At 38.3% G+C, this 72,089-nt stretch overlaps 1 protein-coding gene and 1 non-coding gene across 3 annotated transcripts; both read left to right on the top strand.

The window, feature by feature from the left end:
• The first annotated feature begins 29,552 nt into the window (after positions 1–29,552).
• Positions 29,553–29,659, top strand: LOC118349796. The gene has a single exon (XR_004802710.1). It is a non-coding gene; the product is annotated as a small nucleolar RNA R71 (small nucleolar RNA).
• Positions 29,660–37,623: 7,964 nt separating this feature from the next.
• LOC108987018 (ribose-phosphate pyrophosphokinase 4-like) lies at positions 37,624–64,026 on the top strand. 2 transcript variants are annotated; one of them, XM_018959860.2, is made up of 7 exons: positions 37,624–37,919; positions 40,542–40,857; positions 62,274–62,369; positions 62,478–62,546; positions 62,637–62,765; positions 63,493–63,589; positions 63,674–64,026. In XM_018959860.2, exons 1-7 carry the CDS (start codon positions 37,792–37,794, stop codon positions 63,802–63,804), a joined length of 966 nt encoding a protein of 321 aa, XP_018815405.1. In that variant the 5' UTR covers positions 37,624–37,791; the 3' UTR covers positions 63,805–64,026. The 2 variants fall into 2 exon arrangements, with proteins under 2 accessions (XP_018815405.1, XP_018815404.1); XM_018959859.2 differs by having other exon boundaries at positions 63,671–64,026.
• Positions 64,027–72,089: the final 8,063 nt, after the last annotated feature.

Raw genomic sequence — 72,089 nt, 5'->3', positions numbered from 1 at the left:
ATTTGGGGTTTAAAGGGGGTTTGGTTAGGGTTTGAGATGCTATCAAGCCCATTCTTGGCCCAATCAAATTTTCAAGGTTTAAAAGGTTGGATAATGATGTCATAACAAGGATTTTATTAATTAATAGCATGCGGAAGTGATTTAATCAAGTAATTAAACACAATGCTTGGAATCGAGTTAAAAGGGTTTGGAGACCAACTTTAGGGTTTGGGGAAACCGTTTAGGATTTCGGTTTCAACCAAACTTTTGGGGTTTCAATTGGATTCCAACCATTTAGGATTTTGCTGGAGTTGAAACCCTCTTTGGTTTGGCACAATTTGGTTGATCAAAAGAAACAAAGCTTAGCTTAGGTGGCATGATCTCATACCTTGACTTCCTTCACAAATCCATCTAATGGTTTCTCTTTGTGCCAAGTCTCTAATATTATTCACTATGTGTAACAGCCCGCTAGAAATTCATTGGCGGAATTTCTATTGACTTTAGAAATCTCGTGAAAATCCCATAAGTTTTTACGAATCGACCTATTGCATAGGTTTTAGTCTGTCAACATAGTCAGTGTTATCACTCACTATGCTGCTAGAAATATGAGTTTTATTTATTTGAGGTGGTTAGAAGTGTCAGAATGCTTTATGGTCTACGCCATTACACTCAGTGGATTATTTAGGATTTTATGGCACATTATCTTATTTTCATAATTCCGGACAAAACGTCTGTTGGAAATTGTGAAATTATTTTTAGGGATACTTCGAGGTTAAATTTCGGTAAAAGATTTTCACTATAAGTTAATATGAATATTTAGGAATTTTTAGTACTAAGTTTATGATTCACTTTTTCGAAGTGAATAGTAACCTCGGTAAGCGCACCGATTGCAGTGTTTCGAAATCACAGTGTGGAATGTCCAAATTGGATTAGAGAAGTTTTATTTGGACACTTGGCAAGATCTTAGCCACACTTAGTGAATAATTTTAGACACTTGGCACCATAAGGAACGTTTGTTGGATTTGAAGGAATGAAGGTGTGAGATCATGTCGCTTAAGCAAAACTTTGTTTCATCTGCTCAACCAAATTGTGCCAGATCAAAGAGGTTTTCAATCCTAGTGAAATTCTAAATGGTGGGAATCCAATCGAAAGCCCAAAAGCTTGGTTGAAATCGAAACCCTAAACGGTTTCCCCAAAACCCTAAAGTTGGCTTCTAAACATTTTCTAATCCGATTTCTAGCATTGTGTTTAATCACTTGATTAAATCACTTCCACATGCTATTAATCCTTCAAATTTGTGTTAGAATATCATTATCCAACCTTGTTAACCTTGAAAAATTGATTAGGCCAAGTGATATTGGATTTGGGCTTGATAGCAACCCAAACCCTCTTTAAACCCCAAATTTTAGGCCCATTCGGTTTAGGCCCTTTAAGGCCCACGAATTTGGTCACCATAGGATTGCTTCATGGCTAAGTTTTGTACCCCCACTTGGCTGGCCAGATCTGTACAAGAAGAGCCTAGAAGGTTCTTGAAAGACATAGCTAAAGGGCCACCTCACTCATTCACTCTTACACTCCACCTTAAGAAAAGATCTTGGTCTGATTTTTATGAGAAGAAAAGGCCAACACTCAACCATTCCTTCAGTCCTATCACTTTACATAGCTTGTGTAAGAAGCTCTTCAGTCCACTTCCCACGAAAAAGCAACTCTCCTTTACACTTTTCCTTCATAGAACACAAAAGACACTCTCGGACAGTTTTTCGTACCTCTTTTGAATGCCTGTTTCGAAGCTTTTGTAAGTGTTTCCTCGCAACGTTTCCTTCATGAAAGTTGTTTCTTTTGGAGTCTAGTTTACGTGGATATCTTATTTGTTCCATTTGGAGATCATTTGATTGGTAAAAAGTTGTTTAGACCCCAGAAAGGTCATTCTGGGCGATAAACTGGAGAGTGTGTTATATTTTGGAGTTTTTGACCAAGCTAATGAATAGATCTTGGTCCGAAATTTTTATGGAGTACTGTTAACATGTGTATATGATTATTGGTTGAGGATTTGTTGCATGATTAAAAGTTTTGGTGAAATATTTGCTTAGGTCTAGAAACTTAGAAACTGGAAGAGGAAAAACAGTTTCTGTTTTGAGAAAGTTTAAATCTTTTATGGTTTAATCTTATTCCAATGGCTTTGATATTTTTATTGGAAGATCCTAAGCATCTTATATACATGTTAGAATGTTATTTTGAAGATATTTGATGTTAGTTTCGAACATATGAAATTTTATGGAAGGAGATATTCGGTTAGGCCAAAGTGATGATGTTCTTGGCTAAATTTATGTTTTGGTTGATGTTTACCCATGTGATCTTGAGTTTGAAGCTTGGATCTGTTTTAGGACACCTTTTTGAACCATGTGATGTTTTGGTTTGAAGATCACTTCTTTATAAGTCATGGATCAAGAGGTTGATCAAAACAAGTTAGAAACAAAATTCTGTTTTGAACTTAGAAGAGAAACCAAAAAGTTCAAGTATGGTTTTAGTGATTTTGATGACTTTTGTTCATGATTCAAAACATGATTATTCTTAAGAATATGTTATGAGTGTAGTAGAAGAAAAATTTTGGTTTAATCATGAGTTTTGAGATTTGAAAGAATTACAACAAAAAGCAAAGGAAATAGCCTTTGTAAGTTTCGGCCATATAGAGTTTTGATGGTTGTGTTTAGTTTTAAATTTTTCTGAATTGATATTTGAGCTTAGGACAAAATTTACATAAGGTATGTAAATTTTGGTGATTTTTGAAGTTAGATGCAAAATCCTTAAGTTAGGGGTAAAATGGTCATTTTCCCACATGTAGAGGGTAAAATGGTAATTTTACTCTAAGTTGATATTTTTCCATATTCCTAATTGTTAGTGATTAAGTTCTAATTTTTAGAAATCACTACTTTCAGTTTCCCGTGATCGCACTTGAGTTTTGTCTCGAAGCGCGAAGATCGAGGTAAGTTAGCTTTTAACTTACTATCAGTTTAATGTGTATGTGTGATAAGTAAGGGAACTAAAGTGTATGTATGCATGTTATCATATGTGCCATGCCAAGTCATTATATATTTATCTGTTACACAGAATTTATTCTGTCATGAATTATTCATCTGTTACACAAGATATTCTGTCACGTATTGCTATACATGCTATACATTGCAAGTATGTCATGTTAAGTTAAGTATGCCATCTGTTACATGTATTTCATGTCATGTAATATTCATTGTCACATGTTACGCCATGTTAAGAAATGTTGTCTGTTATATGGTATGCCATGTTACGAAATGTTGCATGTTACATGTATGACATGTTATGAAATGTTCTCTGTTACATTTATGTCTCGAAGTATGTCATGTCTGTCGTCCTACGTTCATGTCACGTTATGTTACGTCAAGATTTCTGTCTTTTATGTCACGTTCATGTTACGTCACGTTACGAAATGTCATGTCTGCCAGTTAAGTCATTCATGTCAATCACGACCCTAAGCGCTAGGATGGGGTAATATCCTAGTGGAACTCCTTTGTTCACGCTGGAGTGTCTAAATAGGTGTGAAATTCCCTGGGTTGACGAAGTACAGTCAACAGGTTGCGAATGGGGCCTAATTAGCTGGTCACCGGAGCGCGCCAGGCACTAACGCCGATGGTGCCACACATTATGTTATGTGTGTCCACAGCAAGTGTGGCACAAACAGATAAGTCATGGGGCCACAACAACTGTGGAGCATGAAGTATGGGGCCACAACAACTGTGGAGCATACACTACGTGAGACACAGCAATTGTGACACGTAGAATACGTGGGGCCACAACAACTGTGGAGTACGTATTAACGCACTCACAGCTGGTATAGAAACCTGTGATGTGATGCGGTAATCGGCAGGGACACACGGCTCAAGGGGACCTGTGTAGCACCCATATGGTCACGTTAATGATTAAGTCTATTGAATAAGATTCCAAGTTCAAGTCATGTTTCACGTTATGTTATGTTCAAGTTTACGTTCACGCAATCATGGTAATCCCATGAGACAAGAATATGTTCCAAGTTCATGTTATGTTATGTTCACGTTTACGTTATGTTCCAAGTTCACATTTATGTTATGTCATGCTCAAGTTCAAGTTCAAATTATGCATGTTCACATTCATGTTATGTTCAAGTCCATGTTATGTTTCAAGTCACGTTCATGCTAAGCTTCAGTTTCAGTTTAAGTTATGCCAGTTATGTTATGTTGTATGTCAAGTTATGCTATGATTACTTACGATTTGATTATGCATTCATGCTTTTACTGCCATGCATGCATCATTAACCTGTGTGGAAGTTTCCTGTTAACTTGCTGAGATTTGTAATCAAATCTCACTGTGGTAGTCCCAACTACCATTCCCCCCGAATGGTAGATTTTGTTACAGGATCTGAAGGAGAATCGGGAATCGACCAACTGGAAATGGTCGACTAAGCGACGATGCGATGTAGGTGTTAATACAGTAGTTACCTCAGATTACTACTTGTATTTGTAGAGTTCAATCTCCATCACTCTTTTGATCACAACCATATGGATTAATATTGTGATCTCAGTTGTTTAGTATGTCATTATGTATGAAGTATGTTTTAAGTATTTGGGATATTTCGGTTTGGTGCATAGTATTGCTAAAAAGAAAAATTATCCGCTGCGAATATTGCATAATGCTAGATGCATGTTAGGAATATTGCATCTTATATGTCATGAACGGGGGCAGGTAACCTTGTGTTACATGTCTCGACGCTTCAAATGTCCGTCCGATCCCAAGCGGAATTTGGGGGCGTCACACTATGTGTGGCTAAGATCTTACCAAGGTCCAAATAAAACTTCTCTAACCTAATTTGGATATTCCACACTGTGATTTTGAAAACACTACACCGGGTGCGCTTATCAAGGTTACTATTCGCTCCAAAAAAATACATAATAAACTTATCACTGAAAAATTCTAAATATTCATATTAACCTATAGTGAAAATCGTTTACCGAAATTCAACCTCGAAGTGCCCCTAAAAATAATTTGAGAATTTCCAACAGACGTTTTGTCCGTAATTATAATTATGAAAATAGACTATTGCACCATAAAATCCTAAATAATCAACTGAGTTTAATGGAGTAGACCAAAATAAATTCTGACACTTCTAACTACTTCAAATAGTTAAACTCATAAATCTAACACCATAGTGAGTGATAACACTGATTATGATGACAGACTAAAACCTAATCGATTGGTCAATTTGTAAAAACTTATGAGATTTTCACGAGATTCCTACAGTCAATAGAAATTCCACCAATGAATTTCTAGCGGGCTGTTACATATGGTGTCTTTGGTGACCATGGGTTTCGGATGACAAAGGCATATGGTGTTGTTAGACGAGTTTAAGCTTGACAAAAGTTGGATTTTTATCATTTCCATGGTATATAGTTCTTGTATAAGCTTGAAACAATGTTGTTGGTTGGATGAAGTTCTTGTACAAAATTTGAGGTATTAGGGTTTATAATGCCCTCTAGAGTCAATAATACCTGTCATGGTTAGTATTTTGATGATTGAATATGGATTTAACAACAATCTCCTAATGATTGGATTTTTTATGGATAATGTGATGCTTGGGGACTTCTTAAATATTGGACCACCCTCTTAGCAACAAGCTTTAGCCACAATTGTATTTATGTTGTTGTTTGATGTATAGGGGTGATTGGTACTAAGTTTCAAGGAATCAAGAATTTTGTCTAGCAATACAGGAGACAATACGGGAATGCATGTGAAAGCTCATGGTTTTGGGAGACGATCTATGTACTACCAATGTGTGGTAAGAGTTGACTTGGTAAGTGTGGGGTTTGATTTAGAGAATGATGTCTGTATGGAAACCTTAGCTCTAGACATGTTGATAAGGTCGCTAGAGTTTGTAGCAGAAGTGTTGCACTTTGTAATATGATGATTTGGGAATTTGTTTTAATGGATATTGAGGAAGCTGCTTGCAATTTGGAGATCCTATAGGAATAATTATTACCACTACAGTCTTTCATGGGGAGATGGTTATATCATAGGATGCATCGATGATTATTAAAAGGTTGAGGTCATAGGAGCTTGCAGGTAAGCAAAAGCAAGTGTGTAATGGTTTGGAAGCTAGTTTTTAGGCGTCAATCATGATCAGTGTGATCTGAACTATGAGGCACTAAATAGCATCCTTGGATGTTGTAGATTAATTTGGTGGAATGGAAAGTTCTGATAATATCTTTGGGGTTGTAGATGACGTATGGTACTAGAGGAATTGATCATGGTCTTGTTCTAGAAGAAGCCAAGTAAAGAAGGAAGAAAACCACAGGGTTTCAACTCATCTAGGGCACACACCAACCCCACCTCTCACAATGCTATTTGGCGGTCATGCAATTATACTCTATAGATTCATTGAACCTAGATCAAAAAGGGAAGAAGGAAAGGATTTAGGGTTAGGATTCCTATAGGGCACTCCCAACCCATTAGAGGCCAACTTTCACATGGCCAAATGTCACACATACATAGGATTTTAAGAATGATTAATGATGAGGAAGATGAAGCAAGGGTCAGCTTGGGGAACCTCTACACACCACTCATGATGACTTTTAGAAGAGTCTTTGATGAAATAAGACAAGGAGAATTTCATAAATCCAAGGGACACACACGTCACCTTCATTCATTTTTGCCACATGGCATTCATGCATAAGCACCTTAAAATCTCTAGAAGATGCAATCGCGAGGGAGTGCAAAAGACACATGGGGATTTTTCTGATTTGGGATTAGGGTTCCAACAATCCTAGTAAATTTGGACACTTGGCGAGCATGCAAGCTAGGATATGAAGCTTCTAGAAGACCCTAGGGTTTCGGCCATTTGATGTACACGCCACCCAAACCATGCTTGTCTCTTCGTATGGGTTCATTGTACCTAGACCACAAGAAGGAATGATGAGAGACACTTAGGATTTTGGCTAGGACAAAAGCCACCACATGCAAAGTTTTGAATACCGTACCGAACGTTGTACTGGTCAAGGCACTGGAACGAAATATTCCTGTACCGGTACCGTTTCGTATACCATTTCGGAATAGTCGATATATGAATAATTATATATCAATACATATATATATATATATAAATTATAAATAGCCTAGTCTGAATTGGGGGTCAAAAAATGAGCTTGCAATTCGAAAAAATGAAAAAAAAAAATTAAAGGCCGAAATATCGATTGGTACAAGCCGAAATACAGGTCGATACAGGCCGAAATATAGGCCGGTATTTGGGCTGGTACAAAATAGATATAATACCTATACCGGACCAGTGGCGATACGGTATGGTATTTAAAACAGTGGCCACAAGGCTTTCCTGCATGAGGAGTCCCTTAGGTTCCCAAGAGAAGAAATGATGAGGGGGAAGAAGAAGGGACTTTTGGCCATAGCAAGAAAGGGGCGCCACTAGGCACCCAAGCATAAGAAACTTTTTAGATTATGCATCAAAGCAATGATAAGAGAGAGAGAGAGAGGGAGAGAAAGAGAGGGAGAGAGAGAGTGGGAGCAAATGGAGGTATAAATGTGAGGCATTTATGGCCGGCTCCCCTTACCCATGTCGAAGGAACACCAAACGTCATTTGCTTCATTTCAGATTTTCTTTCTCCCTCCTCTCCTCTCTATCTCGCCTAATCTAGAAGAAGAAAACCAAACACCATTTTTCCTTCCATCCAAACACCTTCTTTGGGCAAGCATAGGGGGAAACCAAGGACCCCATGTTGGGTTGGATTTCAGGGTAAGAACCTTCAAGCTTCTATCTCATTTCCTCTATCTGAACACGCACACACACTTGCAAGGTTTTGGGTTGAAGAGGTTCGGTCTAAGGGAGTTGAAGAATGTGTGCTATGGCTTTGTTGTGAGTCCATCGGGACAAATGAAGTATTTCATTCGACCATGAGAAGGCAACCATGCACAACCTTGTTTGGTATGGTTTGTCTAGAGTTTCTCTTCCAAAGAACCAAAGCTTGATGGCAAGATGGGAAAAGGGAGCGATCCTTGTAGGGACATGACACGTTTGGCTCTTACTAGGGTTTGTATAAGTTTCAACTTCTTTGTTGCAAGAAGCTTAATCTAGAGTACCATGCATTTTCGGCCATTGGGATTGTGTCAAGTGAACCACACACACTTGTTTCCTTCAAATCGTGTGTATAGTTATAAGAGTCATAAGAAGAGCTTATAACCGATTAAGGTTAAGATCATAAAATCCTAGTACACGCCATCCATATTTGGTTTAATGTTTGATTCCAAAAATCTAATGGTTTGAAAACATACACTTTCAGCTTGCTTGATTATTGGTATTTTTCTTTACATCTGGAAATTTTTAAGTTAGCCTCTTACTTACTCTTGGAATATTTATGTTTGTGTGAAAACTTTGCATCTTGATTGTTCAAATTGGATATGGAATTGCTACTTGTCACATGATATGACTCGTATCGTATATATGCATGCTATGCTAAAATGTTACTTGTAAATTGTTGGTTCAAATGACATGAAGTTTGAAAGTATGTGATTTGACATGTTCTAATTCTTTCAAGCCATACACGTGAGGCATTCTTTGCATATGGCACAAGAACATGATATTGTTGCATGAAAGTTACATGGTTGCATGTCTCATGTTTTCGAGTTGTGCATTGGAAACGGTTTTTGTCACAACGCCAATGCTAGGATAGGGGAATATCCTAATAGAACTCCCCAATCCACTCTAGAGTGATTAAATTAGAGTGGTGACCCCTGGTTGATGAAGTACATTCAACGGACTTCGAATGAGTTTTTTTTAATGGGTTCCAGAGTAAAGTAGTTGCACCTAACGCTAGTGAAAGCAGTACATTGAACATATGGTGAAGGCGAGTTACGAACTATCATTCATATAGACTTTGACATACTCCCACTCGATCAAGTGGGCTGGCAATGTGATGCGGTAACTAGCAGTGAGCCCACAGTTCCTAGAGGTAGCCTTGAGGTATCCACCCACATTGTTATATGACTTAATGATTACAAGTGACTGATATGAATCAAAACTGTGATATTTTGTTACATGGTCATTTTGTTACTCTGTTACATGATTATAAGGTCAATGGTTTTTTGAATATATACAAGAAAGAAGTGAGTTTTCAGTCAAGTTCATGTCCATGCTTATGCATTCATACTCATGGTTTGCCTTATACATGGTTATGTTGTCTTCTTGTATATTACTGGTTTAATTTGCTAACATTTATTGAAATTTCACTGTAGTAGTTTCCACTACTATTTTCCCTAGAATGTTAGAAGTTGTGATAGGACCCAAAGACACTGCACATGATGGATGAGTTGCCTGACCTGGTTGAGGACGAGTTCACCTTAGAGGCTCAATGTCATATAGCTATTTCTTGTTTGAAAGCCACCTCGCATTTTCTCAAGGAGATTCAGGACATTCTAAACGAAGATTATGCCCCACAATGGGCTACTGAGCTTAAGAAAGCTCTTACCCTAGAGAACTGTTTGGATTATGTGAACGACTATATAACTAAGGCATGGGAATTTGTATTGGTAGCCCAAGAGGTCAAGTGAAGTTTTGAGTTACAACATTCCGAACCCCTTGTCTTAGAAAAGGATATTTCATTTTGATGGATTTTGTAAGCCACAAAGGTTGTGGTTTAAACCCTTATTTTGTATTGGTAGATTTTGAACAAGTATTTTGTAATTATTGCATATTGTTAGAAACATATTAGGCGCATTGCATGTTTATTGTAATGAATGAGGGGTGTGTGACCTTGAGTTACATGTCCTGATGTTTTTGTCTCAGTCCAATCCCAAGCAGGCTCTAGGAGCATTATAGATGGTGGTATCAGAGCAATTACGTCTCTGGGTAAACACACAGTTGTCCTAGGGAAATGGTACCAAAGCTAAGCTTGAATTTCTCAATTTATAGGATTGAACCTTATAGTTTATTTGATTCTTATAACCTATAGGTTGGAATTTCATGCACTTGTAGATCGAAATTGGAGTCAAGGCTATTATGTTTTATGAATAGAACTGATACAAGTGAGCTTTGTATGTTTGAGGAAGGAAGAGAGCTCATGGCACATGGAAGAAGTGATGAGAATTCCCTGAGAACTTGAGAACGGGAGGAAGGAAATCCTCCACTGGAAGGGGGTCAAGTTATAGCAAAAGTCATTCGCCAAGTGATGGAAGTGGTGCAACAATAGATGGCCTAAGGGCAAACTTATCAAAAAGAGACACCGAGAGTGGAAGGTCGTGCGTTCCCATTTGAGAAATTTCTTATATGTTGAAACGTAAACTTTATTGGTACAGAAGGGGCTTTGAGAGCCAACAAGTGGCTCATTGACTTCGAAATAACGTTTGATATAAGTGGATGTACGGAAGAACATAAAGTTCAGTATGCTAGACACTTGCTTCAAGGAGGGGCCAGTATATGGTGGGACCCCAAGAGAAGTCTACTGATACAAGAGCTTGGGAATATAGCTACTCTCACCTGGGAAAGATTTAAGGAAGAATTTGATACTCGATTCTTCCTTGAATCGACCAAGCAACAGAAGCTCAGGAGTTTACTAATTTGGTGCAAGGGAATCAAACTATGGAGTAATACGCGACTCACTTCATGGAATTAGGAAGATTCACTTTGCACATAATAGCGACAGAGAAGATGTAGGCCCTAAAGTTTCAAGGAGGTGTGCAAATGAGAATCCATAGTCATGTTGCTTGTCTTAGAATCGAGAACTTCCGAGAATTGGTTAACGTTGCTTTAGAAGTCAAGGCAAAGCAAAAGTGTCTAATCACTGAGATCAATGCGGAACGAAAGAGAGTTATGCCTTACGCACCTGGACGAAGCACGAGAAAATGAGGGTCCTCTCCTCGACAGATAAAGGGAAAGGCGTAATGATTGGAAACTTAGCACCAATCACGCCACCAGTATGCCATACATGTGGATGAAGACATAACAGTGAATGTAGATTAACTACACGATCCTATTTTAAGTGGGCCACCTGATTCTAGATTGTCCCCGCAACATCCCTAGTGGGGGAGCTGCACCCGATTCCAACCCTAAGACTTTGGTGAAAGCCAGAGTCTACACTGTGACTCCAGGAGAGGTGGACTTGGAAGCTGCTGAGGTAGTAGAAACTGGAGTAATCACTTGTATCTCTTTAACCCTACCTTGATTGGATAGTTAGCTTTAATTAAGCTCTTTAGATAATGGTGGTTATCTTGATAGGTAAGGTTAAGTTGCTGCAATATTCGGCCTGTGCTTTGTTCGATTTAGGAGCATCACAGTCCTTTGTATCCACTACTTTCATACGATTGTGTGATTTGACTATGGAACCTTTGGCCCCAAAAGGTTCTGGTAACTATTCAAGATGGGAACATAGTTGGTTGTACTCGAGTAGTTAAGGATTGCCCATTAGAGGTTGGAGGAATTATGTTGAAAGCCGTGTGATGCCCCCTGACCCCACTTGGGATTGGACGGAGACAAAATTATGTTTGGTTGTTAAATCAAACTCAACTCATCTCAAACTAGTCATTGATGGGACCCACTACTTTTTCAACTTCGTATAAAAAAGTTAAACTCATCTCATACATTTCAACTTAAAAAGTTAAACTCATTTTAACCTAAAACATTTAAACAAATCTCAATGGGACCCACAAAATACTATTATTCATAACTCAACTTAACTCATCTCAACATCCAAATGTAGCCTAAACATCAAGACATGCAACTCAAGGTTACAAACCCCTCATTCATGACAATTAACATGTAATGCACCTAGCATGTTTTTAGCAGTATGCAATAATCGCAGCGGAAAACGTTCATTTCTATATAAAGTTTTGAGTAATAAAATATGGTACCAAATAAAAGTAACTACTAATCCCAAAATACTTGTTCACAATATCTCCCAATACAAAATAAAGGGTTTAAACCATAACCCTTGATACCAAATCCATCATAAAAAAGGCACAAATCTGAAATAAGTGACATATAAATTATTCACATTTCCAAGTACCCTTCTGATTCAAAACTTTTTGGGCTTCCTTGATGCGCTTAAGTAGCCTTGCAAGTCAATTACTATGTCTTCGAGACTATATTCCCTAACATGTTGGGAGCTTCAGGCCAAATTGCTCTTGCCCTTCCTAGTGCATTCCTTGCTAAATTCCTCCTTAAACCTTGGGGGATCCTCACGTTTATGTTTCCCCATCATTATTGTCTATTCCTATCACAACTTCTACCATTTCGAGAAAGGGAAGGGGAATGGTAATGAAAACTACCACGATGAGATTTTAAGAAATGTCAGCAAGTTAAACCAATAACATATAAGAAGATTACATAAACATGTATAAGGCAAACCATGAATGTGAATGCATGAGCATGGACATGAACTTGACTGAAAAACTCACTTCTTTCTTGTACTTATTCTTTTAAAAACCATTGACCTTGTAATCATGTAATAGAGTAACAAAATGACCATGTAACAAAATATGATAGTTTCGATTCATATCAATCACTTGTAATTATTAAGCCATATAAGAATGTGGGTGGAAACCTTACGGCTACCCCTGGGAACCGTGGCCTCCAACTAGTTACCACATCACATTGTCGGCCCTCTTGACCAGGTGTGAATTTGCCAGAATCCATATGATAATGTAGTTTGCAATTCACCTTCATTGCACTTTCAATGTATTGCACCTACTAGTGTTAGGTGTGGCTACTTCGCTTTGGAATCCTTTAAAAATGACTCATTCGAAGTCTGTTGACTGTATTTCGTCAACCCAGGGGTTACCACTCTAATTTAATCACTCCAGAGTGGACAAGGAAGTTACACTAGGATATCCCCCATCCTAAAATTGAGATCATGATAAAAACCATTTTCAATGCACAATCCGAAAACATGAGACATGTGACCATATAACTTTCATGCAACAATGTCATGTACTTGCGTCATATGCAAATAGTGCATCACGTGTACAACTTAACAGAATTAGAACATGTTGAAACATATACTTGCATACAACATGCGAGAGTTCAACAAAGCATATACAAATTCTCCAAATCCGAACATGTTGTATGAGCCAACCATTCAACAAGCAACATTTAAGCATAGCATGCACATAAGAGCTATGAATCATAACAAGTAACGAATAGCAATTCTATAATCCAATTTGAACAATCAAGATGCAGAGTTTACACATAAACATAAATACATTATCCAGGAGTAAGTCATAGGCTAACTTACTAATATCCCGACATAAAAAAAAATCCCAACGATCAAACAAGCTAAAAGTGTATGTTTTCAAACCATTATACTTTGGAATCAAACATTAAACCAAACATGGGTGGGTGTACTAGGGTTTTATGCTCTTAACCCTAATCGACTACAAGCTCTTCTTGTTACTCTTATAACTTATACACACACGGTTTGAAGAACACAAGTGTGTGTTGTGAGTGTAAGATAAGGGTGGTTTCACTCGACAAAACCCTAATGGTCGAACATCTCCACTCCCTTTTTCCCATCTTGCCATCAAGTTTTGGTTCTTTGGAAGAGAAACCTTAGACAAAACATACCAACAAGGTTATGCATAGTTGCCTTCTTGTGATCGAACAAAATACTTCATTTATCCCGTGGGACTACACTACAAGGTCAAAACACACATTCTTCAACTCCCTTAGGCCAAGCCTCTTCAACTGAAACCCTTACAAGAGTGTGCGCATTCATGAGAAGGAAATGTGATAGAAGCTTGAGAGTTCTTACCATGCAATCCTTTCCCACAAGGTATTCTTGAATCTCCAATCCTTGCTTGTAAGAATAAGGTGTTTGGTTGGAAGGAAAATTGTGTTTAGGTTTCTTCTTCTAGAGTAGGCGAGATGGAGAGGAAGGGGAGGGGGGGGGGGGAAGAAAAATCTAAAATGAAGCAAATGACTTTTGGTTTTCCTCTAGCATGAGTAAGTGGCGCCAGTCATTCAATGCCCCTCTATAAATGCCTTTTGGTCCCCCACTCATTCTCTCTCCTATCTTCTAGGAAAGTGAAAAGTCTTCAGAATTCTCTTGCATGGGCTCGAAGTGGCCCTTTCTTCTAGCACTAGCTGAAAGTCTCTTATTCTTCCCCCTCATCATTGCTTTCTCTTGGGAACCTAAAGGTCTCCCTTGCATTGAGGACATGTGGTGGCTCCCTTGCTGAGTTCCCCTACCTTCTTCCAACCCTTTTTGTGTCTAGATGCAATGAACTTAAGGTTAAACAATGCATGGTTGCCAATTGTCATGGAGTGGCTGTGTGGCTCTTGCCATTTCCAAAATTCTCAAAGATTCTTCTAGAAGCTACACATAATTGGCATGTACATCACATGGTCAAAACCCTAGGGTCTTCAAAAGACTTCAAGTGGTGTGCCTCTTAGAAAACCAAACTCTCCTCATGATTGCTTTCTCCTAAATTTCTAGAGTACCTATGCATGAATGCCATGTGGCAAAAATAATGAGGGTGGCATGTGTCCCTTGCATTTTTCGAAATCCACTTCCCTTCTTCCATTCTTCCACTTTTGAGTCCAGATACAATGAATCCATATAGCGAAATTGCATGGTTGCCAAGTGGCATGGTGGAAGGTAGGGTTGCATGTACCCTAGGTGAGCTGAAACCCTAAGGCTTTCCTTCTTCATTTGGCTTCTTCTAGAAGCTTTAGGGCTTCAATGCATGAGGGACAAAGGCGGATGCTTTTTAGAAAAGATGACACTCTATTTCCCTACGCGCCTATTGATAATGGCTTAGGGAAACTCAAGGGTTTCTCATACAAAAAAGGGCACCTCTCTCTTCTCACTCCAAACCCTAATTAGACCTTTTCCAAACCCTAAACCTTAAAGGGCTTAAATGACTAAGTGTTGGGATTTTTTCCTTGGACTTGGGCACCTATTGCATCAACAAAACATGACCTAAGTCAATCTTACACCCTTAACTTCCTCCAATCATTGGGCTTAAGTCCATTTGGATAAAAAAAAAATGAAATAAACATGAGTAAGGACCTAGCTTAGATTGGATTATCACAAATTGACTTGATCATATTCCATCTAATGAAATTTGATGTAATCCTAGGGATAGATTGGTTATGTAGACACCATGCTAACATCGATTATTGTAAGAGGGAAGTAGTGTTTGAACCACCCACCGCAGATAGGCTAACATTTCATGTCAAAACGACTTATTCATGAAGAACTCCAAATCTGAACCTAAAATCCTTTATTTTTGTTGCAATTATTTCAAACTCTAACTTTCATACTAAAATCGATTTATGCAACACATAAAAATCATACCCAATGTTTGAAATCATGCTAAGACCACAAACCATACATTTAATAGAAAACATAAACTCCTCATGCTAAGGAAATGCTAAAACTCCAAATCAAACAACTCTTTGATGCAATTGGACTATTTCCTTTCCAATAAACTCCAAAGACTCCGAAAGTCCATAAGTATAATCTTAACATGTTCCTAAGTCCATAATATGCTTGAGCAATCAAATCAAAGACCACAAAAATCACAAAACATCATCCAACACAATCGGCTTGCATACTATCTTCAAAACAGAGTACCATATACCTTGATTTAAAATCCAACCACTAGATCCAAATTTCTCATGAAATAAATCTTCAAGAATTAAAATCATATATTTCATATTCAAGTTCTAAACATTATCTAAGCATTAAACCTAAGATCACATGGATCAAATCCATAAAAACGCAAAACAAACCAGTGAGCCTCAAGTTTGTGTCCTAACCGAGTACCATGTGTTCTTGACTTAGATCACACAGTCTAAATCCGAGATAGTCGACAAATAAACTCAAAGAACAAAAATACATGATGTGTAATCAAGTAAAATATGATCCTATCATAAAATCCAAAAATCATATGCAAACATTTCATAAAAACCTCAAGCAACCCGAAAGCTTCAATATCTAGCCATATCCGAACCTTTACATGCATAACAATTTATTTCATCAATATCACGACCATTATTCTTCAAAAATAACTTTCTAACATAGAGATTAAAGTCCTAAGAACAACATATGTGAATATCAATGCCATAGCAGCATACTTCCATAACAAAATATCCAAACTTTCTTAAAATAGAAACTATTTTTACACCTCTAGTTTCCAACTTTCTAGATTCATACAAAACACCTACTAAAAACTTTCAACATGTAATAAATCCACATCACACTTGAATTTTAACATGTCAAATTCAAATCATAAAAAGATCGAACCAAGATCTTACCAAGAACTCCAATCAAAATATCAAAGAATCGAACACTATCCAAATTATCATCTAGTCTGTACTTTGCATGATTAAATAAACTTTTCACTAACCAAATGTCCATGAAAAATTACATGAAATTTACCAATGGAAACTAGACTAAAAAAAAATAACTTATGTGAAGAGAGTTTTGTGAGAATATATTTATAAAGGCTTCAAAAAAATAATAATAATGAAAAGAAAAACTTTATGGAGTCTCTCTTTGAGTTCTCTCCAAGAAAGTTAATCAAAAGTGACAAAAGCCTAAGGCACAAGCCATGGACGACTCATATACAGCTGGAGGTGATGAGAGAGGATGTGAGGGTGATCATTTGGTAATGTGTTGTCATCCAGGGCAAAACCATGGGCTACAAAACACAATTTTTACCCAAAGAAGCTTCCATGTCAAGGGTGGTGGTGAGGTGGTTGATTGACCTCCTATTAGCCACTATTTTGGGCTGTCGAGGGAAGCGAAAGTACACTCATGGAAGTGGAGAAACTTTCTCAAGAAGTCTTGCATAGGTGGAGCTTTTTTTTTTTTTTTTTAAATAGTCGAAGGTCACCTGTCCATGAGTGACCCCTTCCCAAATTTTATTCAAAAACCCTCACTTATGGCGGAGGAAAATCGTGGTAACAAGTAGGACATTTGGGAAATACAAGAGATAAAGAAATAAAAAATCCCAAATCTCAAATCTCAAAAAAAAAAAACAAAACCAAAACGCAACCAAAACAAAAACTAAACAAGCCTAATTGAAATGCCCACAAAACCACTTAATATCTAATATGGGGCAAACCCACCTTATCCAACCGAAGCATACCTTTCACCTTACGAGGTAACGAACTAAAATCATAAAAAATGTTATTAAAACCTTCCTCGCCCATTCTAGCTAGGAAATCTGCTACATTATTCCCCTCACGAAACTGATGACCAATGGAAAAATTCATATCTCTTAATAACATCAAAAGTTCATCCCAATAATCCCATAAATACCAAGCCGTGGATTTTCGACTACTCAGCCAAGATACGACCAAGCTAGAGTCGCTTTCAATACTAATCTGAGTAAAACCCAAATCTTTACATAAAGCAATTCCAGAAATTAGAGCTCTCAATTCAGCCTCATTATTCGTACCATGACCAAAACAAGAAGAGAAAGCACCTATGAAAATACCTCTCTCATCACGAAGCATAGGTGGAGCTTTTCGGTGGGCCTTAATGGGCCTAAACCGATTAGGCCTCATTTGGGGTTTCAATAGGGTTTGGATTGTGATTTCGGTTTCTAACAAGCCCAAATCCAATTTTTCTCGGCCTAATGAATATAATATGATATAAAAGAATGGATAAGGGTACAATGAAATGAATTTGAATGGTTAATATAGCATGTGAAAGTGATTTAATCAAGTGATTAAATACTAAAATAAAATCAACCAACACTTAGGGTTTGAGGTAACCATTTGAGGTTTGGGGAAACCGTTTAGGGTTTTGGTTTTCACCAAGGTTTTGGGATTTCAATTAGATCCCAAATATTTGAGGTTTCACTAGGATTGAAATTCTCTTTGGTTTGATACAAAATGGATGGTTGGATGGAATAATGTTTAGCTTAGGTGTCTTGATCACAAAGCTTGGTTTTTCCTTACTTTCCTTCACATTTCAATCTCTTGGTTCTTCTTGGTGCCAAGTATGGCTAAGATTTTTGTCATGTATCCAAATAAAGCTTCTCTAGACTAATTTGGGCAATCCACAATGTGATTTGAAAATGATTGGACTGAGTGTTAACACCGGTGTTGCTATTCACTCTGAAAATGGTGAAAATAACATAGCACCATAAAATTCTAAATAATCCTACAAAACTATGAGTGCAATTCGTTTTGCAAATTTAAACTCCTAAGCACCTCCAATAAAACAAGATGCATTTTCAAACAACTATCATCCAAGAAATGAAAATTATTTTATTGCTTCGTAAAATCCTAAATATTCATTTGAGACTAATGACACAAACTGTTTCTCAATCTCACATTCCTAAGTACCTCGAATAAATAAAATCGTGTTTCTGACACCAAAGTGGTTAAGAATTGACTATGCAAATAGATTAAAATTTACGCAATTGCTCAATTCATGAGACCATTCTGGAATTTTCACAACATCTCTAAAGCCTAAAGAAATTCGTCCACCGAGTTTTTGGCAGGCTATTACAAGGGATTTCGCTTGTTACACAATTCAAGAAAGAGTAGCTTGACTCAGACAATTAGCATTACCACAAAAGTGTTCAAAGACAAAAAAACTTCCCCCATGCAAAAAAAAAAAAAAAACTCACCAACAAACAATCTTAGTCAAGGAAGAGTTTAAAGCAACAACTAACTCGACCTTGGTTTGTTTTCTCAAACTCGCTATTTAAATTTTATTTAGGCTAACAAATTTGGTTTATGGCAAAAACCTACCATGGTAGTCAACTACAACTCCCGCCACAGCGGCGGGGGTGAGTCCAGCCTCCCTCCCCAGTAGTGCAGTCGAGCCCTGCCTCTCACGACATTAGCATAGCCGAGCCCTATCTCCCACAACATCAACACCGTCGACCTTTGCCTCTAGCCACAGTAGTGCAGTCAAGCATCTCCTTCAGCAAAGCCGGGTGCCCTCGTAGCCGTACTTGGTGATCAATGAGCGATGACAGTCTCTTGAATGTCACAACTCACACCCACAAAGCTGGGTGCCTTCGCACCCACACTTGACGAACTACGGGCGAAGATAATCCCTTGACTGTTACAACCCTTGCCCACAAAGTTGGGTCCCTTGACTCACACGGCGAACAACAAGCGATGAAAGCCCATTGATGACTTCGACCCACGCTCCTTAAAGTCGTGTGCACTTACTTGCACTCGTGTCACAACCACCGCTAGCTGGTTACCTCTAGCAATGAGCCCCCGAGTTTATAATCGCCTCATGGGCTACCTTTAAGAACTAGTTGATGAGCTCGGAAACTGCCTAAGATGGATCCAGATGGTTGACGAGCTCCCAGACCATTTAGCGCAAGTTACAATAAACAAACTCTAACCTCAATACCAACAGAAAATCTGGATCCGCTAGCACCAGTAGCAACAAAAATGAAAATACTCGTATCCCACCAGGATCGTTGAAATGTTAAACCACAACCCCTCTTAGCTATCCAACACACAAACAAGCCACCCAGAAAACACACCTGGGTGAGGTCCCTCCTTGGAGGTGCTCCTCGAATCATGCAAAAAAAAAAAAAAAAAAAACAGAGAGAAAAAACTGAGGATAACCTTCAATATCCATATTCCAACAATTCCCACAGATTGTCTAGATTTTGATTCATAAGAAAACTCCCAAGACTGAAATTACCTCCAATTAGAATATCCCCAAATCTGTCTAGTTAGGCAAGTCAGCCTTAAGAATCTGCGAGGATCTGTTAGGGGTAAATATGCCATGCCCAGTCCACTATACAACCATTAATAATTTGAAGTGGGAAAAGAAAGGTAGGACAAGATAAGACAAGAGCTGAGAGAGGAAGTGAAGTTAGACACGCAAAGGGAGATGGAGAAGTGACATAAAGATGACATTTCTCACCAACCACTCAGAAGGCCTCAATAAATAGGGTTTTTTAACCCAGGAGAAGGGATCTAGGATTTGATCTGAGAGAGACTTCTAGGTAACTTTTGGAGGGCTCTCTCAAGCGGCTTCTTCAACCTCAACCTAGGAGATTCCAAAGTGATTATTTTCTCTTAGCGAAATGGGTCATCCACCTCCATTATATTGTGAGATACGAGAAATCATGAGAAATTGTACAAATCACCCATTTAGTAGATTTGTACTCCAAATACCTAGTGGACATAGGATTTTATGCCAAACCACGTAAATACATGTTTCACCATTTATTTATATTTTGTTATTTATTTATTGCTTATTCTCATGGTTGTCATCTGTACAGGCACCGTACCTATGCTCAAATTGCCATCGTAGGCTTCTCGACTACACCAATGTGACCTGAATCACCTCCATTCGCTGGGATGCCTCTTTCTTCCGTTCTGGCCTGTTGATCAATTTTACGCATTAACAATGATATATAGCGTTAATATACTCAAAGAAATATTACACAATAGTCTTGCACTTGTGAATTATTCTTTAGTCAACAACAATATGAGAAATAATAAAATCAAAATTAAAATTAAATCAAAATATAATTATAAGCAAATGATTTACCAATTTTTGGAATACAATACTAGCATTTATGGTTTAGGCCCCGTTTGGATAGTGAAAACAATTCATCTTATCTCATCTCATTATTATAAATTTTCTAAATTTTCACATAAAATATAATAAACAATTCAATTTTTTCAAATATCAAAACAATAATAATATTAAAAAATAATATTCTAACAATATTTTATTCAACTTTCAAATTTCATCTAAACCTATCTTATTTCATCTCACTATCCAAATCACACCTTAAAATTCTTCATTTTTTGAACTTTCTTGAAATTGATATGTGAAAAAAATAAAAGAAAAGTGTAATGCCCCGTTCCCCGGAGGTCCGTAGCATTAGCTCTTAATACTTAATATCAACTCCAATACTACAACTATGAAATCCAGAAAACTCCATAAAATATTAATTTATTTGCCCAACCCAAATATCCATGTTCCTTCATAAGGACAACAAAGAATTTTTCAATAAAATAAATTAAAAACTCTCCAAAAACTCGAAAATATCATCAACTCATCATATCAAAATAATCGAAAATAATCAATTTACTAACTATGACTCACAAATAAGTACTCGTACCCTCGGACACTTATTCCTCTACGAACATCAAGTCTTTCTAACATTGCCTACTCTTGCTCTCCAGCAAAACCATCAAAATTATCTTAAAAATCTTTGGAGATAAGGAGTGAGTTATCCACAACTCAGTAAGTAGAGAACATATACTAGTATGCAAACATGAGCATTTACAAAATTTAGAATGCAGAACAAAATACTTTTTATTTTCAGAATGCTGAGTTAGAACATGTTATAAAAAATATCAGAGTGAAAGTTAAAAAATATTCTTATTCAAAATTCACTTGACATAGCATAACTAAAATATCACATCTTATCTTATCATATCATAACAGAGATCATGTTTAACCCCCGTGGTAGGGTTGTGCAAACCCCAGCGGCCAACTGAGTAGAAACAGAATGTGAGTCTTCCTCTTATTATTCTCGGATCCCCAAGTGTGCGTGTTGTGCTGAGAATATATCTGCAAGTGCACATAATCGTAACAAGTAATAAAGTGTTTTAAAGAAAATGGATATCGAATCCACAGGGAATAATTATGCTATTGAGTATTGAAATTGACTAAATTAATTACTATTTGGAAAACCAAAACTTGAAGAATGGATTATCTAAATTAAATTGAAGAAAATAGCGTTAAAATTAAGATTTTAAAGATAATAAGAATAGATCTAGAGTATTTGATTTCACCTAACAAATCTCACACAATTTATTCTTCATTGTCATAGAATTCCAATTATCCCAAGTTGATGATAAAAATCTCTTAACTATTCAATATTTTCTCTCGAAAAATACCAAAAATATCTCCAACTAATAACTTCATATCTCTATGTGAATTTAACTAATTGGAGACTCATTAAGTTCTTTGGATTTTTCTTAAAAATCACACTAATCGAGGTAAAGTATCTCTACTTTCACTCAACTAATTGTGCTTAATTATAGAGCTTTAATCACAAATCACCTCTCGGTCTCACTATGATTCAATAGATCGAACAATAGTTAGCTAGAAAATTGCATGCATTAAGAACAAGAAATAAACACTCAATTATGAAAATATTGAAATAAATTAACTTAGAATATAAATTGTGTGTTCACTACTAAGTTACATCAAAACTCTAGAAAATAAAATTAGATCATAATGAAATTAAAAAGAAGAACAATAAAATTGGTGTTCTTCATTGGAGTCAGTTGATGAAGCATGCGGCTCTCGCCTCTGCTCCCCCATATCTGCCTCCTCAAAAGAACACTTGAAGAATAAATTCCGGAACTCTAAAATAAGACTCTCAAACTCAGATTTAGACACAGATTCATACTTTAGACCCCTATTCATCCCACAATACAGGATTAAATAGCTGTCAAAATTCAAATCCAGAAACAAAATAAATGCTGCTACAATCTAGCCTAAAAATTTGGAAAATAATTTCTAAATATAGATGTTAACATAAAAGGAAATTATCCCACAAATATCAGAATTATCTAAAATGGAAGATTCAGTTATATGCGGCTTGAATTTAAGAACTCGGGAGGATTTGGTCACCAACAAATTGATTGCCAAACTCGAAACTTGGATTTGGTAGCCAGCAGCAGATTGATCCCGGTCGGGAGGAATCATCCCATCGAGTAGATGTTGTGTGCTGAATATAACTAGCATGGAGGTCACAAATGAACGGGCGTGAAAAGACTCTCGACCGGGATGATAGAGCCCTCTCGCCAAGTTACCGAGCGGTAAAGATGTTCGCCTTTTGTCTCGTTGTTGCCTAAGATGTTAGTTTAGGTTTGTATTTTAAGTTTGTTGTTTAGAGTAGTCGCCCAAAGCCTTGTGCCAAGTCTTCACACCCAATAAGTAAATTATATCGCTAAATACCTAACTCTTGTCGCCAATTCTAGTCGCCATTGAGTCTCCTCGCCTACCGAAAGGAAAGTTTTCTAGCCGTTTGGGCAAGAGAAATCTCTTTGCTGCCCATAGGCCAAGGCTCCTTGCCCAAAAATCTCCTCGGCTCTCTTCTGATCTTGTTACCTCTCTCAGTCTAGATCTATAGTTTATTCTTATGTACCAAAATGCTCTCATTTTACACTAAATCTTCTCATTCCTCCAAATCCAAGAAAATAAAGAAAAATATGTAGAAATAAAATAGAATTAAAGGAAAAGTGACATTTTTCATAAATAAAAGAGATAAAATTCCATAAAAATAACACTTATCAAATATCCCCAAACTTAAGGTTTGCTCACCCTCGAGTAAAGGAGAAAATAAAGACAATTAAAACAAGCATTGGTTTGATTCATAAAATTTATTACTTCAAAAATTGTCTAAAGTCTATAATTCAAAGGAATCATTCAAGATCAATCAAGTTCAAAAGTTAATTCAAAACTCAATTCCACCGCATTATCCATCCTCACATTCATGCATACCCAATATTCTCACTTCATCATTAGCTCTCTGGATAGTTTTATGCAAACAAGTAAATAAATAATGGATCTCTAAACACTTCATAGGCTTGCTTTTCAAATCACTCTCCACTAATGTAGAACAAAAATTATCACCAATGATCAATAGGTCTTTATTAAACTTGTAATGTAAGGCTAGGGTGAGGGCTTAAAAGAAAATATAGAATTCAAATAAAGTAAAAGAACTTAAGTTTGAACACCAACAGAATAAATAGAGCATTCTCACTCCTAACACAAACATCTCTTCTCAATTGTAAATCTCTCAACATACCTATCTTTATTGTTCTTTCAAATGTCTCTCTCTTTACCCCTCTATTGTTGGACATTTTTTTTAAATTATGGAAATATTCCATACATTTTCAACTGCCTTTGTGTATGACTCTCGTCGGCCTTTTCTTGTTGGCCACACAGTAGATGAGTTGACTTTTCATACCTCTAAACTTATGATTTTGATAATATTGTTATAATTAACTTTACTTATAAACCTTCTAATTTTCTTGCCTTTTATGCTCTTGTGAGTCTGTGATTTTGTGTAAATTTAGTTCTTTTGAAAGGTAAGGAAATAAGTGTTTAAGCTCAAATAGGGCAAAGAATATGAGGTTTACAAAAAAGAAAAATATAAGACCAAAATATAATTCAATAAAGCTCAAAGGGGTGGCTAGGGATAAAGATAATAAACGGGTAAGCTTGAAAGGCTCAATCAGTCTAAAGAATGCCTTAATCATTTCTCCATTGATCTTCTGTCTAGGATTTCACCTCGAGTGTAATCAAACAAGTTCTAGAGTAAGTTGAGACCATACAAATTTACAAAATTCACATAAAATTTCTCTAGGTACTCAAAACAATTAATGATCATAAGAAGCATTTATTGAACATAGAAAATATCAAATTAAGTAAGATCAAGTAAAGAATTAACAACTAGACTTAAACAATGAGCATTTTTCCTAAAAATTATAATCAATTTCAATCATATTCTTATCATAGGCTTTTTATTCATCAAACCATATTATTTTTATCATCATCATCATCATCATCATCATTACTATTATTATTTTCTAAATAAATAAAATAATATCCTTTCCCCCCAAACTTAAATATCATATTATCCTCAATGGGAAACAGGAAGAAAAACTAAAGCAAAGAATGAGAGAATGTAAGAAATGCTCCCCTAATTATTTTTCCAATTCTGCCAATTAAATATTTTCCTTGAAGGTGCAGCCGTGTATACCTTGGAGATCTCATTGCCTCTTCGTTCCTGCAAGATGAAAGAAAAGCAAAAATATTAAGCAAAAATAAAAATTAATAAAATAAAAAAAAAACTTGGGTTGCCTCCCAAAAGCACTTTATTTAAAGTCTATAGCTAAACAGTGTCCTCTCATAATTTATTACTAGCGAAATCAATGGAACACTTTTCCGAGTTAAAGTCTCCATCCATATAGGGTTTTAATTTCTGTCCATTTACTTTAAATGTGTCTTTTGTCTCATGATGTACTTCAACCGCCTTATAGGGAAAGACATGAGTCACCACAAATGGTTTCGACCACCGAGAGCGCAACTTTCTAGGGAAAGGTTGAAGTCTTGAGTTAAATAATAGAACTTTCTACCCAACTTCGAATTCCCTTCTCAGAATATGTTTATCGTGCCATCTTTTAGTTTTATCTTTGTAAATTCGAGCATTCTCATAAGCATTATTGCGGAACTCATCCATCTTGTTGATCTGCAGCATTGACTTCTCACCAGCCACTTGTAAATCAAAGTTCAGTGTTCTCGTCACCCAATAGGCTCTGTGTTCTAGCTCCACGGGTAGATGGCAGTCTTTTCCATAAACAAGCCGATAGGCTGACATCCCAATCGGTGCTTTGAATGTTGTCCAATAGGCCTATAGCGCATCATCTAACCTTCTCGCCCAGTCTGTCTGAGAGACACTTACAGTCTTCTCCAGTATGTGCTTCAACTCTCGATTAGACACATCGACTTGGCCGCTCATTTGAGGATGGTAGGTGTCACAACGTGATGTGTAACACCATACTTAATCAGTAGCGCTTCAAATTGATGATTGCAAAAATGCTTCCCGCCATCACTAATTATGGCCCTCGGCATGCCGAATCGGAAAAGATGCTATTCCGCATGAAATTCACTATGACCCTCGAATCATTGGTCGGTAAGGCGACCGCTTCCACCCATTTGGAGACATAATCTATAGCAACCAAAATAAAGTTGTTAGAATATGAGGATGGAAAATGACCCATGAAATCTATACCCCAAACATAAAATAATTCAATCACTAAAATATTGTTTAAAGGCATCTCATGTTTCTTAGAAATGTTTTCAAACTTTTGACAATGATCACATAAATTAATAAAATTAAAAGAGTCTATAAAAATAGTTGGCCAATAAAAGTCGCATTGTAAAACTTTTGCTGCTGTTTTTGCTCCACCAAAGTGGTCTCCCGCTTCCATGAATGGCAATGTCTGAGTATGCTTGTCATCTCCTCTTCGGGCACACATCTCCTGATTATTTGGTCCGTGCAGTGTCGGTATAGAAAAAGTTCCTCCCAAAAATAATATTTCAGGTCGAAGAAGAACTTCTTCTTTTGTTGATATGTCATTTCGGCTGGTAGAATTCTGGACAACAAATAATTAACCATGTTTGCATACCATGGAAAACCTTGTATAGCCATTAATTGCTCGTCCAGGAATGTCTCATTAATTGAGAATTTCTCCTTGTCAGCTGCCTCTTTAAGCTCAAGACGAGGTGAATGGTCGGCCACTATATTCTCAGTAACTGTCTTATCTTTTATTTCCAAATGAAATTGTTGTAATAGCAAAATCCATCTTAACAGTCTTGGTTTGGCATCCCTCTTCGACATCAAGTATTTAAGAACTGAGTGATCGGTGTAGACGACCACCCTTGAACCTATCAAATCAAAAGGAAATTTGTCAAAAGCAAACACAACGGCTTTCGTTAAGGTCCAACTTGCATAATAAATAACATGAAAAATTTTATCTTTTCTTTGCCCCAAAACAACCCCTATAGCATAATCACTAGCATCACACATTAATTCAAAATATAGATTCCTATCCGGTAATACAATGATAGGTGTTGAAACTAATTTCTTTTTCAATGTTTCAAATGCATGCAAGCATTCATCAGAATATTCAAACCGAGTATTTTTAATCAACAGATTGCATAGATGTTTAGTAATGTGGGAAAAATCCTTGATAATCTGATGATAGAGCTCATCACGCCCTTCACATTGGTTGGTCGTGGGAGTTTGTCAATAATTTCTACTTTTGCTCGATCGACCTCAATTCTCTTGAAGGAAATGTGGCGGTCGAGCACTATTCCCTCCTCGACCATGAAGTGGCGTTTTTTCCAATTTAAAATAAGATTTGTCTCCTTGCATCTCTGCAAAACTAAAGATAAATTAGATAATCAATTATTAAAAGAGTGACAAAAAATAAAGAAGTCATCCATGAAAACTTCTAGAAATTTTTCCACCATGTCCGAGAAGATGGACATCATGCATCTTTGGAAAGTGGTTGGCGCATTGCAAAGACTAATGCAAAAGTACCATAAGGACATGTGATAGTGGTCTTCTTTTGATCCTCAGGTGCAATGGCTATTTGATTGTAACTGAAATATCCATCTAGAAAACAGTAATAAGTGTGGCCGACAAGTCTTTCTAGCATTTGACCAATAAAAGGTAATGGAAAATGGTCTTTTCGAGTTGCATCATTCAGTCTTCGATAGTCTATGCATACTTGTCATCCCGTGATCGTCCTCATCGGTATGATTTCATTGTTGTCATTCTTGATCACGATTATCCCTCATTTCTTTGGGACGACTTGCACTGGATTTACCCATGCACTATATGAGAATGGATAAATGATCCTAACATCTAAAATCTTCAATACCTCTTTATGCACCACTTCTTGTAATGATGGATTCAATCTCCTCTGGGGTTGGATGATCGGTTTAAAATTATCCTCCATTTCATGCAAATTAAAGGACTAATTCCTTTTATGTCCGAGATGGTCCAACCCAAGGCCATTTTGTGTTCTCGCAATACTCTCAGCAACTTTTCTTCCTCTACATCACTCAAGGAATTGCTAATAATAACTAGAAAAGTAGAGTCTTGGCCTAAGAAAGCCTACCTTAAATTTGATTGAAGCGATTTGAGTTCAAACTTAGGTGGTTCCTTACTTGACGACGTCGGCTGAGATGAGTTTAGCTCTTCCACGTTTAATTTTATTGAAAGAGGAAATGATGATGTAGCCTCCAAATATCTCTCACACTCCCTAACCTCTTCATCTTCGGATTCAATAGATGTAGAGTAAGTAAGACATACCTCAAGTGGTAGCTTTGGATATTCAGCTCCATAAGTTTCGTTAGTCATGACCACGTCTTCAGTCACTTATTTGAAAACAAGAATGTACCTCGGAAGGGAATTCCAAAGATTTAAATACATCAAAAGTGACCTGCTCCTCACCGAACCTTAAAATGAGTTTTCCTTGCTAGACATCAATTAAAGTTCTCTCCGTCATAAGGAATGGTCGGCCCAGTATAAAAGGGATCTCCTCGTCCTCCTTTATATCAAGCACAATAAAGTCAGCTGGGAATATGAACTTATCAACTTTCACCAATACGTCCTCAATGAGTCCCCTCATGTAATAGATCTATCTGCTAACTGTAGAAAGATGGTGGTTGGCTTTGCTTCTCCAAGGCCTAGTTTCCTGAAAACTGAGAGAGACATTAGATTAATACTTGCCCCTAAGTCGCATAAAGCTTTATCAAAATAGGAATTTCCTATAGTGCAAAGGATCGTGAAACTCCCCGGATCTTTCAACTTAGGCGGCAACTTCTTTTGTAAAATTGCACTACTCTCCTCGATCAGCATTACAATCTCATGCTCCTCCAACTTCCGCTTATTTGATAATATATCCTTAAAAAATCTTGCATATTTAGGCATTTGCTCTAAAACTTCAATGAAATAAATATTAATATGCAGTTGTTTAAATATACTCAGAAATTTAGGAAATTGATTTTCAATTTTATTTTTTCTTAATATTTGCGGAAAAATAATTTGTGGATCATAAATTGAAGGAGAATAAATTTTAGAAATAAACTCCCTGAATTTCTTGGATTTTGTAGCCCCTATATTCTCCTTAGACATTTCAGCTTGCTGGTCAGTTGCCTCTCGATTGGTTTCTTTCACCTTGTACTCGGTTTCCTTCTTCTTGGACTCCACATTTTCGGTAGCTTTTGCATCTCGCTTGGTACTTACTGTTTGTGGCTAGTCATATCTCAACGTTATGGCTTTAACATGCTCTTTCGGATTGGTCATAGTGTTGCTCGGTAAAGTTCATGTTGTCCTCTCAATAAGCATGTTTGAGAGCTGACCGATTTGTGCCTCAAGATTGCGGATTGAAGCCGAGTTGTTTTGGATCACCATATCAGTGTTTTGCATGTACTGCATGAACATATCCTCAAGTGTCGGCTTCTTCTCTTGTTGCAGAAACTATTGAGGTGGTCTAGCCGGTCCTTGATTATTGCTCCATGAAAAGTTAGGGTGATTTCTCCATCTGGGATTGAACGTGTTTGAATAAGGATTATTTTGACGTTGGAAATTGGACACGTAATGGGCTTGTTCATGACTCGGTTGGACAAAAGGATTCCCCCACTTGGCAATCTACACTTACATGATTTCGTACGCAATGATCACAAACAACATTAGTTTGAATAGCATTAACGTTCATCTTACCTAATTGTTGTGATATATTTGCCAACTGCACCGCCAATGTAGTAATAGAATCAAGTTCAAAGACTCTAGCCGTCTTTCTTGACATTGCTCTCTCAGCGGACCATTGATAGTTTTTGGATGCCAATTCTTCCAGAAGTCCATATATGCTTTCATGGGTCTTACTCATTAATGCCGCATCAACCATAGATCAACTTATGGGTCCTAGACCATTGTAAAATGTCTGTACTTGAAGCCAGGTGGGGAGATCGTGATGTGGACACTTGCGCAATCAATCCTTCTATCTCTCCCACGCCTCATATAATGATTCACCCTCAAATTAGGTGAAGGTAGTGATATCATTCCTTAACTTTGCTGTCTTGGCCGGACAAAAATATTTTGCTAAGCATTTTTGTGCCAACTCCTCCTTGGTGGTGATGATGCCTGTCGGCAAAGAGTTCAACCAAGTTTTTGCTTTCTCCCTAAGTGAGAAAGGAAAAAGTCTCAATCGGATTGCATCATCGGTCACTCCGTTGTGTTTAAAAGTATTACAAATTTCTAAGAAATTTGCGATATGGACATTAGGATCCTCTTATGAAAGCCCCCAAACTGGACAGTTTGTTGAATCATTTGAATGATGGCTGACTTGATCTTGAAGTTATTGGCTTGTATAATTGGCTGCCTTATACTAGATGTCGCCCAATTGACCAAGGGCATCGATAGTCTCTTAACGCCTTGTGCTCCTGGTCGGCCATATTAAATTTGGAGGTGGCTATCTCTTTCTTCTTCTCTTTATTGATCCGACATAAGGTTCTTTCAATTTTGGGATTGAAAGGTGTACTCTCTAATGATTTAGATTGGGGCATAAACTTATGATTGCTGAAAAGAAAAACCAAATGGAGATCTAATTTAAACCAATTTTTTTTAAAATAAAATAAAATCCAAAGTATTAAAAATCTAGTTGGTATCAATATCAATAACAAATAACTATTCTCTGGTAATGGCGCAAAAAACTTATTATGATAAAAATATATCTGCAAGTGCACAGAATCCTAATAAGTAATAAAATGTTTTAAAGAAAACAGATATCGAACCCACAAAGAATAGTTATATTATTGAGTATTGAAATTGACTAAATTAATTAATATTTGAAAAACAGAAATTTGAAGAATGAATTATCTAAATTAAATTAAAGAGAATAATATTAAAATTAAGATTTTAAATATAATAAGAATAGATCTAGAGCATTTGATTTCACCTAAAAAATTTCACATAATTTATTTTTCCTTGTCATAAATTCAAATTATCTCAAGTTGATGATAAAAATCCCTTAACTATTCAATATTTTCTCTCGAACAATACCAAAAATATCTCAAACTAATAACTTCATATCTCTATGTGTATTTAACTAATTGGAGACTTATTAAGTTCTTTGGATTTTTCTTGAAATCACACTAATCGCAGTAAAATATCTCTACTTTCGAACAATAGTTAGCTAGAAAATTGTAAGAATTAAGAACAAAAAATAAATACTCAACTATGGAAATATTGAAAATAAAATAACTTAAAATATAAATTGTGTGTTCACTTATAGGTTACATCAAAGTTCTAGCAAATAAAATTAGTTCATAATGAAATTAAAAAGAAGAACAATAAAACTAGTATTCTTCGTTGGAGTCATTTAATGAAGAATGCGGCTCTCACCTCTACTCCCCCAAATTTGCCTCCTTGAAAGAACACTTGAAGAGTAAATTCCGAAACTCTAAAACTCAGACTCTCAAACTCAGATTTAGACTCAGATTCAGACTTCAAACCCCTTTATTCATCCCATAAGATGAGATTAAATTGCTATCAAAATTCAAATCCGGAAACAAAATAATTGCGGCTACAATCTAGCCTAAAAATCTAGAAAATAGTTTCTAAAGATAGATGTTAATATAAAAGGTAATTATCCCACAAATATTAAAATTATCTAAAATGAAAGATTCAGTGATATGTGGTTTGAATTTCGGAACTCGGGAGGATTTGGTCACCAACAAATTGATTGCCAAACTCAAAACTCGGATTTGGTGGTCAGCAACAGATTGATCCTTGTCGAGAGAAATTATTACACCAAGTAGATTTCATGTGCTGAATATAACTAGCGTGGAGGTCAAAAACGAACGGGCGTAGAAAGACTCTCGGTTAGGATGATAGAGCCTTCTCGCCAAGTTACCAAGTGGTAAAACTGCTCGCCTTTTGTCTCGTTTTTGCCCAAGATGTCGTTTTGGTTGGTTTTTTAAGTTGGTCATTTAGACTAGTCGCCCAAAGCCTTGCGCCAAGTCTTCGCACCCTGGAAGTAAATTATATCTCTCAACGCCTAACTCTTGTCGCCAATTCTGGTTGCCATTGAGTCTCCTCACCTACCGAGATGAAAGTCTTCTCGCCATTTGGGCAAGAGAAATATCTTTGCTGCCCATGGGACAAGACTTCTAGTCCAAATCTCCTCGACTCTATTCTAATCTCGTTACCTCTCGTCGGTCTGAATCCGTAGTTTCTTCTTTTGTACCAAAATGCTCTCATTTTGTACTAAATCTTCTCATTCCTTCAAATCCAAGAAAAGAAAAAAAATACATATAAATAAAATAGAATTAAAGGAAAAGTGACTCTTATAAATAAAAGAATAATAAAATCCCATAAAAATAACAATTATTAGTGCACACAGGAACGACCGCGTATAAAACCACTTTGCTTCCAAAGTGGGTGCATCAAAAATAGAAAAGTTGGTATCAACTCAAACGGAGGCCACAGTTTTACACTAGTGGTAAGGTCAGAATGAAACAGAATCAAAAATAGAATGTCATGCCAGAGGTTTTCAGAAATTTCATCATATCATATCAGAGTATAGAACATCTTCATAACAGAACGAAATCAGATCACAAAAATGTAATTTTATGTACAAAATTTCATATTCGCTCTCTTTTGCACAGTTCAGAAACAACGTGCAAAAATAGCTCATGTCTGCACCGGTCATGCCGGAAAATACTTTATTCTTATATAGAATTTCATGAGTAATGCAGAATAAATAACTGAGATTATTTCAATTTTCTTTTCATAACAAAGCATATATGTTTTTCATAAAATCAACCCCAAATCATTTTATTTTATGTAAAGTCTAACATATGAATCCCGTTTACCTAAACTTCTTAATTTATTAAAATTTCTCCACAGCAGTAATGAACGAAAATCAATCGTCACCTATAAAATTGTCAATAAACTCCCATAAATTTCAATCAAACACTTAATTCGATTCTTAAACCTGAAATATTAAGTAACCTATTTTTCTATAAATCTAAATTCCTCTAAGCCCTAAAATATCATCAAATTTCGAATACATCAATTTTTACTCAATTTTTCCTAACCAAGACATAAACTCTAAATTCTATAGACCTTAATGCCAACAGTAATTTAAAAACCTTAACTATTTTCTGTCAAACCACTTCTTAGACTAATTTAAAAATGAGCCAGAGTACACATAAAAAAAATCCAATAATTTCCTACAAAAAGACTTAGGCTCAACATAAAAAAAAACCCACTAAAATATAACTTAAAAAAATTCCCCATGCTTTGGTTTAAAAATCAGAGGGCAAAATTGCACTTTCGTCAAAAATTTTTTGTTAACTTTACGGCAAAACAACTCCTTCCCATTTTGAAAAAAAACCAAACTGCAAGGAGTGGTATGGTTAAGGCTTACTGAGAGGGAAGGACTAGGAGCGACGAAGTTGGGTCTGGGCATCAGTTGAGGGTGGTCAGTGCAGCAACCTGTCTCTGAGAGAGAGAGAAAGTGATAAGAGAGAGACCAAGTGATGAGAGGAAGAGAGTCCGAAAGTGGTGAGAGAGATCGGAGAGGAGACTGTGGTTACGACGTGACCTTACCGAGCGAGAACGATGGCTTGGGGTGGCACGAGGTGCCGGGCAGCACTTTCTGTGCCGTGTGGTGATGATGGGGTGGGGCGTAGCGATGTGGCTCATGGTGGAAGCACTTCCCCTATTTCAGTGGTATAAAACAAAGGTGGCTTTCGTGGGTTTACCTTCGGTTGTTCAAGGTTGAGGAGAGGTTGTTGGTGTGGGTGATATTGGCTTGAGTGCATGTTGGTTTGTGGATGGAAGGCTCACGGTGTGGAGGATTTTGACGTTGCACGGTGGCTAAAAGGGACGTTGGTCTTCGATGCTATTTTTCCTTGCTTAAAACAGGGGTTGTGTTGGTCGTGTGGAAGAGGTGGTACGGGCCATGCAGGGGTGGTTTAGGGGGTTGTCAACGTGAAGGGGTTGTTTATTGCTGCTATGTGACTGTGGAGGCCAGAGTCGTGCCTGGGTTGATGGTGGATTTGCCGTGATCCTTGCTGCATCTAGCTGACTTGGTGTACGATAGTTTCTAAAACATGAATGCGGCATAATGTTTGTACGTGGGAGAGATAGAGGGAGATTTCTACGTGCGTTATACATGTATAAATAAAGTGATGGGAAAAACCCTAGGGAAAAAGAGAGAAAGAGGCATGCATGTAGTGGAAACGGATGTGTTGGTGCCATGCATGACGTGGGGTTTGAAAGAAAATCTCATGGACTTGGGCTTTTTGGTCCATAACAAAAAATTGGGCCCATGAATGGTGGTGAATAAAGAAATAAATGGGCTCTTCCTTGAATTTTGGGCCTAACTCATCTTAAAAAGAAAACAATTTTAGAAAACGGTTTGTTGCTAGACCCAGGTGTTACATCCTTCCCCCTTGAAAAAATTTCGTCCTCAAAATTTGCTAGTACCACAAACAAAGCCTAAATATTTATCCGCCCCCACCATTCCATGCCTATCCCAATCTTCAATCATTTTATCAAACCTAATATTCCAAAATTCTAACCCTCCAATATTGAAGCCTGATGCCTCTCATATTTCCCCTAGACATACACATTCGGGCTTTATTGTACACCTCGATGGTCTAAATCAAGTCTAAAATATAAATCTCAACACTGGAATTAAAAACCTTATAATAAATTTGGAATTCTCCACAAAATATAATAACTTCACACCAACGGAAAATAAACTCTCAAACCATCATATTACCAAAAACAACACTTCTGGTACGCACTCTAACAACTTATAGTCGTAAACACATTGGATCTCACTCATGTACATCTAAAAATTAACTAAACCCCTCATTTAACCATTCCATAGAATTATGCCTATCGAAACTAAAGTCTCAAATGTTGATAAGTGTATGAAAGTGCACTCTAAATACCATATTATTGGACTAAAATGTTAAAATGTGAATAGAAATCATAGGATTTAATGTGTATTCTTGAATTGTGTTTCTATTTACTTTAGGATACTCATCAGTAGAATTTTTATGTTTCATTTCAAAGTCTATAAAAGAGCAAGTCCAAACCTAGTCAAAGTCAAAAGACTTTTAAGTGGGGAAGACGTTGGAACAATTTAAGAACTTTCAAGAGTGTAAGACTCTTCAAATAAGGATAACGATGGGGTTTGAGAGTAATTCGGATCAAGAGAAAAGTCAATCCAAAATTCGTTAGATGACAGCATGTACATACTTTAGTATTTTAATTATAACTTTCCGCTAAAATATCAGATTGATACTATTCTTGATGTGGAAAGCTATTTTAAAGGACTACAAAGTTGTCTCAATAAGAATTTCTAAATTCGAACATCTAAAGTACATACATGGTTGCCAAGACGAGTCCTAAAATTTAGGCGATTATGTATGCAGGAATATGAAAAACATTAGGGTTTCCTTCCTACCCTATATAAGCATTTCATTAGCACGATAATGGGTTTTTTTAGAGAGGAGGAGGCACAACTTTAGAGAAGAGAAAAATTCTATTTTTATTATTTAGTTCTTCTATGGAGAACTAAATCTTGGGTAAAGCCTAGGGTGGAAATTGATTGGTGAAAATATTTTGATTTTATTTCAATTCATATGTTAAGTTTTATTGTTTAGGATTCTAGGATTCAATTCTCTATTTATTTTAGATATTATAAGTTTGAGACAATTATATTAAATCTTGCTATGGTTTAATTTTGTTGAACTATATGATTATAAATATATGATTGTGACTTAAACAAGATTTTCATACCATTGATGTGATCTACTGTTGCACTATTATTTATGAACATAGGGTAGTCTTTAGATCTGATATTCATTTTTATATATGAAAACCCTGGTTTGTAAAGGGAGAATAGATTCTATAATTAAATTTGAGAAAGTAGATGAATTTAATGTCATATCTTCTAATTAGGAATTCGGTTCTATAATTTTTAATTGTATATATCGTTTGGATTAAAAAAGTCATAGTATTGGATCCAGTTGATAGAAGCCCAAAACTTTACTTGTCTTCTTATTCATTCCCTAATCTTATTTTAATTATGTGCTTTAGGTAGAATTTTCAGATTCTTGTCATATTATAATCTGATCTTTTCTTTTAAGCTTGCGCCTTGTTGTCTTTCTTCTGACTCCATGTGGATTGACATCTTAAACTATACTATAACGCCGTGTACTAGTTTGGGCGTAATAAAATTTTGGAGCCGTTACCAAGGAGACTGTAGAAGAATTGCTAGATAATTTTTCTTTTCAGCAGTTTGTAAAAGTGGTAACTTCGTTCCTTCTTTTAACTTGCTGCATTATTTTTTTTCTTCTTTCTTTTCATAGTATTTTATTTTATTAGTATTTTTTTACCTTGCATGCACAAATATAGAGACTCCTTAAGTAGATTTGCTTGTAGGCCTATGCTAGAGTCAGAATCAAATTTTTTAAATCCTTTATTTCATAATTCATCTAGTCCCGAAGAAATGAGTGAACACGAAGATCAACCCACTAGAACTCTTCAAGATTACCTCCACCCTACATGCATAGCCACACTATCATGCATCATGTTTTCAACTAATAATCACAAACTAGATTTTAAAACAGGGATGATACAGTTGCTCCCTACTTTTCATGGCTTGGAAAATGAAAATCTATATGTACATATTAGAGAGTTTGAGGAAGTAGTTACTTTTTTTTTTATAGTCAAAATGCAACTAATTACGTTGTGAGACTTAAGTTTTTTCTTTCTTTTTGAAGGATAGAACTAAGAGTTGGTTATACTCACTAAGACCATGATCTATTGGGTCATGGAATGAGATGACTCAGATCTTCTTTAATCAATATACTTTCTCCAAGATAAGACCAACGTTTTAAAGAGGCAAATCTGCACCTTTGCACAAAAGGACAGTTAGACTTTGTATCAGTCTTGGGAGATGTTTAAGAAGTTGTTGAGTATGTGTCATCACCATGTGTGTGAGAATTGAGGCTTAGTGAGCTATTTTTATGAAGGACTTACACTTAGAGAGCGTCAATTTGTAGAGATGATGTGTAATTGTGAGTTCTTACAGAAAGATCCTGATGAGGCCATAGAATACCTTAATGAGCTTGCTGAAAAAGCTCACACTTGAAATGGACCTAGTGCTACTGAAAACTTCCAATTTCCAATTTCATGAATTGAAAGAGAGACCAAACCGTGTGAATGTTGATTCTCTACATGCGACCAAACGGCCAGGATTAGAACCGTCTATAAATTCTACGTATTAATTTGTGATTGGTATGGTCTTAACTTCTATAACTCTCTACAGACAAACCGTCTGAGAGACCACACTCTGTTTAAAACAGAGATTTCATACCCCACATCTAGATGAGGAAAGAACTTTCACTTTATGGACAAAATGTTCAAGAGACTATTTCTTTTTATTTTTACCCAAACAAAAGGAAATAATAATAAATATAAAGATAGATGTAAAAAAGTCGGATTACAACTGTAGATTCGAATTTTCAACTTGAAGGAAAGCAAAATCCAATAAATAAAGAGACTGTAGTGGCGCGTGAGGGACGCACCACACTAAGAGTGTGGCGGTTAGTCGAGTTTGAAGAAACCGAAGTCCCTGATTCCAGAAATATCGAGCGTGGCGACAGTAAAAGCTTCCTAATGCTGTGGCGCGTGAATCTCACTACCAAATATTCTTAGAATACCTTACTAATATTCATAATTTTATTATTATTTTTTATTTACTTTTAATTAATATTTAATATTTTATTATTATTATTTATAAAATATCTAAAAATACCTAACTATTCAAAGGCAACCTAACTAACTTGGATGAATGTTGAAGGAAGAACAGGCGTTATAGTTTGCTGTAAAAGTTTTATCCAGAATTACTGATGTGGCGGAATCCTGTCTGTTCATTTCTTACAAACGGTCAGGATTACAAAAATAGTACCCTCTGCGACTGCAATAACCTAGTCGACACGTTGGCGGTCCAGTCAACTAGTCAAGTGCTAGTTCACTTTTCGGCATCATCTTCCAAGTCTCCATTCTCCGTTCCTAATAACACTCTCCGACAACGTTAGGAGATATCCCTCTCTGAAAGTAAGCGAGCCCCGCCCCTCTCTGAAAAGGCTCCGGTGGTGAGGGGTTTGGACCCGAATGGCTTTGTCTCAGTCTCAGACGAAGAGGAAGCAAGTGCACCTGTTCTACTACCCGGAGTGCGAGGACCTTGCCCGGAAAGTCGCCTCTCAGTCCAACAATATCACTCTCCAAACCATCAAATGGAGGTTATTCCTTTCCTTCTTTCTTACTTTATCTCAATCATATTAGATAGAGGAAATGACATTCATGTTTTTCGTCTTTTTTTTTTCCTTGTTACTGTTGTTTGTCTTTTTATTCCCGTTATAAACAGAGGTAGGTAGTTTGTTTCATACTAAATCTAGCTATACAATGGACTAGAAAAAGTGAATAATAAAAACCAGAGGACAAATGAATAAAATGAAAACAGGGTTATTGTAAAAAGGGATACTGACAGTAGTGTGAAAAATGTTACATGGTATAGCTTTAAGCAAAACAATAATACGAAATGCATTTTTAACTTTTGTGCTTGAATCATTTCCCTGATTTACATTTTCCATATCGTCTATTTTTGTCAATTTCCCCTTTTACTTTGCATTTCCATGTCATCTGTTTGTATTGAGTTCCTTTGTTTCGATTTTCGTCGTGTTATGCCTGATGTAAATTATTTCTGTAGTGATATGATGCTGCTATCATATTCATGTAAAATGCACTTATCTAGCATGCATGATAGAGTGTCCATTTTTTTTTGGAGGGAGAGAAATGATAGAAGCTTGGAAGATCGCAAGAGGACAATGGATCAGCACAAAGTTTTCTTTTTTAAAACCTTATTCTTATGGGCTAGGATCATTGATTTTAATCTGCTAAATGTCCACGATTTTCTACTTTTGGTTGTAAACTCTAGTTAGGTACCTCTCATGTATAAGTTCTATGTACTTGGGCTATGCCTTCTTTTCTTATGAATAAAACTCCTTGATTACCTATAAAAAAAAAGTCTTATATCTGTGCCTGCCTGAAAGAAGAACCCACATCTCATAGGCTTGTGTACGATTTTAATTTTGAACTTCAGTATTTGTATATGTATTTCTTCAGTACTTCATATTAGGTTCAACAAATAGTGCTGTATCTTTCATATTTTTATGGGGTAATCTAATATCACTATTTCAATTCTAATGCAAATGCTAAGCAAATTTAACCTCAAAACTTAAAAGTGGCTCTGTTGATCTTCAATCAAATTTTTTTTTTATTTGATTGGCACTGGGTGTCTGAGAACAAAGTCCCGACTAATCCTGGGGGTGCATAGATCTTCGAGCAAATTTGGGGCCACCATGTTTTTTTGGCTCCACCTCTATTAACTACAGGGAACCTGAACCAGTTCATTAATCCAATTCATCTAGTCTCAGAGTCTCAAATTGTTTTTTTAGAAAATTTTGTTAGCTAATTGCATCAATTCATTGTATGTTCTTGGTATTGGCTAATAATGGTCTGTGCTTTTTAACTGCTTATGGAAGTTGAAATTCATATAATCAACCTCTTATAATTAATGTCGTCTTATTTCAGGAGTCTCAAAAATGTCTGTAAATGTGTCTGGTTTATGATGCATGTAGGTTCGTAATCACACTAAGAGTGGGAAAGCTAGGAAGAGCATTTCCAGGAAACCTTTTCTTAAAACCTGGGACATTTCTTTGCTATTCATCCCCTTTGTTGTGATTAGTCATTACATTTTTGCTACAGCTACTCAAATTCTGTTTGCACCCCACCATGTAACCCTTGCACAAGTTGTTCCTTTTACTTAGGTTCATAATATCTTTACCTCAGCTGTAGTTTTTCATGCACAGTTTTCTTGAAAGTTTAACTAGTTGCTTACCGCCTCTATTCAAAATTTTTTATTAGACGATATACATTAGGCTTTCCTCTATTTTGCACTTGTATCTCTATTTCCATATCTGTCTGTGGCAATATGAGATATATGACCTGCAGCTATTATGGGGTTGGGTTTGCAACACACCTGGCACAAAACATTGTAGGTGGGTCTTGCAAGCATAGTTACAAATAATCATCATAACTTAAAGTTTTGCTTCCTTGACCAAGAGTGAATAATTTGTGGTTGCTCCAAAGCTGTGTGGTTAATTGCGAGTGGGCAATGGATGAACTTAAATTTTTCTACTTCAAAACATTGTGAATAGTAGTAAGATAGTTTGTGAATATTAGTGAAATAGTTTGAGTTGAGTATTTTTTGGGTTTTGGCAAAGCAGAGAGAAAAAGTTGAATAAAAATATTATAAAATTAAAATATTGTTAGAATATAGTTTTATAATATTATTTTTGTTTGAGAATTTGAAAATGTTGAATTGGTTTTTATTTTTTGTTTGAAATTTTTGGAAAGTTGTAATGATTAGTTTGAAAATTTTGTATTTGAATTATGTTTAAGAATGAGATGGGATGAGATGAGATGAAATGAGAATTTTGAGATGAGATCTATTTCCAAACAAGCCCCAAGTGTCCACGATTTTCTTATTTCGGTAGTAAATCCTAGTTAGGTACTTATATATATAAAAAAAAAATCCTTGTTAGGTGTTATTAATGTATACAACTTGTGTATGTGGGCTATGCTTATTATCGTTAATAAAGCTTCCTAATTACCTATCCGGAAAAATAAGTTAAAAAATCTGCATAGAAAGAGTGCTTTCTACCTTAAAGATAATCAGAGAATTATCTTGCATAATTTTTGGTATTATTTAAAGCTTTTCTTTAGTTGAATTGTGGCAAGAATTAGAGCTAGGATTCCATAAGGATGCATTGGACAACTGATTGAATTCTATGCATCTACAGGAGTTTCGAAGATGGATTTCCAAACATTTATATTAACAATGCACAAGATCTGCGAGGTCAACATGTTGCCTTTCTTGCATCCTTCAGCTCCACTGGAGTTATCTTTGAGCAACTCTCGGTCATATATTTACTACCACGACTGTTTGTTGCTTCCTTCACATTGGTGTTGCCCTTCTTTCCAACTGGCTCCTTTGAGCGAATGGAAGATGAAGGGGATGTAGCAACCGCATTTACCTTATCAAGGATGCTGACAAATATACCCATTTCAAGAGGTGGCCCTACTAGTTTAGTCATCTATGATATTCATGCTTTGCAGGTTTGTTCTCTTTATTCTAGAAGTGATTAGATTTGCTTATACTTTTTTTTTATTTTAATATTATTTTTTTTATGAGTAAAATAAAATTTTATTGAAACAAGTAAACAGGCGTTGCCCAAGTATATAGGGAGATTACAAAAGAGAAAACCTATTACAAGTTAGATGCCAGAAAATGATACAAGAAAGTAATGCATATTAGATACATTGAGTACAATGACAGAAGCACAAAGAAATAAGGTATGATAAAAGAAACTTCTAAGCTCATCAAAAGAATGCTCCCTAACATCAAAGCTCCAATTATTCCTTGAATAGCCAAATGCACCACATGAGGAATAAAGGAATCATTCTCCAAACCCCAAGGGGTTGGCCCAAGTGGTGAAGGCTTTGGTCTTGGGGTATCACTCTCTTCAAGGTCCAAGTTTCAATACCTCATGGGTGCAAACAATCCTTTGGGGCCACACTCCCTAGCGAAAAGCCAGTGATTTAACTAGTTATGTGTAGGAAAACTTCCGAGGGTGCGGTGCACGGGACTGGGGTTTACTTTGCAGCGATAGGTCCAAAGGGCCCTGTCTTGGAGAGGTTTCCCGACATATAAAAAAAAAGAAAAGGAATCATTCTCCATATAGTAGCAAAATGTGGGTAGCCCTGAAGGCCTTTCCAACAAACAAAAGGATTCACCACCCTTCTAGGTATCACCCATTCAAGTCTGATTCTGCTAAAAATCTCATCCCATAGCCCCTTGCTACCTCACAGTGAAGTAATAAATGATCCACTAATTCACCATTTATCTTACATATATAACACCAATTCCATTGATTCACCACTTTCTTACATATAAAACACGAGTCCATACCAATAAGTCCACGCTTTCTCAGGTCACCCATAGTCAAGATAATCCCAAGAGATTCTGGACAAGACCTTTTATTTTTATTTATTTTTTCTGTTGGGGAACCTCTCCAAGACAGGGCCCTTCGGACCTATCCTGCAGAGTAAACTCCGGTCTCGTGCACTGCACCATTGAAAGTTTCCCTACACAGAACTGGTTAAATCGTTGGCTTTTCACCAGGGAGTGTGGCCCAAATGATTGTTTGCACGCATGAGGTGTTGAACCTTGGATCTTGAAGGGAGTGATACCCCAAGACTAAGGCCTTTACCACTTGGGCCAATCCCTTGGGGTTTTGGACCCGACCTTGGAAGGCACGTTACTCCAAATGCACTTCCAATGAAAAAGAATCTGGCTTTGACAAGCCACAACCTTGTATAATGAATGGATAGTGAACTTCTTATTTGTCATGTGTATCTATAGCAACCTATCCACCTCAACACCACCAAAGCTTGAAGCATATAACAAGCTGAAAAAGCTGGAAATAGCTCCAATTTCCAATTTTGGGAAGCTCTAATAAAACGAACCATTAGAGCTGTCCAAAAGAGGCAACACCAAGGCCTTCTAATCAAGAGCAATCCGGAATTGGGAAGGGAACACGGTCTTGAGGGCAAAATTATCACTCCAAACATCATGCCAAAATCTAACCCTGGATCCCTCTCCAACAACAAATCTAACATGACCAACAAAGATCACATAAAATTATCTTCCACATTCTTAAAGGAACATGCCACTGTGTACTCCCCAATGTATTCCTCCATTTTATCCACTAACCTTCTATCCCACATAGCTAGTACTCCACCTGAGGGCCCTACAGATGACAAGATAAACCCAATCAACATATGAACAGCTCCACAAGCTTCAAACAATACTTCTTGAAATAACTCCTATCTTGGTTTCTTGCAAGCAAACAATGTCCACCTTCCACTTTGTGATACCCCAAATGATAATTAAGGGTAGGTAATGTATAGGATCCCACATTGCTTGAGAAGGAGAAGTTTTTGCTCTTTATAATGTTTCAATGGAGCTTCAATTGTATCGTTTGACTACTCATTTTGGAGTATAGGCTATGTAGATTGAGCCTTCAATTGGGGCATTACAAATGGTATCAGAGCCTATTCCAACTAAAAATGTGGGATTTGAGCCGCGCCACCTACGACAAACGGGCCCGACGAGGACGTCAGGAATGTAAGTGGGGAGATTGTGATACCTCATAATGAACGATAAAATGATAAGGGTAGTTGGTATATGAGATCACACATTGATTGGGAAGGAGAAATTCTTGCACTTTATAATGTTCCAATAGGATCCAATTATATCATCGACTAGTGTTTTTGGAGTATAGGCCATATGGTTTGGGCCTTCCATATGATAAGTAAGGGTATGTGGTGTATGAGATCTCACATTGCTTAGAAATGAGAAGTTCTTGCTCTTTATAATGTTCTAATGAGGCTCCAATTGTATCATTTGACTAGTCCCTTTGGAGAATAGACCATGTGGCTTGGGCCTTCCATTGGAGTGTTACACACATAGATAAAATGTTTTATCTGAAGACACTTGTTAGCCTCATTAAGCCCTCGGACATTCCATGATACAATCTTGGGCTTCATAAAGAAAATTCCACATAACGCTTATTTTCTCGAAAAATAGTATATTAGCCTCATTAAGCCCTCGGACTCCACGTGCACCCCTCACTTCATTAGAGCATGAAGCCCCAGGTTCTCCCATACTTGGAATTGATAACAGCCCTCCACAAAGACTCCCCTTGTTGCTGATACTGCCATAACCATTTTCCGAGAAGAGTTTTATTAGAGATCCTCAGGTTGCTATCCCCCTACCCTCCGCTAAAAATTGGAGAGCAAACAAATTAGGCACACCTGCAGGCAAGGGGAACAAAGTATGGGTAAAGGTTAGTTAGGGTGCTTGGTGTTACAATTAGATTTGCCCGCTATTATTTTTTATTTTCTTGAAAATCTGTATATTTTATGAAGCTTTATATTTAGAAGTGCCACTAATAAGAAGTTTTTTTCTGGTTATTTTGTGGCATTACTTGCTGACATTGTATATGTATTATTATCTAGTCTTTAGGGGTTTACTTATATATAAAAAAAAAAAAAAATCTAGTCTTTAGGGGATTTTGGAGTTTAGTAAAAAAATTTCTTATTTTTCATTCAGCGGAAATATTATTTGTTTGGAAAAGGATAAACACAATACTTTTCACAACACTTTTTTTTTTTTTTGTTTTTATAGGTAAGAAGTAACTTTATTGATGTGAATATAAAAATACATCGTGAGGGGTGTTTTTGTAAAATACCTCGTGAAAGTAACATCACTTTACAAAAATACCCTTATTTTAAAACATAGTTGTGAAATGTGTTGTGTGGGTATTGTTATGGACGTGTTTCACTGCCACTGCCTTATGATCACCTGCAACCAAAGAGTAAAACGGCTTGGAGGTTCGAGGGAACATCTCCGATGCCTAAGTCAGTGACTGAGATAACTCTTTAATACCAATGAATCAGATAAAATGTTACATACCTGGATTCTTCTCTTATATAGGGCCTTTGAATCGTTTTGTTGTTAAATGATAATGGACATATCTGTTATTCAAATTCAAATCTGGAGATGAGGGTTCATCTCTTAGTAAATTTGAATGATAATAGTTTGGATTTCATGCCACCGTTGGATAGTTATCCAGTCGGTTTTGGCTGTGGGCTGGATCCTCTTGATATCGAGCTTGGCCCTAGGTAGTGAAGTAGGCTTTTCGGGCTCGAGTAAGGGCCCAGGCCCATATGGGACTTATCCGGTCGGAATGTCCTCTAGTTACACCGCGAAGTCTCATTACGCGTGGCGTGATGAGACTTGAATCCGTGCGTCGTTTCACTTTTCGAGGTGCATGTCAGGATGCCATTTTGCACTCGTACCTTGTGTACCTCAACCATCAGCTTCTTATTTAAGGCTCTTGGGGTCTTGTTTTCCCCCTCTCCTGAACTCCTTGCTCTTTCCCGTTCTTGCTCCTTTGCATTTCTTGCTAACTTCCTGGACAATCTTCTTTTTTTTTTCTCATTTCTCTCCTCCGTTCATGGCTTCTTCTTCCAAAGGCAAAGCCATGGCTCCTGCTCATGGCTCTTCACCACCCCGCGACTCCTCTCCTCGAGTTGTCGTTGCTCCTCCAACGTCCATCTTCTTAGGTCATCGATGGTCCTCGAATGTCTCTTCTCGCGAACTGGAGAATGCCCGAAACAACTTCAACATTCCTGATTCTGTTCATCTGAATGTACTTGCTCGAAACTAGAAAGTTGTTGATGCGAGAGGTATTGCTATTTCTGTCGCTCTTTACCTTTCCATGTTCACTATGGGGCTTCAATTGCCCTTCTTGCGGCCAGTCTGCGACATGTTAGACGTCCTAGGGCTTGCCCCTGCCCAATTGGTGTCCAACGCCTGGAGGATCTTGTTGGCTTGTTGCGTTTTGTGGCGAAGGGTATTGGAACTCGTTGGCGATGAGTTCCTAGACTTAAGAGCCCTTGAGTTATTGTCATTACATGGGTTCAAGCATTTGGAGGAGAATATTTGCGGTTTTAGATCCCATAGTAAATTAGTTGAATTAAAGCGCAAATATTCTCATGCGAAAGATCGGAGAAACAAATTTTTCTCTCTGGTTCGGGTTGGGAATTTCCCTCGAATGAAGTCCCTGGTCTGGATTTCCTGTTAGAGCTTGTTGGTCCCCTGTTCCCGATGAAGATGATTTTGAGATCCTTTCCCCTCGTGAAGAGGTCCATGTGAAGTTAGTATAGGCTTGGGCCCAAGCTCATTCTCAGTTGTGCTTTTAACCCCTAACAACATTGAGAGGTTTTTGATGGTTCCTAGTCGGGCCCACCTATCAGGTCTTGAATTTTTAGGTGCCCCCTCGCCGGTGGGTGATTTAAAGAGGAAAACCCGTCTTGGCGTTGGCGGGCAAAAGAAAAGGAAACTTAAGAGGGCTCGTATTTCACCTCGTTCAGATGAGTCTATCTCATCGAGGCATGATTCCTCGCCCCCTCCCTCGTCGGGTGGAGGTTTGAAGTTGGCTGCTCCTTGAGAAACCGAGCAAAACTGCATCCCAGGCGAGTGAGAGTGTCCAGCTGGCTGCTCCTTGGGAGAAACCGAGCAAGATGGCATCCCAGGCGAGTGGAAGTGTCAAATTGGCGGCTCCTAAGGATAAACTGAGTAAACTTTTTTTAAATTTCATAAAAGAATAAAATTCATGAAAAACCCTCATAATATTCTCCCGCACTATATCCCAACAAGATTGAAAAAAGGCCATTGAAAAACCATCCGGACTTGGAGCCTTATCCCTTGCCATTCCTCTAACCATGTCGAGAACTTCATCCTCTTCAAAAGCTCTCTCCAACCATTCTGCACTTGCCTGATCAATGAAGGCAAAAAACAGTCCATCAAACTTTAGTCTCCATGAGTATTCTTCGTTAAACAACTTCTCATAAAAATTGACAATGTGAGATCCTTTATGACCTCTTGATCTGAAATGATGTTTTCAACATCATGAAGAACCTCAATTGCATTATTTCTTTGATGAAAGTTTGCCATACTGTGAAAAAATTTCGTGCACTTGTCACCTTCCTTCAGCCAATCGACTCAGGATTTCTGTCTCTAAGAGATTTCCTCCATTAAAGTGATCTTCTCTAGATCATCCACCAGCACTTTTTTCCTGTCCAATTCCTCACCGGATAAGTCCCCCAACAGCTCCCTTTCCTCCAAACGTTGCAACTGCTGCATCAAAAGTTTCCTTTTGTTTTTTGTGTTCCCAACTCCTTAACATTCCACTTCTTCAAATCTGTTTTTAATGCTTTAAGTTTACCCGTCAGTACAAAGCTTGGAGTACCAGAAAAATAGGAGAAGACCACCACATTCTCACCCTATCCACAAAACCCTCAGCCTCCAATCACATATTTTCAAATTTAAAATATCTTAGTCGTCTAAAAGTGCCCCCACTCTCCAACATAATAGAATAATGGTCAGAACACAATCTCGGTAACATTTTCTGCCTCACATCAGGAAAACGAACCTCCCAAGAAGCTAAAACCAGAAATCTGTCCAGCCTAAACCATGCCCTTCCATTGGACCATGTAAAATCCCCATCCACCATCGGAAGGTCGATCAAACCAAACTCAAAAATCATATCAGAAAAAGTATTCATGGCATGAGAGAAATAATTATCCCCCACTCACTCGTTAGGGAACCGAGTAATGTTAAAATCCCCTTCAAAACACCAAGGAACATCCCAACAGCAGTAAACACCCACCATTTCTTCTCATAAAATATTCCTACTATTGTCCATGTTAGGACCATAAATCCCCGCAAAAGCCCATTCAAATCCGTCATCCATACATTTGAACCGCCAAGCAACCATAAACTCTCCCACATAATGATATACCATCTCCACTAACCTCCTATCCCACATAATAATAATACCACCCCTTTTGAAACTAATTCAATCCATCCCACACATTGACAGCTCCATAAACTGTTCACAATTGTTTGATTAACTAACTTTAGCTTGGTTTCTTGGAAACAAGTAACATGAGCACTCCACTTTCGAACCATATTCTTTACCCGAAGACGTTTTCTATAATCGTTCAGCCCCCTCACATTCCAAGAGATGATTGTTGGTTTCATTGATGACTGTAAACAACCCTCTCCTTGCCTTTATCTCTAAAGGCGCTTCCTCCCTTTGCATTATAATTAGTAGAGCACGATAACCTCTTCAATTTCCTCTCCTTCTTAAGAGCGGATCTAGCCAATGAAGTTGAGCAGCCTCTATAGCTATTAGAAGTGCTCTAGATTGTTCCTCAAATCTGACACTAGAGAGTTTCACACAATCCTTAATTTCAACCACTTTCTGCATCACCCAATCAGATGAGGAATTGGGCCAATCAATTTCAGGAAGGATAGCACACAACGGATCAGGGTCCATTTCTTCATCAGACTCCCTTAACTCTCCTGACACACTTCCCTCTGCCTCCTCCTCCCCTCCAAGAACCATCTGCACCTCAGAGTTTAAGCTCTGGGTGCAAGGGACCCCAAAAACAAACACCTCAATGGACCTAGTGACATTACCACTCAATTCCACATCTTCCTCTACCACTTCCATGTCAAATTGGTCTGAATACGGTTTGCTTTCATTATCTAGAAAAGATTTACATATTGATTGCCAGAATTCTAGTGCCTAAAAGCTATAAAAGGTAAGTATTTCCAACCTTATTTACAGACTAATTATTTGCTATATGCAATCTAGATATGGAGGAAAACATTCCTAAAATAGTACAAATCAAATCCCGTAACATTACAAATCAAATCTCGTAACATCCCCCTCAAATTGATGCTGGTAGATCAAGAAACATCAATTTGCCAATCAAGAACTGATGCCGGTGCTGAGAAAGAGCTTTGGTGAATATGTCTGCTGTTTGATGTTCATTTGAAATGTGAGGAAGAGTAATCACATGTTTGTCAAAGGATTCACGTATGGAATGACAATCGACTTTAATATGTTTCGTAAGCTCATGGAAAACAGGATTAGCGGCGATCTGAATAGCATTGGTATTATCAGCATGAAGAGGAGTGGAATGAAGCTGAGGAAAACCAAGTTCACCCAATAACCCACGAAGCCATGTGATCTCAGAGCATGCAGAAGAAATAGCACGATACTCAGACTTATTGGAGGACTTGGAAACTCTGTCTTGTTTCTTACTCTTCCAAGAAATGAGTGCATTGCCTAAAAACATGCACCAGCAAGTAACAGAGCGACGAGTATCCACACATCCGACCCAATCAGCGTTACTATACCCCACCAACTGTAAGGAAGATTCTTTAGGAAAGAACAACCCACGTGTAGAGGTGCCCTTCAGATATCGGATAATGTGGTGGACAACGGCTAAGTGAAGATGTCAGGGGGCCTGCATAAATTGATTGACCTGCTGCACAACAAAAGAAATGTTAGGAAGAGTAATCTTCAAGTAGTTCAAACTCCCAACGAGTTGCCGATACAAGGATGGATCTGATAGAAGCTCGCCTTCCTCCTGATGAAGCTTAAGATTTACCTCCAAGGGAGTAAGAACAGAATTACCCGATTGGAGACCAGCCAATGAAATCACTTCCTACATGTATTTGTGCTGATGTAATAATGTACCAGTCGGAGTAATCTGCACCTTAAGACCAAGAAAGTACTGAAGGGGACCAAGATCTTTTATGTGAAAAGAAGCATTGAGATGCTGTTGTAATTGCTTAATTAATTCAGTATCAGAGCTAGTAATCACAATGTCGTCAATGTATATTAGAAGCAATACAATTCCTGCAGAAGTCTTGCGAAGAAATAGAGAGGAATCAAACTGACTCTGAGTAAAGTGAAAAGCAAGCAGAGTAGAGCGAAATTTATCAAACCATGCATGTGGAGCCTGTTTCAGTCCATACAAGGATCGACGTAGTCGACAAACCTCTGAGGAAGGTGTAGCAAACATGCTGGGAGGTGGAGACATATAGATTTCTTCCTTTAAATCCCCATGTAGAAAAACATTCTTCACGTTCATCTGTCGGAGAGACCACCCCTGCGACGCAGCAAGTGCCAAGATAGTCCGTACAGTAGTCATTTTGGCAACAGGTGCAAATGTCTCTTCATAATCAATACCATATTCCTGCCGGTTCCCAAGGGCCACGAGATGGGCCTTATATCGTTCCAGTGAGCCATCAGACCGAAACTTGACTGAGTTTACAACCAATAGGTTTGACACCAGAGGGACAAGTCACAAGATCCCAAGTGTGATTGTCTTGAAGAGTTTGGATTTTTTCTTGCATAGCCTGCTGCCAACATGCTTGGATGGCTGCTTGAGTATAAGAGTGAGGAACAGAAACAATGTCGAGTGGCAGTAAGCGAGGTATGAGAAAAACCATACCTATCTGGTGGATGTGTAACTCGGGTGGAGCGCCGAGGTATAGGAAACGTAGAATCAGATGACAGATCAGTGTCTGGAAGATGCGTTGAAGGAGGACGTCTATGATACACCACACCTGGTTTAAATTGCTCAATAGAAGAAGACACATCATCAAAAGTGGGTAGAAGAGTAATAGGAGGATCATAAATAACTTGAGACTGAAAGAAATATTGATTTTCAAAGAAAATCACATTCTGGGAGATCTGGAATTTGTTCGCATGAGCATCATAACAAACAAATCCTTTCTGAGTAGGGCTATATCTCATAAAAGTACATGTGACAGATTGGGCAGCAAGCTTGTGACGATCAACAAGCGGCAGATGAACAAAATAAACACACCCAAAGTATGAAATGATTGATACTCAGGAGATATACCAAATAATCGAAAATAGGGAGGATCATAATTTAGAGTGGCAGTAGGCAAACAATTGATCAAATAAACAGCAATAGATAAAGCTTCTACCCAAAACTTAGAAGGTACAGACGGATCAATCAGCAAAGTACGAACGACATCTAAGAGATGGCGATTCTTACGCTCAGCGGCTCCATTTTGTTGAGGGGTATAAGAACAAGAACGGTGGGAAATGATCCCTTTTTGCTGAATTATGTATGAAAGGAAAGAGACATGTATCCCCCCCCCCCGGCGCCCGCGGAGCGTAAGGTTTTGATACAAATACTGAATTGTGTCTCGAAAAGCGCAACAAATTTTTGAAAAACAGAGAACATATCAGCTTTAAAGCGAAGAAAATAGATCCAAGTAAATCGACTATAAATAAAGAGAAGTGGTCTAGTCAATTGATAAATAAAGAGAAACTGCTATGTTTTTCTCAAAAAAAAAATTCCTATAGCTAGAAGAAGAAATCTCAAAAGATTGACGGGGTTTTTCGGAAGGTAAATTCCCTTTTAAATATTTGGGAGTTCCCATTGTTTCTGGAAGACTTAAAATTGGGGATTTGGAGGAGTTGGTGAGTAAGGTTCAGAAAAAGTAAGCGGATGGAAAATGAGACTATTATCAATGGGGGGAAGAGTGATTTTATTGAGACACGTCCTTGCTAGCATGGCGTTACATCTACTGGCAGTTTTGCAAGTTCCCAAACTGATTATCTCTTATTTAAATCGGTTAATAAGCTCCTTTTTTTGGGGAGAAAGTGATGGAAGGGGAAATAAAAAATTGATAGCTTGGAGAAAAATATGGAGGCCAATATCAGAAGGAGGTTTGGGTATTAGATCTTTGGATGAAATGCAAAAAGCTCTTCATTTAAAATTTGCTTGGAAACTGATGCATGAAAACTCTCTTTGGGCAAACTTCTTTCGTACGAAATATGTTGGGAATAAACCTTTGATGCTTTTGGGTTCTCAAAAGGGCACAAGGTTTTGGCGTATGATTGTTAGAAGTATCCCTACAGTCAAGTTTTCAAATTGACTGTGGGTTCAAGGGATTCATTTCCCGCGGGTTCATATCACCTACTGTCTTGAATAATTCTAAATGGAAACTCAGAGAAGGAAATGTATTTTCCTGGTATGATATGTGGCTGGATCAAGGGCCTTTTGCTGAAAATTTTCTTGTGAGTGAGCAACCTCTATTGAAAGTTAAAGATTGCCAACTTGCTTGGGGATGAGATATGGCTCTGTTAGAAAGGCTGGTGGGTATTGAAAATCCAGAGAGGGCACTAAACGTCCTCGCTAATTGTAAAGAGGGAGAGGATATGCTAATCTGGACTAAAACTGAAAGTGGTAATTTTACCACCAAATCAGCCTTGGAATGTGTTCGGGTAAGAGGTCAGATTTTTTAGGAGCATAAATGGATTTGGAATAATATACTCCCTAAAAAATTTTCTTTTCTAATGTGGAAGGCATGGCATGGTGCTTTAGCAGTGGATGATAGAATTAGGCGGATTGGAATTCCTTTGGTCTCGAAGTGTAACTGCTGTAGTCAAGGAAAATAGGAAGATCTAAATCATGTTTTATTTGAGGGAGAGGTTCCAACCGAGGTTTGGAGAAAATATGGAGCTATTCTTGGTCTGCCGATTGGAAGAACATGGCATGAAACTTGTCTTAGTTGGTTTCGGAGAGCTTCAAATGTCTCTCAAATAGGTGTCATCTTGGGTTTACTCCCTACTATTATTTTGTGGAGGTTATGGGCTAGAAGATGTTCTGCCCCTATGGAAGGTAAGGATGAATCAGCCCAGGTGGTGTGGCAATCTATCAAACAATGGATAGACGTGATCTGTCAAGGTTTTTCCAAGCCAAAGAAGCTCACTCAAACTGACTCTTACATTCTTAATAGTCTAAATATATCTCAAATTTCAATCCAACAACAACCAATAAAACTTATATCATGGTCTAAGCCCTCACAGGGACGTGTGAAACTGAATACAGATGGAATTAGTCTAGGGAATCTAGGAGTTTCGGGGGCTGGGGGAGTTATTCGGGACATCCAGGGAGCTTTGTTGTTGGCGTTCTCAATGAATCTCGGTTATAGAAATAGTACTTATGCGGAATTACGAGCGGTGGTGGAGGGAGTTAAACAATGTAAAAGGCTGATCTAGTAGTAGTAGATATTGAAACGGACTCAATGGTGATACTGTCATGGTTACAGAATAATAGATGTGGTATCTGGTATTTGGAGGAATTTTGGGAGGAACTTCAAGATTTGCTTTCAAATATGGATCCAAAGTTACTGCACATTCACAGGGAAGGAAATGCCATTGCGGATTGGTTAGCTAGAAGGGGCACAAGAGAAGGTGATGTGGAATGGAAAACCATGAGTGAGCTCCCTCCTCTGTTGCAAGGCTTGATCAGAGTTGAAAAATGGGGTCTTCCAGCATTAAGGCGTAAGAGGTAGGATGCAGGGTTTAATTGGTGTGGGAGGACTATGAGAAGAGTTTAGTAAGGTCACATTGGTGGAAAAGTTATGTGCAGAAGATATAGTTTTTCGTATTACAGGTTATTTCTTTTTCGTTAGGTCCAACGCTCTGAATTGAGCTGGTAAGATAGCTTATTTCTTTTGGTGTTGTTTTTGTGTTTCTCTTTTATAGGCCTGTCTAGGTTATTTGGTTTTATTCTTATAGGTTTGTTTAGATGATCTTTTATAGGCTTGTTTAGTATTTGTGTTGGTTTGGTTTGTTTTGTTTTGTTTTGGTTGGATACAAGGGATGGTGTTAGTGCTTTATTTGTAAATCCCTAGTGTCGGTTTTGTTACCACGGTTTTCCTCTGCCATAAGTGAGGGCTATTAATAAAATTCTGGTGGGGTCACTATTGGACATGTGACTTCCGGCTCTTCTATAAAAAAAAAAGTAAATCGACTATAATCATTGATAAATGTCACAAAATAACGATACTGACCATGAGAAATAATAGATTTGACACCCCAAACATCAGTATGCACAATCTCAATGCAAGTAGAAGCACGACTACCATGCATAGGAAAATGTAATGTTTTACTTTTACCAAGACGACAAGTATCATAATCAAAAGATACCGGAGACGAAGAAAATGAATCTTTATTGCCCGAAAAAATCATATTTCAAAAGATGAGTCAAGACAACGGGTCTCAGTCAGAAGCTAGATAGGCCCAAGAAAAGACCTTTCGTTTACATTCGTGTAACTTTTGTAGAGGCTTTAGCTTTTCTCTCCGTACACATGCGAAATATTTTCTCAGTTAGTATTTTTCTCTATTAGCTTCCTACTAATGGCGTGGTTGTTGGTGGCTGTGGGTGTTGGTTTGTGTTCTGGTACATTGGTTAGTGCCAGTCATGAAACGTGTTGTGATTGAAGCTAAGCTCTTTGAGGTAAGCAGGGATGGGCGTTACGTATTTTTGAGTGAGAAAGGATGGAAATGGGTGAAAAATATGAGAGTAGGGGTGGGGACTGCTAGGTGGTTTTGTAGAGCTCTGGAGGGTGGTCTGAAGACTTCAGATAGGGGATTCTACTCTGCCCACATGGATGGGGATAGAGGCTATATTGCTCAAAGCTGTTCCAATGCTAGAGGGACTTATATGGTTCTAGCTGACTATGAAGGTGTCTTTATCCCTGAAGGCAGAGGTGGCGTGGGCTGGAGGAACCTCATGGTGGTGTTGCAGGATGCTGTCAAAGATGGTGTTGCACTTGTGAAACCTTTGCATGGAGTCCTTCCGGCATCTTTCAGGGAGGCGTTAGTTGGTCGACATGAGGGGCCTTGGGTTGTGAAGGGGACAGAGACGTCAGGAGTGCTCAAGGTTGGTGGTGGTACAGCTTTGGAAATGGGTTAGTGTAGCGACGTTAATGGCAGGGAGGTTGTTGGTCCGAATAAGGAAACACTGATAGAGGCCTTAGCTGTCATCGAAACACGTTTGGGAGAAATAAATGATATTGTTGGCTGCCTGAAACGAAATGTATTGGGACAGGAGGTGGAACCTCTCGGGGGCTTGGGAAAGAGTCAGGTCCGTAGCCCATCTTTGGGAGCAATAGATGGGCCTCAGCCCAATCTCGAACCAGAGTCTGTCGGGACTCCAAAGGCTGCTGCTGATCCATTGGCCCATGGACCCATATCAACATCGATGATGAGGCTTCAGGTGGGCTCGTCGCAGGTGACCGCACCGATGGTCTCACCGCAAGCTGTCACTTCATCGGCGAAGTCATCTACGCCGTCGAAGGGTATTTTTCTAGTGCGTGTGGGTCTGGTTCGTAGCCAAATCGAGGGATCTTTGCCTCCCTTGGCTGCGGGATCTTCACAGACTTCTCCGATGGTGGTCGATGACTCAGCCTCGACTCAGTTTATGCCGGTGAGGGTGGTAGAACAAATTCTACCGTCGCGCGAGGAGGAGAGATCGCAGATTTCGTCTCCATTCAGCATTTTTCAAGAAATAGACTCCCAGAAAACGCTGATCCATATCGTAGATCCCTCATCTCTTCAGTTGGGTCTTTGTTCTACCTACGACGAACATCTGGAGGTATTATCGGAAGAAGGAGAACTAAAGAGGGGGGTTTTCTTGGAAGATAAAGCTGGGGGGTTATCGCAGGGACGCTTGGAGGTTAATATGGACTTCTCGGATTCTCTGGCAGTGGACAAAGTGGGCATCGTAACAGAATGGAAAGGAAATAATCTGTTCGGGGGGGAGGGAGACGCAGTAGTAAGGGAGCCCTTTCCATTATACTGTTCGTTACCGAATGATTTTGAATTCTCTGAGTGGGTATTCCAAACGGTAAAAGACATCCAACAGGTCATGGGGATGAAATGTGTGGGATATGAAGAACAGTTTATGGCCCTCCTCACGTCCATTGAGGCGAGTCATAATCAGCCCACGAAAGCTGAGTCTAAGAAGAAAAGGGAGCTTAATAGGCTTAATTGGTCGTTGAATGAGGGTAGCTCAAGCCGTATTAGGTCCAAAGGGAAGGGTTTGACTGTGTCTTTATGAAGTTAAAAATAGTGTCTTGGAATGTTCGAGAGTTGAACGAGGCTAATAAACGGCTATGAATAAGAAATTTACTTCTATCTATAGTGGGTGGGGACTTCCTTGTTGCATTGGAGGAGATTTTAATGTAGTAAGGTTCCCTAGTGAAAGAAGTGGAATCACCCGATTACATCCAGCCACGGCTGAATTTTCAGAGTGTATTTTTGATCTAAATTTGGTTGAACTCCCTCTAGTTGGCGGTCTCTTCACATGGTCTAACAGTCAAACTTGGTCCCGGCTGGATAGATTCTTAATATCGCCGGATTGGGAAAGCCATTATCCAGAGGTATGTCAGAAGCGACTGTCGCGTCTATGTTCGGATCATTTCCCAATATTGTTAGATGGAGGTGGTATTCAAGGAGGTCGTCGTTATTTCAAGTTCGAAAACATGTAGCTTAAAAGCGATGGCTTTGTGGAGATGGTAAGGCAGTGGTGGTCTTCCTATCAGTTTTATGGTACTCCCTCTTATGTTCTTGCAGGCAAATTGAAAGCACTAAAGAAAGATTTAAAGCTATGGAATTTCCACTCGTTTGGAAATATAGGGGAACAAAAGAAAACTCTAATGGAGGAGTTACAGAACCTTGAAAGGATTATTGAGGATAGAGCTCTTACCCCAGAGGAAGCTTCAAGTAAGACAGCGATGGCATCAGAGTTGGAAAGGGTTTTAATTTTAGAAGAGATCTCTTGGAGATAAAAGTCAAGAGCTCTTTGGTTAAAGGAAGGGGATCAAAGTACAAAATTTTTCCATAAAGTGGCTAACTCCCATCGGAGAACTAACTCTATTGAGATGCTGAAAATCAACGATAGAGAATGCACAGAGGCCCCTGTGATCCGGGAACATGTGGTGAATTTCTATGAATTTCTGTTCACAGAAAATGGTGGTTGGAGGCCCAAGCTAGAGGGACTTGGTTTTGAGTCCATAGAACCACAGACAACATCCTGGTTGGAAAGATCTTTTGAGGAGGTGGAGGTTTTGGATGTGGTTCATAAGATGGTAAAGGATAAAGCACCAGGTCCCGATGGTTTTACGATGGGGTTTTTTCAAACATGTTGGGAGGTCGTGAAAGATGATATTATGAGTGTGTTTTAGGAGTTTTTCTCGGCAGGGAAATTCAAGAAAAGTCTGAATGCTACTTTCATTGCTTTGATCCCGAAGAAATCTGGAGCTGTCGAGTTGAAGGACTTTAGGCCCATTAGCCTCATTAATGGGATATACAAAATCATTGCAAAGGTGCTTGCTAACAGGTTAGGGGTGGCAATTGATAAAGTAATCTCAAAGCCACAAAATGCTTTTGTAAGGGGTCGTCAGATCCTGGACTCGGTCTTAATTGCAAATGAATGTCTGGATAGTAGATTAAAGTCTGGAACTCCAGGTATTATTTCTAATCTAGATATGGAAAAAGCATATGATCATGTTAACTGGGAATTCCTCTTGTACTTACTGAAAAGATATGGCTTTGGGGAGAGGTGGTGTATGTGGATCAGATGGTGCATTTCAACGACAAGATTTTCAGTCTTGATCAATGGTAATCCAGAGGGTTTTTTCAATAGCTCTCGAGGCTTAAGACAGGGTGATCCTTTGTCCCCTCTGCTTTTTGTTATAGTCATGGAGGCTTTGAGTAGGATGTTATTGGCTGTGGCTAGTCATGGTCTTATGGCTGGATTTTCTGTGGGTGACCCACAAAGGGGCCTTATCTCGGTTTCCCATTTATTATTCGCAGATGACACTTTAATTTTCTGTGATGCAGAGCAAGATCAACTTAGGGCTCTGAAGGCACTTCTTTATTGTTTCGAAGCAGCGTCAGGTTTAAGAGTTAACTTCGATAAATCAGAATTAGTGCCTATTGGAAATGTCAACATTTCTCGACAGTTGGCTAACACTCTTGGGTGCAAGGTTGCTTCTCTTCCTATGACTTATTTGGGCTCACTATTGGGGGCTGCTTCACGGGCTTTTTCTATTTGGAATACAGTTATTGAGAAAATAGAACGAAGATTGGCTGGATGGAAGAGAGACTGTATTTGTCGAAAGGAGGCCGGGTGACTCTTATCAAAAGCACTCTCTCTAACCTACCAACTTACTTCCTATCTTTATTTCCAATTCCAGCTAGTGTGGCGGCGCGAATCGAAAAGCTTTATCGGGATTTCTTATGGAGTGGGATGGGAGATGAATTCAAGTTTCATCTAGTCAGTTGTGATAAGGTATGCAGACCAATTTCTTCAGGTGGATTGGGGATAAAGAATTTGAGAATTTTTAATCGGGCATTGCTTGGGAAATGGTTTTGGAGATACAATGTGGAACCAGAAGCTCTATGGAAATTAGTGATTGATTGCAAACATAGTAAGATGGGAGGGGAGTGGTGTACTAGAGAGGGGAATGGGTCCTATGGGGTGGGTGTTTGGAAGCACATACGACGTGGTTGGGGGGTGTTTTCTCGTCATACTAAATTTTTGGTGGGGGAGGGCACTCGTATAAAATTTTGGAGAGACATTTGGTGTGGGGAGGAGGCTCTAGCAGATGCATTCCCTTATGTGTTTCGTGTAGCATGTGATCAAGAGGCTTCTGTGGCAGATCTCATGGTTCGTTCAGGGGATCAACTCCATTGGAATGTCATCTTTAGTAGAGCAATACATGACTGGGAACTTAACATTGTTGAGGCCTTTTTCAGTTGAGTGTACTCTACAAGGATGTTTGGTTTGAGGGAAGATAAGTTGTGGTGGAATCCGGCAGGTAAGGGTGTTTTTTCGGTTCGCTCCTTCTATAAGTCCCTTACTAAGCTTCCAAACACGCATTTTCCTTGGAAAGATTTGTGGAGGAATAAGGCACCTCCAAAAGCACTATTTTTCACTTGGACAGCGGCTTTGGGTAAGATTTTGACCACTGATAATCTGCGGCAGCGCCGGGTTATTATTCTAGAATGGTGTTGTATGTGCAATAAAGCTGGCGAGACATTGGATCATCTTATCCTACATTGCGAGACAGCTAGAGCAATGTGGAGCGATGTGTTCATTCGAATAGGGTTGATCTGGGTCATGCCTGCTACAGTGGTAGAGTTATTGGCTTGTTGGGTAATGCCAGGTGGTGCTCCACAAATCAAAGCGGTGTGGAAGATGGTTCCTATTTGTATTATGTGGTGCATATGGCAGGAGCGTAATGAGCGGACTTTTGATGATAAGGAGCGGACAATAGAGGATCTTAAAATTTTATTTTACCGCACCTTACTTCTGTGGTCGAGTGCTGTAGATTTTAATGGCAATGTACATGATTTTCTTCTTTCTTTTTTAGCAACTAGATAGGTCCTATCTCTTGTATTCCACCTTGTATACCTGGGCTTGGCCTATTCTTATTTATATTACCGTTTACTTATAAAAAAAAAAAAAGTCATTCCCAACTGAGTGGATAATCACTGTGCAATAAATATCCCAAGCAAATATCCAAGGAAGGAACCGGATTACGGTTCAATAAACCGGCTCGAACAAGCTCAAATTCAGGTCGAAGTTTCATAAAAAATTGATCGCGTTGACTCTCAGCATGAACCGCTTGAAGAGCAGCGATGGCCGCGGTGGGAACCTTAGAATGAACAATAGTAGAATACTCGCTCCAAATATTAATAAAACCATAATAAAATTGCTCAATAGTCAAATTACCTTGAGTGTAATTGCTAATTTTCAACTCCAATTGGAATTTCCAAGTGTTGTGGTCTTGGTGATAAATACGATGCAGATAGGCCCACATAGCTTGATCCGTAGTGAAACACCGAAGATTGGTGACAAGATGAGGCTCAATCGTTCCCAATAGCCAAGAGATCACCTTAGCATCCTTGACCTCCCCATTGGGCAAGTTCCTTTTCATCAATGGGAACTCAAACAGAACTATTAATATGATGTGATAATTCTTTCCATTTCAAGAACATTTTAAATTGAAATTGCCACGTAGGAAAATTCTTTCCAGTAAATCGAACAATAGTATGGTCAAGAGACATGATGAAAACCACTTAAAAATAGCAATAAGTCCAACCAGAAAATTTCAGATAGTCACGACAATAAACACTAGAAGAATCCGCAAGCCCAAACAGAGAAAGCCCACGAGAGATACCTGCCCAAAATTGAGAGACACTATAGAAAGCCCACGAGAAAATCAGCAAGCCCAAATAGACACGGCAAGGAGTCCACGAGGAATACCAGCCCACGAGAAAGTCCCGTCGTCAGCCACACCAAAAGGAGTTGAAGCTGCCGACCACCACAGAAGCTGCCGATCACCACTTAGCTACCCACAGAAACGGCTGACCACCTCACAGCCACCCACAAACATTGTTAGCCACCACAGAAAATGCCGACGGGCACAGAGACAGCACTCACAACTCCCCAAGAACGTGGACAGCCACCAAGGTGATGAGCTCACCAGTCAGAACCCCACAGACGTGCGAGAAAACACTCCGAGAACACCATGAGCTTAGAAACACACCATCGAGTGAGAACAGAGAAGAAAAAAAAAATTTATTATCGCCGCAACTCAGAGAACTCTCAAAGATAAGACCACTGAGAAACGATAATCAGAGTAGGGGCTCTGGTACCATGTCAAATTGGTCTGAATATCCTTTTCATAGGGTTTTCTTTCATTATATAGAAAAGATTTACGTATAGATTGCCAGAATTCTAGTGCCTAAAAGCTATACAACTTAAGTATTTACAATCTTATTTACAGACAAATTATCTGCTATATACAATCTAGATATGGAGGAAAACATTCCTAAAATAATACAAATCAAATCCTGTAACATTCCACCCCCTCTAAAACCCTCTCATTGCCTTCAAAACGTAGCTTAACAGGAACCAGTAACGATTGAGAAGAGAGCCTCCCAGCCCCGAGATGAGAATCTCCCTTCTGAATCTCGGGCTTGGAGGAAGATAGCATGCTCCCCTTCGTCGGAGCTGAACACACCACCTGAGTACCCTCAGAGGGATTGACTACCACCGTCGTCCCCTTTTGTGAAGAAAGTTCAACCTCTTGTGCCATCGAGGGTATAATATGGACCACCTCAGAGTTCCGATTCTTAAATATGAGGAATTGAACAGTTGCTGGTGGATGGATGCCTCTCGGAGAGCCTCTCGGAGACTTGTCTGCCGCTGTTAACCCTGTCTGTGACGTCTTAGTGTCTATCAAAGCCACCGAGCCCTTGGGCTGGGCCACTCTCTGGCTGTTTGAGCCCTGTATCTCACGTGAAGGCTTTGCCCTCCAGAAACCAGGCCCATTCCGGCCCATAGGCCCATCTGCTAACTTAATATTTAGGCCCACAGGCCCATCTGCTAACTTAACATTCAGACCCAGAGGCCCATTCCGCTGCTCCCCCATCCTTTTTCCTTGTTCCTTCTTCCTTATCCTCCAAATTTTGGCCCAAACCCATAAACAGACCCAAGCTTTCATCTACCTTCTTCAACATTGACTCCAACTTCTCCTTCCAACCAAATAACTCTGCCCTTACGTGCCACAGAGACCCTTCAACTTCTCCAACTTTCTGTAACACCTCAGCAGGCCAACCATTCTTCCTTCCATCCATTTGCTTCCACCACAGAGCCCTGTATTTCTTAATGCTATGCATTCCACCACCAGCATTGAACCATTCCCTGGATTGACTTGCTGGGGCTAGAAAATTTTCGGCAGAGTTGCATATTATATATCCTGTTGTAGCTTGATATTTCACTCATTATTGACCATCTAAGTTAAGCTTTCTTTTGAGAATTGGGGAAGTTTGCACCTGGTACAGGACTCCATCTGCATTTGACAGTTAGACATTCTTCCCAATTGAAGTTGTTTTTGGCTGAGCAATTTGTTTTACTAAGCTCAACAAGAAGTTGCATCCAAAGAAAAAAAATAAATTAAAAGGAAGAAATGCACCAATAGCTCCTGTTCAAATTAAGTCCAATTATCCATATTTTGGTGATACTCGATAACCAGATGCATATCACATATTATGAACCAATAAAATCCTGTCACATGTTAAAAGTATTTGCACTTCATTTTTATTTCATTGGCAATGTAATAAAATTATAATAAGGGAAAGAACCAGTAGAGACAGCACTAAGTGAATGGGAGAAAACCAGCAGAAAAATATAAAGAAAACAATGTATTAGTTGTGGATCTCAGATTTCAAACTTCCAAATATGTTTGTGAGGTTTCACCTATTTTAATGTCGTGGCTTCAATTGGTATTTCTATTTGAAGTTTACTGGAAAAACGAAGGGGTCTTGTACTCGTGTTGTGTCAATACTTCAAGCAATTATAGTCATTTTTTTTTTCTCGTATATGTAGTTCATTGTTGTTTGCTTGGGTCTTACAATTCTTAGTCGACTGTGGAATAAAAATGAAAAACCAAAACGGAGAGAGATTTGCTAGCTTTTTGTCTGCTGATGTGACTATGTTTGCTTCTCTTAGGGGATCCAGTGATGGTTTAATTCAATATGAAGAAATACAAGATTTTGCTTCATTGTATTTAAAAGTACCTTTGCGGTGATGGATCTGAATTTTATAGTCTAATTTCCATCTCTCTCTCTCTCTCTCTCTCTCTCTCCTGCTAAATTTCTTTTACTTTTCCTATTTTGTTTCCAATAGCCTTTGCTTTGAAGATTTTTTTTGTCACATGGGGTGATCTTAATGGTCCATAAATCATGCAATGGGCATTTAAAAATAATTGAAAGTTCATCCTTGACAGAATACAATCAAATATGCAGTCTTGATGCATTTTTTGATGAATAATAAAAGAATTTATTGACATACACAAACAGCATAGCCCGAGTACACAATAAGTGTAAAAGAGAAATGTCTAACTAGTAATAGAAAAGAGATGAGAAAAGCATAAAAACTCTGACCATTAAAAGTGTAGATGCATTTCACCCAAATAAAGGTTTATTACTAGGTAGATCTTCGGTTTTTAATATGCAAAAGTGTTTTTCACCAATTGGAGAGTCCAAGATAGGTTTTCTATATTATGGTTGAACCAAAGTTTACTTGGGAATAAAACAACTCTTGTTCTATACCCTCCTGAATTGTCTTTGATATTAGCTCTACGTGATAATAACGACAAAAAACTCATGTCTTCAGTCTTCGTATTGATTATTATGCAGGAAAGATTTTATTTTGGGGACCATGTTTTGCCTTTGTTTGAGACTGGTATTCCTCTCCTAAAGAAGCGTCTGCACCAGCTTCCAGATGCTGACAATGTGAGTGAAATTAGTTTTAGTTCTTGATTTCATTCCACCTCTTGAAATACATTCTAGCCTGTTAAATTTTCTTTAGATCTTCCCATTCTAATCATTGTACTTGTCCAGATTGTTGTTGCATTTCCAGATGATGGGGCATGGAAGCGATTCCACAAGCTGTTGGATCTTTTTCCCATGGTTAATTTTTTTTTTCTCAAATAAATGTGACGTTTAAATTTATAATCCGATGTTTGTATTATGCTGTACTATTTTGTTGTTGAATGGCAGGTCGTGTGCACAAAGGTTCGTGAGGGTGATAAGAGGATAGTTCGGCTCAAGGAAGGAAATCCTGCTGGTTGTCATGTAGTCATTGTTGATGATTTAGTCCAATCAGGAGGCACCCTATATGAGTGCCAGGTATTTTTCATAAACTCCTAGGCATATAGGCTTTTTCTTTCTTTTTCTTCTCTATGACTTTCTAGTCTTCTGAGAACATGATTCAAGATGTCAATAAGTTTATGTTCATTTAAGATTTTCCCTCATTTTATTGTCTTTTCCAATATACAATCGTTGATTTGGACTTAAAAACCTCTTCATCACCAAACCTAAATCTTAAATTTAACCTATGTAACCCATGTAATTCCAAACATGTGGGTCTAATTGGGCATGACGCAATAGAGATAGGTGAATGCCCAATCGCAGAAATATAGGATAACGAATAAAATTCAATTATGTGTGTTTGTATAAATTTATGAGCTCTGTTTTCATTTTTGCAAACAAAAAAAAATTGTTTAAAATCTGTTGTTGTAACCTATTGAAATGGTCAGAGAAGAATCGTTAAAAACTTTACATTCAGAGTGTTTTACATTTGTCAAAAATGTTTTCTTTTCTAATTACGTTCCTATGTGATTAGAGATGTTTTACCATGACATTCAAGGTGCACTTTTGCCTTTATACAATTATCTTCGTTTTCGTACAGAAGAATAATAATTGCTACTTTCAAGTTCAATTTTATATTCTTTTCTTATAAATTTAATTATTTCCCATGTGATGGCAATGGCCATTGCATATATGGATGTTTTAGCTATTCCAAAAAATATCATTCACCTTCCTTATTTTGTCTTTCCTTTCTTGGTACTGCCAGAAAGTTTTGGCAGCTCATGGTGCAGTAAAGGTGAGTGCTTATGTGACCCATGGGGTGTTTCCTAATCGCTCTTGGGAGCGATTCACTCACAAGAATGGTACGTACTTTTCATGTTGCTACTCCATCCCCGATCGTTTGTACTTCTATGATTTTTCTTGCCTTTTAATTTCAATTTCAGAAGGCTCGGAGAAGGCATTCGCCTACTTTTGGATGACAGATTCTTGCCCACTTACTGTTAAAGCCATAGCAAATAAAGCTCCTTTTGAAGTGTTGAGTCTTGCAGGATCAATTGCTGATGCTCTACAAATTTGAAAAGATATTTGTGGGGACTTCTGATATAATTCGAAGAAATGCATCTCTGACAATTTAATTCAGTTGATAATTGATACTTTTAGGCAAAACCGTATTCAAGAAGCTTGTTTTGTGAATTTTATTGGGTTGCTTCTTGATCATAGTGTTGTGTTGTGATTGTTTAGAGCTTTGTCATCTGAACTCACCTTGACTTTGAATATGCAGTAAATGTGACTTTTCATACGTCCCTGAACTGTTAGAAACAGCAACGAGTCTACTAGAGAATCTGGTATTGTCATTTGCTAAGGGACGAGATCAACACTATGAAATCAAAGGGAAAATATAAGGGGCAATGATAATGAAATCTGTGCCGTGTCTAAAGAATAATCGGGTACAAATTTTAAAATTTTTTGCCCAGCTTGTGTAAGGTACCAAACAAGAACAATGAAATGCAGCAGAATTGTTTAAGAACTATACTCTCGAACTCACAACTCAGAATGTAAAATCAAGAACCAGTTTATTAATTTTTGCCAAGGGTTTTCGAGGAACCCTAAACTTCCTTACAAGAAATGAAGAATCTCACTAAGATAGATCTCGATACCAGCTCTGATGGTTACAATGCTATTTATAGACTAAGAAGAAGATTAAAACGTCGTCGTTAACGAATCGGTAGTGTTTCAGACAGTTAATTCTGTTACGCTTGCTTCTGGTCAATAAGCACCGTTTCACTTAAGTTGTTCTGTTATTTCTGTTATTAATGCTACGCACCGTTTCGACCCTTATTTCCTTTCGAAGCTAAACTTCCTTCTGCACACCAGCTGCCATGCTATTCACCTTCTGTACCTTACATTCTCCACCCCTTCAAGGACCTTGTCCACAAGGCCCTAACATTGTCCCCCTCTTCAAAGGACCTTGCCCACAAGGTGTGGATACAAGTTCCTCAATTTCCACAAAATTTCCCAAGAACTGTCCTCACTCGGGGCACCCACCCACTTGACTAACACCTCGGTTGCAGCTTGATTCCCAACTCTTTTCATCCTTCTCTCAAGGATTACTTCAGGCTCGGGCTGTACTCTCCCCTGTGTATCAACTGGAGGAAGGACTGGTAAAGGAGAAACAACTTGTCCCAGTTTCTTTTTGAGGCAAGAAACATGGAAAACAGGATGAATCTTAGATGAACTAGGGAGATCCAATCTGTATGCCACAGACCCAATTCTTTCCAGCACTTGGAATGGACCAAAAAATCTTGGAGAGAGCTTCAAATTATGCCTTAAAGCTACTGTCTTTTGTCTATATGGTTGAAGCCGCAAGAAAACCCAGTCACCAATCTGAAACTCCCTCTCAATCCTCTTAGCATCAGCAAAGAATTTCATTCGATGTTGAGCTTTCTGGATGTTATCCCTCAACAAGGACAAAAGCTCATCTCTGGACCTCAATTGTTGATCCACAGCCGCATTAGAAGTTGTCCCAGGCACATAAGTCAGCAGCTTAGGGGGTGCATATCCATAGAGTGCTTCAAAAGGGGACATCCCTATTGAAGAATGGGGTGTTGTATTGTAGCACCATTCTGCCATGGACAGCCAATTACTCCACTCCTTGGGTTTATCACTCACATAACACCTCAAATAGCCCTCCACATTCTTGTTTAAGTTCTCGGTTTGCCCATCAGATTGTGGGTGATAAGCTGAGCTATAATGAAGTAGGACCCCTTGGAGGTTAAACATTTCTTTCCAAAAGGAACTTGTGAAAAGTGGATCCCTGTCAGACACAATAGACTTAGGCATTCCATGAAGTTTGAACACCCTTGAGAAAAAAACTTGAGCCACCTTAGCTGCTGTAAATGGATGAGATAAGGGAAAAAAGTGAGCAAACTTAGTCAATCTATCAATAACAGATAGAATGACAGAAAACCCATTGGAATGAGGAAGGCCTTCAATAAAGTCCATGGCTATATCTAACCAAGGAGAATGAGGAATTGATAATGGCTGTAAAAGACCTGTAGGCTTCACTGTTTCATGCTTACTAGTCTGACAAATGGCACATTCCCTCACTAAGGTTCGAATATCAGCCCTCATGCCTTGCCAATAAAACTCTCTTCTAGCTTTCTGGAGAGTCTTCTTATAACCCACGTGTCCAGCTTGAGGATTGTTATGAAGATAATCAAGAATCTTTAACTTGAAGGGAGAATTAGGAACCAATACCAACCTGCCCTTTCTCAATAGTAACCCTTGTTGCAAGCTATAGTGTTTAGGGCCCAATAGCCCAGAACTCAGTTTGGATACAATCTCAACTAGCTCATTGGATAGGTTATAACTATCCTTTAATTCTTGAATCCATAAAGAAGTGGGAAAAGTAATTAAAGCCAGCACAGCACCATCATCTTCATACTGTCTGGACAACCCATCAGCAACTACATTTTCCTTGCCACGTTTGTACTCAATGGTAAAGTTATACCCCAACAACTTAGATAACCACTTTTGTTGGAATTCAGTACCCACTCTTTGCTCAAGGAGGTGTTTAAGTGCCTGTTGATCTGTTTTAATCTTAAAAGATTGCCCTAACAGATAAGGTCTCCACTTAGAAACTGCAGAAACAAGAGCTAAAAGCTCCTTTTCATAAGTGGAAAGCAGTAAGGCCTTGCCCTTTAGACCTTTGCTATAAAAAGCAATGGGCTGTCCTTCTTGCATAAGGACTGCTCCAAGACCAATGCCCGAGGCATCACATTCAATTGTGAAACATTTTGTAAAATCAGGAAGTCTCAAAACAGGAGGCTCAGTCACTGCCTCCTTTAATTTCTGGAATGCTCAAGTTGCTGGTTTTGACCAATTGAAGGCATTCTTCTTAAGCAAATCTGTTAAGGGTGCTGCAATGGTGCCATAGTTCCTTATGAACTTTCTATAATACCCAGTTAGGCCTAAGAAACCTCTCAAAGCTTTTAAGGAACCAGGTATGGGCCAATCAAGCATAGCTGCCAACTTAGAAGGATCTGCTCTCACCCCTCTTGCAGAAATTAAGTGACCTAAGTAGTCAATTTCGTGTAAGCCAAATTTACACTTTGACCTCTTTGCAAACAAAGTATGCTGCCTTAAAACTCCCAGCACTACCTTCAAATGCTCCAAATGATCAGCCAAGGAAGGACTATACACAAGAATATCATCAAAAAACACCAAAACAAACTTTCTTAGAAAAGGTTTAAATATTTCATTCATTAAACCTTGGAAAGTTGCAGGTGCATTAGTAAGCCTAAAAGGCATTACTAAAAACTCATAATGGCCCTCATGAGTTCGAAAGGCTGTTTTCTCAATATCCTCTTCCTTGACCCGAATCTGATGGTACCCAGACCTAAGGTCCAGCTTTGAAAACATGTTTGCTCCAAACAATTCATCAAGAAGTTCATCAATGACAGGTATTGGAAACTTGTCCTTGATGGTAACTTTATTAAGTGCACGGTAATCAATGCACATTCTCCATGTGCCATCTGCCTTTTTCACCAAAAGAACAGGTGAAGAGAAAGGGCTTTGACTAGGCCTTACTACCCTAGATTTGAGTAAGTCTTTAACAATGGTCTCTATTTCAGTTTTTTGGTAATGGGGGTACCTGTAAGGCCTTACTGAAATGGGAGTGGTGTTGTCTTGCAAAAGGATTTGATGATCAAAACTCCTTCGAGGTGGCAAACCAGCAGGCTCAGCAAAGACATCAGAAAATTCATCTATTACTGCAGCTACCTCTTCTAGACAAGAGTTTCCTTTGCTACCATCTGTAACAGCCACCCTTGTTGGTTAACTAAGGAAGATTTAAAACATTCCCTTCCTTGGCAGAACCTCAATTTAGCATCCTAGACTCCTTTCAATTGCATTTCAGACTGCCCTTCAGAAAAAGTCATAGACATTGTTGAAAAATCCCAAATAATGGGTCCCAAAGTCCTCAACCACTGAACACCAAGAACCACATCACATCCTCCCAATTCCAAAACATGAAATGGAATTAGAAACTTAGAACCCTGAACCTTAAGAGACTCTTCACATTTACCTTGACTATAAAGAGAATTTCCATCAGCAACTCGAACCTGCAGTTTTGTAGTATCATCAACCTTAAGGTTAGCTGCCTGAGCAACAAGAGGGTCAAGGAAATTATGTGTGGATCCAGAATCCACCAATATCTCAACAGGAACAGCACCAATTTTCCCTAACAACTTCATCGAGTTGCTGTTAATGCAGCCAGACAATGCATGGAATGAAACTTCCATTCCTTCTTCATTCTTTCCACTACCTTCTGGTACAACTTCTTCTGATTCACTAAAGTCCAAAGGCACAGAATCATCTTGCCCATCCCCATGGATAACATACACTCTAGGCTTTTTACAAACATGAGTTGGACTCCATTTATCTTCACAATGGTAACACAAGCCTCTTTTTCGTTTTTCATCCATTTGTGTAGAGAATACCCTTCTGACTGGTCCAACAACCCTCTGACCACGATCATTAGATGTCTCAGACTGTGGTTTATCAAAACTATGATTCATGAATCTAGTGGATTTTCGTGAAGCTAAGATATATTCCTCTTGGATCTTAGCTAGTCCAAATGCAACATTAAGGTCAATAGGAGCAAGCATTCTGACTGGAAGTCTAATTTCATCTTTCAGTCCACTCAAAAATATGCTCAACTTGTGCCTTTCAGAAAGACCTTTAAGCCTATTTGATAACAGCTCAAATTGATCTTTATAATTGTTCACTGAATTGGTCTGCTTGAGGCGATTTAGAGCCTCCATAGGATCATCATAAGCAGTGGGACCAAAACGAACATTTACGGCTTTAATGAAAGTATCCCAGCACCTAAAGATCCCCCCATCCAAAGCATCTTGATACCAAATCAAAGCTTGACCTTCCATGTGATAACCTGCTATCACTAACCTTTCTCTCAAAGGTGTTTGATGGAAGTCAAAAAACTGAGAAGCTTTAAACACCCATGCTGATGGATCAGTACCATCAAAATGAGGTAAGTCAAACCTCATACCTCGAGGTAAGACTGGTCTTCCCTCTTCTTGATCCCTCCCAGCAGTATCTTGAATATTATAATTGGGAACCATTGTTCGATTTGTCAATACAGTTGTAAGAATGTCAGAAATTCGATCTAACCTATCAGCCAGAGAATGGAGTGCATCGTTGTGGTCATCCAACTGCTTCTGAACAGCTTCTTGTTGTTTGCCCTCGGCCTGCGACTTAAGAGCTCCTCTTGTACCTTCAGCCATCAGCATAATCTTTTATGAGAGGATCGCCTCTCTGATACCAACTTGTAAGGTACCAAACCAGAACAATGAAATGCAGCAGAATTGTTTAAGAACTATACTCTCGAACTCACAACTCAGAATGTAAAATCAAGAACTAGTTTATTAATTCTTGCCAAGGGTTTTTGAGGAACCCTAAATCTCCTTACAAGAAATGAAGAATCTCACTAAGATAGATCTTGATACCAGCTCTGCTGGTTACAATGCTATTTATAGACTAAGAAGAAGATTAAAACGTCGTCATTAACGAATCGGTAGTGTTTCAGACAGTTAATTCTGTTACGCTTGCTTCTGGTCAATACGCACCGTTTCACTTAAGTTGTTCTATTATTTCTGTTATTAATGCTACGCACCGTTTCGACCCTTATTTCCTTTCGAAGCTAAACTTCCTTCTGCACACCAGCTACCATGCTATTCACCTTCTGTACCTTACAGCTTGTAACACTTTATTCCAAATCTTGTTCACAAGGCAATATAAGAGATAAAAGGTTCCTCTCCCTTGCTTGTACCTGGGTATAGAATTGGCGGACGTTATATTTTTTCGCCTGTAAAGCGTTGTCAATAAGCCTATGGGATATTTATTTATAGATCAAGTCATTAGAGACAATTTTGAAGAAATGTGATGGTTGACAACTTTAGTGCTACGGGTGTTCTTGATAGAGAAAGATCAAGAAAGAAATGGAAGAAGAAATGAAGATGGAAACAAGAATTTATTTTTTCGAGCCAAATGTTATGAACTCTCTTCTGATTACAGTGATAACAATGAAGATGAGGGGAATGGAGGAGTGATGGTTGCTGTTGGATCCGGTGATTTCTGTGTAACGAGGAAGTTGATGGCGATGGAAGTCTATGGCTATGCAAGGGAAATTAGAGGCCATAAGTTGTTTGATAAAATACTAAAGAGATAATTGAATTGCTACGGGAGTGCTTTGAGGGCACCCAAACCTCTTTACAAATTCCACTTACTACAATATTCTCGATGGTGCTCTCTTCCTCTATGATTTCCTTTTTATTCTTACATTTCTCTGACATGTAACTAATTATTGCATTTGCTAAATTGACCTTGAAAGACCTGGAATAAACTAACGACGCTAAATAGAAATGAAATGGAAAGACTCTATACACAGGTGCAACCCAAATCGCAACGTTTGGCTTTAAGGCTAAACGTTGCGTATAACTCCACTAGACTGAGTAGACTCTATAACCCAGTGCCCAAACGCACCATTTGAAGTCTATAACTCAAACGGTGTGTATTACATTATTAAAACCCAACTCAGACTTAACCCCAACACACACGCACACTGTCTTTGCACTTTAGCTGCAACGCCCCATTTTGATCTCACTTCCCTCTCTTCTCACACGATGTCGTTCCCTATTCCAACCCCTACACTTCACTTCACTTCGAACCCAAACACTTCATTTCTTCTTCTCCACTTAACTACTCACAGCCCCTTCTTCTCTTCCCTGCTAGGGTTTCCAAACGCCGACTTCATAACAGTAAATCCAGCCTCCCAATGAAATCATACAAATGAAAGACCCCTTCCCTCTTCTTTCTTCCTCCCATTTATACTTCAGTTGAATTACATGAATCAAAACGCACCGTAGAACCCAAAGTTCGAATTATAAAAGTCATTTTACCAAATGCATGTTTTATTCTATCTAATGTACCCACACTACAAGATTGAAACACATCGTTCCATTAAATTCTTTCCAAAAACATTGTGTTGCACTCCTAGACTCATTCCTACTATTATTCTTCCCGCTCCCATGACAATCACCCCTCCTTGAGAGCCTTCCACAAGGTTGCACCAGATGACTGGCTTCCACTGACTACCTTCCACCCCTCCTCATTCACAATGCTGCAGTAAATGGTTGACTTTTACTGACTGCCTTCCTCATTCCCACTCATTCATACTTCCCACTTCAAAGAACCTTGCCCACAAGATGTTGATAAAGGTCCCTCAATTTCCATAAGGATTCGCATGAGCTATCATTTGGTAGTGCCCTAGCACACTTTTCAAGCACCTCAGTTATTGCTTGATTGCCTTGCTTCTTCATTTTCTATCTAGAATTGATTCTAGTTCAGGCTGAATGATTCCTTCTCAGTCAACCGGTGGTAAGGTTGGTAGTGGAGTAATCTACTACCCAATTTTTTTTTTAAAGCAAGACACATAGAAAACAAGATGGATTCAAGATGATGTTGGTAAATCCAACTTGTATGCTACTGCCCCCACCTTGGCAACTACCTTAAATGGTCCATAATAACATCGAGCCAACTTAAGATTGTGCCTAAAGGAAATTGATTTCTGTCTATAAGGCTACAACCTTAAAAATACTCAATCTCTAACCAGGAAGCTTCTCTTAGTTCTTTTCTGGTCAACAAAAAACTTCATCCTTTGCTGAGCCTTGCCCAAGTTTTCCTTCAGTAAACTCATCATCTCCTCTCTTGACTTCAATTGGTGATCAACAATTGTAGTCTATGGCACATAAGACAAGAGCTTGGGAGGGGGATAACCGTAAACTGCCCCAAAGGGAGTCAATCGAGATGGGGAATGTGCTATTGTATTGTAGCACCACTTTGCTAAGGACAGCCATGAGCTCCACTCCTTAGGCCTAGTACCAGTATAACACCTCAAATAAGCTTCTAAGCACTTGTTTAAACTCTCAATCTATTCATCAGTTTGTGGATGATAAACAGATCTGAAAGCTAAAAGTACAACTAAACATAGACTTGGTCATTCCATGCAATTTAAGCACTCTTGGGAAAAAATCTGAGCAACTTTAATGGTTGTGTAAGGATGGGCTAGAGGAAAGAAAATAGGCACATTTAGTGAGTCTATCAATGACTGAAAATAACACACTAAATCCATGTGAAATGGGCAACCCCTCAATAAAGTCTATGGAAATATTAGTCCAAGGAGTTACTGTTATGGGCAATGGTTGGAGCAACCCAACAGGGTGTATATTTTCATATTTTGTGACTTGGCACACATCACATTCCTTCACTAACTTCTTAACATCC

The sequence above is a fragment of the Juglans regia genome, chromosome 10 (assembly GCF_001411555.2).
Source record: "Juglans regia cultivar Chandler chromosome 10, Walnut 2.0, whole genome shotgun sequence".
NCBI classification, from domain to species: domain Eukaryota; kingdom Viridiplantae; phylum Streptophyta; class Magnoliopsida; order Fagales; family Juglandaceae; genus Juglans; species Juglans regia.
Note: the sequence above shows the minus strand (reverse complement) of the source record. Positions and strands in the feature narration are given on the sequence as shown.

What these genes read in the sequence shown, in the direction of transcription:
- LOC108987018 (XM_018959859.2), top strand. Translation starts at nt 37,792, where the DNA reads ATGGCTTTGTCTCAGTCTCAGACGAAGAGGAAGCAAGTGCACCTGTTC. An exon ending in AGCTTCCAGATGCTGACAAT is followed by an intron (nt 62,370 to 62,477) that starts GTGAGTGAAATT and finishes GTACTTGTCCAG; the next exon opens with ATTGTTGTTGCATTTCCAGA. An exon ending in TGTTGGATCTTTTTCCCATG is followed by an intron (nt 62,547 to 62,636) that starts GTTAATTTTTTT and finishes GTTGAATGGCAG; the next exon opens with GTCGTGTGCACAAAGGTTCG.